This window comes from Zingiber officinale, chromosome 7A (assembly GCF_018446385.1).
Source record: "Zingiber officinale cultivar Zhangliang chromosome 7A, Zo_v1.1, whole genome shotgun sequence".
Classification (NCBI taxonomy): Eukaryota; Viridiplantae; Streptophyta; class Magnoliopsida; order Zingiberales; family Zingiberaceae; genus Zingiber; species Zingiber officinale.
In genome coordinates this window covers 58,201,975-58,274,063 of record NC_055998.1, presented here as the reverse complement: position 1 = coordinate 58,274,063, position 72,089 = coordinate 58,201,975, and the positions used below count along the sequence as shown (strand labels likewise).

The window sequence follows — 72,089 nt, the reverse complement described above, 5'->3', positions numbered from 1 at the left end:
ATATCTACTGAAGTCAGCAGTAAATGTAATGAAGTACCTATAACCGCCTCTAGCAGCGACATTGAAAGGGTCACATACATCACTATGTATAAGTCCTAATAAATCAGTTGCTCTTTCGCTGTACCCACTAAAGGGAGTCTTGGTCATCTTGCCTAGTAGGCATGACTCGCACGTCTCATAAGATTCAAAATCAAATGAGTCCAGCAAACCATCCTTATAGAGCTGGGATAAGCGCTTGTCATTTATATGACATAAGCGACAATGTCAGAGATAGGTTTGGTTCATGTCATTTGACTTGAACCTCTTGGTATTTATGTTATAGATAGGGCTTTCAAGGTCTAGAATGTAGAGTCCGTTCATCAGAGCTGCACTACAATAGAACATATTTTTTAAATAAACAGAACAACATTTGTCCTTTATTATAAAAGAGAAACCTTTCTTGTCCAAACAAAAAACTGAAATTATATTCTTAGTTAAAGTAGACACATAACAACATTCATCTAATTCTAACACAAGCCCAGAGGGCAGAGATAGATGATAAGCTCCTACAGCAACAGCAGCAACCCATGCTCCATTGCCTACTCGTAGGTCCACCTCGCCCTTCGTCAATGCCCTGCTATTTCTCAGCGCCTGCACATTAGTACAAATGTGAGAAGCACATCCGGTATCTAATACTCATGATGAAGAAATAGATAGATTGACTTCTATAACATATATACCTGAAGTGGAAGTCTCACTTCGCTTCTTCTTAAGATCTTCCAGGTACACCTTGTAGTTCCACTTCCAATCCTTGGCGACCTCTCCTTTAGGCTTCAGTGCCTTGCCTTTGCCCTTGGCTTGGGACTTTCCCTTGCCTTTGGGCTTGCCCTTGCCCTTATGTTTTTGAACCATCAGAACAGAGTTGGGCTTAACCTTCTTAAGGTTGAGCTCAGCAGTTTTTAACATACTAAGTAGCTCGGGTAGTGGCTTGTCAATTTCGTTCATGTTATAATTTAGAATGAATTGACTATAGCTATCTGGCAAGGATTGCAAGATCAAGTCAGTGGCCAGCTCTTGGCCAAGTGGGAACCCCAACCTCTGTAGGTTTTCTATGAACCCAATCATCTTGAGTACATATGGACTTACGGGAGCCCCATCTGATATCTTGCACTGAAATAGTGCCCTTGAGATCTCAAATCTCTCGTGACGCGCTTGTCCTTGATATAGTTGACGAAGATGTTCAACCATATCATAAGCACCCATTAACTCATGTTACTTCTGAAGCTCAGAGTTCATGGTCGCGAGCATTAGACATGATACATCTAATGCATCATCTTGATGCTTCTTGTAAGCATCTTTGTCTGCTCGCGTGGCATTGGCAGGAGGAGCCTTCGGAATGGGTTACTCCAAAATGTACAGTTTACGTTCCTGGGTGAGAACTATTCTCAGATTCCTGTACCAGTCCAGGAAATTTGCTCCGTTGAGCTTGTCCTTGTCAAGGACAGAACGCAGAGAGAAGATGTTCGTGTTTGACGTCATGGTTATCTACAACAGAAAAATGCAGAAAATAAATAAACATCATATTTTAGTAATCATTTAATTAAGTCTTTAATTAAATGATGCTCCCACTGAATTCTATAATTCATGTGGGACAAGATCCACATCATACTAACCCTTGAGTTAGCTTTGGCTAATACACCCAAGATTTAGTATGATCGGTAGGTAACGATTTACCAATTACATCTCTATGCAACTCTTGTTTATAGGATCATTATCCGCAATTATATTAAAACTTGAGTTAGCTTTGGCTAATACGCCCAAGAATTAATATAAATGTGATTTATGTCCTATCTTTCCAATCGTTGGAAGAATGCCTACAGTTAAACTCGATTTAACTAGTTGTACTCAATCAAATTGAGTCTTTACTCACCCATGTGTTGATAGGCGGGACCAAGATTGTCCCTCCGTACCCTACCAAGATAATATGTGTTGCTCTGCTTTGGCAGATTCAACAACACATGTGATCAAGGTAGTGATAGGTATCACGGCATGATAGGCATTTTAGAGTTGACGCGATTGAGATATAATCTAATCGTAGGGTGCATCTTGTACACGATTTAGATCTAATCTAATCGTTAAGGCGCTAATTAACTACTTTACTAGCATGCATCAAATACACACACACAAGCAATTAATTATACTATTTGTGATTAGTCATGGCCCTACTACGATCTTCTCAAGCCAATGAGAAGATTGGATGGTCAACCTAGGGTCAACAGCTTCTCAAGCTCCTCCCTTTGACCACCTTGTGTTGCTTGCGCCCTCCTCATAGCTCCGTCTCGAGTAGACCGTCCACCGGCTCATTTTGTACATTACAAAAGGGTGAAACTCGAGTTACATTCGAGTCTAAACTATTTACAACAAGAATATAAATGAAGGAAGGCACGACGCGCAGGTCGCGAATCACATATACAATACGCACAATCACATGACGGCACGCAGGCCGTATTATGAATTACAACACAAATATACCAATCAAATTGGGTCTTTTGGAGCCATGACCATCACAAATTATACATAATTCTAAATTATGTAATTTCCATAATTTTCTATAATTTTAATACTATTTTTTACAATTTTTATGAGTAAAAATTCTCGGTGGTCCCGATTAGCGGTTTTCGGGCGCAATCGCGAAACGAATCCCCTTGTAGGGTCAGGGGAAGCGCCCCTACCCACGATATAGCCATCGCGAGTGTTCCTAAGTGATTCTACAGCGCCTTAGTCCACTGTCTCAAAAGGACTTGGGGCGAAACCTTGCCGTTTCGGAAAAAACTTCTCGGTACTCGAAGCCTACAAGTGTCTAAACACTTGCGCTTTGCTTCTACGAGAAAAATACCCATAAAAACCATAAAATTACAGAAAGTTACAGAACTGCTATTTTTCTTAAAAATACAAATTAAACTCGTACAAGACTTCGCACGTGGCTCTGATACCACTGTTGGGATTTTCGGTCCGCAAAAACCGCTTTTTGCGTTGCAGAAACCCCGAAACCCCAGCCACCGGATCCGTGCGAAGATTAAAATTTTGAAAACATTACGAGTACGAGTTTCTTACACTAGTTCTAAACTAGATCTACAAGGAGAATAAATTTTACCCTTGATGTGAAGCCCTTCGCAATCCCGCTAGTCCTCGGTTCGCCAGATCTCGAAAGTGTCAAAGTAGACACTTCTCTATGTGTATCCACACAAGCAAGAGATGGAGAGGCCAAACAAAAGGTGTGCTAGCACCTATGAAGTGTTCGGCCAAGAGAGGAGAGGCAGAAGAAAATTGAGAGCAAGAGGAAGAAGATGGAATGAATGCCTTAAATGAAAAATCAATCTCATCCACACTAAAGGTGGTCGGCCACATAATGGTTTGTAACCCCCATGGAATATCAAGAGTCAAGTCTCTTGATCTCCTCCATGAGGTGGCATTTGGTCAAGTCAAACTTGACCAAATGAAGAAGTCTTGATGATGTGGCATTGGTCAAGTCAAAGTAAAGTCAAAACTTGACTCTTCATCTTTCTACTTAAGTCAAGTCAAACTTGACCACTTCTCTCCCTTGGTTGATCTAATCTAACCATTGGTTCAAGTCAATTTTAATTTAATGAATCTCTAATCATTGAATTAAATTAATTAAATGAGTCTAAGTCCAAATTAGACTCACTTAACACATGAACCAACTTGAGTCCAACTCAATTAGCCTAATTTGGATTACTCTTAATCCAATTTGGTTCATCATATGAACCTAATCATTTAGGTTCATCAAATGAACCTAATCTCCATCTAATTACCCTTTGTGTGTGACCCTATAGGTTCTTGTAACGTTGGCAATGCTCCTAAACCCATTTAGAAACATAAGTAATGAGCGGTATCTAGCAACACATCATTACTACCCAAGTTACAAAAATATTGAGATCCAACATCATCTTGTGACTACTAATTGTGACTCCTCACAATATATGACAAGTGTCCTTCTATCCTAGACATCTAGATTGATCAATATGAGGCATAGACCGTGTCATCCTCTAATCAATCTAAATCTTGAACTCCAAGTAGACTCACTCGATCAAATGAGCTCAATATCTTATATTGACTCATTTGGGCATGGCCATGCACTTAGCGGTCTCACTCTATCAAGAATATCGATGTCACTCCCGTCATATATGAGGGATAGATCTCATCCACATCACTCACATCCCTCTGCATAATTCGTTACATACCTAGTAATCACCTTTATAGTCCACCCAGTTACGGGTGATGTTTGACGAAACCAAAGTACGTAACTCCTTATGTAGGGATCCATGGTGACTTCAAGTCCAAGGACTAGTAGTCATACTAATAGCCACATGAGAAAGTATATGACACTCATATAACGATCCATGATATTTTCTCATGGCGGGTCATTCAGTATACATTCTCCAATACATACCCATGTGTCAACTTGATATCTCCATATCCATGACTTGTGAGATCAAGTCATCGAGTTGACCTACATGCTAGTCTCATCGCATTAACATTGTCCCTGAATGTTAATACTTGACTAGGAATGATTAAGAGTAGTGTTCCCTATATCATCTCACTATCGGTTCAACTAACTGATTGATATAGGTAAGAACCCTCTACTCAAGGACGCTATTATACTTAGTTATTTAGCACCAATACGAGTAAGTATAATAACCTAAAACAAATGCCTTTATTTATATATACAAGAATATAATACAATGAGTCCATACAACAATCATCAAATGATTGGCTCTAGGGCTCTAACTAACAAGAACAACCCATAACTCTAAACAAGCAGAAAGTTATGACCATTTTAGTTTTAGTCTGCAGTGATGAAAATTCCACACGGCCTCCACACGCCCCCCCCCCCCACACGGCCTCCACACGGCTGTGTGGATTCTACACGGCCAGAACATGGAAAAACTAAGTTTTTGCATGCCCGTGTGAGTTCTACATGACCAAGACACTCTGGAAGCTCTAGACTTCATTTAAACTCTGTTTTTGCTCTAAATCACGTCCTATCAATCAAAATAAACAAAGAGTAGATCTCCGAACAGAATATAATAGAAGCATGACATTATAATAAAATAGGGTGTAATAAATATAGATTATGCTAATGAAATACAAGTAGATGTGCATTAAAGTATGCATAAACGTATATATAATCTACGCACATCGCACCCCCATACTTATGCTTTTGCTTGTCCTCAAGCAAAACTCGTAATTTAGATTTATGTGCATACATGGCATGTAATTATCCCTAATGAATCAATATAAACTTATCATATAGTTTCATTGATGAGCATGATACAAAAATTATTTGAGTGTGACCTAAGTAGAAGTTCTCCGTGCTTAGTGTAATAAGTGGCTTAACTTTTTCAAGTGTCAATCTCTAAGCCTAGTCAATTTTTCATTTAACCGTGTTCCTCATACTTCCGACAATAGGCACTTACCTACCACACGCAAAGTTCATTCCCCTCAAAAATGCTATACATTGTCTACATAAAGTCTCAAAGGAATACTCAGTATCAAGAGAAACATAGCATTCATTTCCCTAGTAACCTAACTCGGCTTAAAGGGGTGAATTGCTAGTTTTCACTCATGATAATTATTTTTTTATCCCTTATTATTTTTTCTATTTTCTTTGAATGTTTGTAAAGTATCAAACTTGAACAAACTTTCATTTTTTTTTTTTTTTGGATTGATTTTTCCAAATGAGCTTACATGATTTGAGTTTATCCAATAACCAAAATGTAGTTGAGAGGTCACCATAGAAGTAAGAGTACTAATCTGGTTCTATGAATCATGACTATTTTCAAAAATATCTACCATCAAAGTCAAGCATAATTTGAAGAGATCCTACAACTAGGCCAACATTCAAATTCTTCTAGTAATAACAATGCTCACTTCATGCTACTATGGATAGGAAAACATAGATCAATAGACATATTAGCATACCAAATCACACAACATAAATATCTAGATGAAACATGCTAGTATTTTGCATTAAGGAACAAACAATCATGATGTAATGAATGATGCAACTAGCAAAATTTATGTAATGCCTGTAAATTGCCTCTTTTAAAAAGAAAAAAAATAATACATATATGACTCGACTAGGATTCGAACCCTATAACTTTTATTTGAAATTAGTTAAAGTTGCCATTAGGGTGGTGGTAAAGCATCACATTGGGAATAGGGAACTATTCATTATATGTAGGATATGCATGATGAGATGCTTCAACTTCCACTTAGTACAAAAAGGAAATGGAAGAGACAAAACACAACTTCTCATTTTCCTTTCTCCTTCTTCATCCGAAACTCCTCCTCCCCTTTTCTCATGTTCGGCTAAGAACTCTAGGGTTCCACCTTTTGAAGCTTTTCAGGAGGAGATTCTAAGAGAGGGTTCTCACGAGGATTAGTACGCGCGTGAAGAGCAACTCGGAGATTAAGGCATACAAGAGGGGCTTTGTTCTTTCCTAAACCCTAGTGGTATAATAGTAAGATATAGTGAAAGGATGTAAGTACTACTCACCTGCAGTATAAGTTGCTTCGATTATACATGGGTAAACGTTCTAGTAGTAGTTTTAGTATGATTTTATGCATGTTTAAAGAAGATACATGATATGGAATGTAAGATGCTCCCCATCTAAGTTTTGGGATTAAGAGCATGTCTAGAGTATCTTGAATTGCTTCCCATTTAGTTTTGGGACTAAGAAGCATATTCAAGTGCCCTAAAGTGCTTCCCTATTAGTGTGAGATTAAGAGCACACAATGTGCTTGTTTAAATGACAATATTAAAAAAGGAAGTATTTTACTTTAAATTGGCATGTACTGGACACAAGTTCCATGGGTGGACTCCTAGATCACCCCTAGGCCCTAGATCGCCTAGTAGTACCTTAGTAGGTTCAGGATTAGCTATCTCAGATCTTATTAAAGATGCATGCAAAGTTGTACAATGTCGGGCCCAAAGTAAGTTGTTTATTATTTTTAATAGTTATCTATTATAAAGTTTCAAAAATTCATTGTTTGTTAAGTGGAAGCATTCCTAAGCTTGGGAACTTTGGTTATAAAGTGTAGCATTCATGAACTCAAAAGCATGACAAGATTATATGTTTCCAGTACAAGCATGGTTTTAAGTTTATGTTTTGCATGACAAATTTATTTAAAGAGAATGCCATGTACATATTTCCGAATTATGCATTTTAGCGTGAATTACTATCAAGTGCAAGCATGTGTTTTCCTACAAGCATTTGAAAAGCATGTTTCCTTTTTAATGCACTGTTTTGTGAGTAGATGGTACTTACTAAGCATTCTCACTTATAGATTTGCATTTCCTTATACTGTAGATAAAGATAAAGGAAAGCTCGAATAAGAGGAGGTAGTAGGAGCAGTATTGGATGTGTGTGTGGTGGAATAGTGGAAGAAGACCTTGGAACTTGCTAATATTTACAATGTGTTAAATCTTTATGCTATCGTGTTGTCTTACCTCCGCTCTGCATGAATTACTACCATGATTTGTTTAAGATGAACTTACTAGTTTGACAGTAATTAGAATGCATGAAGAGTTAGAAATCTAATAGTCCTAATCTTTGCTTCCACAAGATTAAAAGCTTGAGTTACAATTGTCTGTTGAAATTGGCTAAATGTTGCTTACGTTAAGTAGCATTATGTGTTGAATACTTGCATACAAATAATTGCTTGCAATGCTTGTTTGACTCCTTTAAAACCATGTTTAGAGTTGTAAAAGAATAGATGCATCACTGAAATTCTAAGTACTCAATCAAGGCTTCTACATGCCTACGTCATTTAATAGAAACAAAAAATTGAAATTTATCATGAAAGAGTAATGTCTGCCATAAGGTAAGAAGGGCGGGCGTTACAGTATGGTATCAGAGCAAGTTCCACCCTTCCGCCACACACACATCAAGCATTGATCCTACAGCTTTCAAGGATATGTATAATGGCTAGAGGGCGTCCGACTAGACAGCTTAGAGTTAATGAACCTCAGCAAGAGTCAAATGAGTCTGTACCACCGCCCAATCTTTTAGAAGTAGTAACTCAGCTGCAGAGACAGTTGGCAGAACAACAGCAGGTTATTGCCACCCTGACTGCTAATCGGCAAGCTACTTCCATAGCCCCACCGAAAGCCAACGTGGAGGCGCCAATTACGGCTGAGGTTCCATCAGCTGCACCTGCAACCCCGGCAAGGGTAGTGAGGCAAGAAGCATACCTCATCCAGTGGCAAAAATTGAAACCAGAGAACTTCTCTAGCACCAGCGAACCATGGGATGCTCAGGCATGGTTCAAAACCCTTGAGATCATAACGGAGCTACTGGACTGGCCGGAGGTAGAAAAGATAAAGTGCACCTCCTTCTGCCTCACTGGTGATGCAAGACTGTGGTGGGAACGGGTCAAGGCAAAAAAAAATAGTGAATCAAATGACCTGGGCTGACTTTAAGATTGAGTTCTTCGAAGAGTTCTTCCATATGCGAGTCACGTACAAACATTACGGCGAGTTCACAGAATTCTGACAAGGAAGTTTATCAGTTGATGAAGCCATGAAGAAATTCAATAGGATGGCTCACCTATGCCCCAAGCTGGTCAGCACAAACGAGAAAGGGTAAGACTAATGCTTAAGATGTTGAGGCCAGAGATAGCTCTGAATTTAGCTGGTGGAATTAATAGACCACAGATTGTAGAAGAGCTGATTAGTAGTGCTCTGATCACAGAGCATTACCTGAATAGAATCAAGCAACAGAAGCCAGTCCCGATTGAGAATAAAAGCCAAGGGAGTTCTGGCACTCAGAAACCCCAGACCCACGTTTCAAACTGGAAGGGGAACCCCAAGAGAAAGTAGTGGAATAATCCAAAGAGAGGATCCGTAAGCAAGCAGCGTAAGTATGCTATGTGTCCCACGTGTGGGAAGATGCATCCTGGAATCTATCGCAAGGGCACTAGTGGATGTTATACATGTGGTCAAGAGGGGCATATGGCCAAGCATTGCCCGACCAAGATCAACATACCTCCAGCACAACCTATTCAGTATGGAGGCAAGCAGACACAGCTACACCATATGCAGGCCGCATTGGAGGGTCCTCATATTAGCCAAGGCAGACTGGAAGCCCCACCAATTACTAGAAATGCTCGGGTTTTCTCCCTTAGTAGAGAGGAGGTATCAAACACCTCTACTGTTGTCACAGGTCAGATACACATTTTTAGTTAATATGCAACTGTGCTATTTGATACTAGGGCAACCCATTCGTTTGTCTCCATGGCATTTACTGAAAGAATAGGAATACCTCTAGATGTCCTAAGTGGACAGTTTTTGAAGACACTACCCTCGGGAGAGATAATGACATCTATGCACTGGCTACGTGCTATGCCAGTCAGAATTATCGAAATCCTCACCGGAGAAGAGAGGTGGATGAGCGGTGATGTAGCATTCTTAGTAGACCATTTAGAAAAATACTCTTGCAAAGACATAAATTATTAAACTTATTCCAAAACTTAGTCTTGGATTAGTAGTGTGGTAGGAAATAAGGCAATATATCAGCTTGAATGGTGTTGCACCAATTTTGAGAAAAATTTGATGAATCAACAAAATTTGTCAAGAGAGATTATTAGACCAATCCAGACTTATAACATAAATTTGAAAACGAAGAAAAGCGTAAGAATTTATATTAAAAAATGGACAAAAAAGTGACAAAAAAATACTCAAAGTGTAGTTGTACCGATTCAGAGCGACCCCGCTCTAATACCAATTGTAGGATCAATTTACCTGCTAGAGGGGGTGGATAGTGCTTATGACTTTTACGTTCATTTTAAAATAATTGAGAGATAGACAATGGAATAAAGAAGATAAACAATCACAAACACACCAAGATTTACTTAATTCGGAGCTTGTGGCAACTCCTACTCCAAGACTCACAGGTAAGAGTGCTTTCAATGGGCAATCACTAATCAAACGAAAGATTACAAGTACAATTTTAACTTACGTACATGCAATATGAAAAGTAAACAATAGTAATGACTTAGAGAATTAGATCTTTAGTGTAGTCATCATCGGAGTAGCTTTTGAGCATCGATGAGGCATTTTACAGCAGCACAAACAAGTGAAAGTTGCTTGGAATGATGTTTTTGAGCCACTGGTCAAAGCCTCTTTTTTATAACCCATTCTGGGTGCCTAGATCCCCTCCCGAGTGCATAGACCATGCTGACGTGGTGTGCTCTTGTCAAAAGTTGATTGGTAAAAATTATCTGCTTTCAAGCGCCCAGATCATGATGTAGGCCCCTTCAATCAACGCACTCTAGCTTGGCAAACAGATAAACTTCGGTAGTTCGGGCACTCGGACCAACTCCGGGCACCCCGACTGCGAGGCCGCCTAGCCCTCACCCGGGTTACTCTGCTCGACGAAGGTATCCCGGGTGCCCGGACTCCTCCCAAGGGCTAAAACCAGCTTTTACCAACAATGAACATTTTCTGCAAAATAAAGTTAGTTCAGGCAAAACAATATAAATAAAGTATGATTTTGATAGCCTTTTGAGTCCTGACTTTGAGTTTCATTGAAACTCTAGGTCGGATCGACGTCTACTATTCCCTCTTTGATGAATGCATCCTCACCTACTTCTCTCGGGAGATATTACCTTTTGCTAGATCAGTCCTCCACACCGTTTGAACTTTTGCTCAACATCTGAGGCTTCAGGACTTTTCCGCTAAATGTCTAATCCCTGACTCATCCAGTCTTCCTCCTAGTGTTTGCAACTCCTAAGATTCCACCTAGAATCCGCGATCCTAGGATTTCACCTAACATCCTCAACCTGCTAAGACTTCACCAAGTTCTCTAGACTAGGACTTCGTTGCCTAACTGCAGCTAGGACTTTCCTTTGCCTAAAATCACTTAGGACTTTCCTGCACACTTAGTTCAACTTGTTAGATCACAAGACAGCTTAACTTTGAACCTTTTGCCATAATCAAAACTAAGGTTCGATCGTCTGGTACTTTCTGCACCAACAATAAGGAGATTAATAATGTATAGGGGCATTAACTAGTATCATAATGAAATTGAACTCCTAAAATCATTCCTCCAACCAACTTCACCTTCACTCACTTATGCTCCCTCTCGCTACTCTTCACTCTCTCTCTATCTTCTCTTAATCTCTCTCTTCTCAAACGTTAATGACTGAACCACCTTTTGATTATCTAGATAATTTGTTGTGCAAAGTTAACTAGTGTTTAATCAACAGTCCTTGCGAGATCAATATTTTTATTACTTGATGATAACTGTATACTTATGGATTGTACACATCACTTAACTTAAGAATTTAGCTAAATTTTTTTTAGAAAATGCTAAGTTTTTTTTTAAAAAAAAGAAAAAGCTAAGTGTTTAATTCAAAATCAAGTGTTATATTTAAGGGGGAGTTTTTTTTTATCTTAACTTAAAAATTTCTTCCAAGTTCTGTTTCAATACTTAAAATTTTATCTTTCTATAAACAATGTTATCGTTTGAAAAAGCTTCTTGAAGTTCTTACATGTGAAAATACTTACTTGTTCTTAACTATTATCTATTTGCTTAATTTAATTTTAAACTATGTTACCATAATCAAAAAAGGGAGAAACTATTAATGCAAAGAGCACCAGATGATCAAACCTAAGTTTTGATAATGGAAAGGGTTCAAAGTTAAGGTTTGTTATGATCTAACAAATTTAACTTAGTGTGCAGAAAAGTCCTAAGTGATCTTTGAAAGTCCTAAAGTCTCGAATGCGAGCAAAAGTCTAAACAATCTAGAGAACTGACTTGACAAAAGATAATCTTTCCTAAGAGGAGTAGGTGAGGACGCATTCCCCGTAGAGGGAACAGTAGGCATTGGTCCGACCTAGAGTTTTAGTGAAACTCAAAGTCTGGACCGGATAGTCCGAAGACTGTCGAAAACTACCTTACTTTATATATTATTGCTTGGTTTTCTAACTCTATGGTGTAGGTGATTGAAACAATAAGATGGCTAAACAACAGGGCTCCAGGTGCACGAAAGTCTAGGCGCCTGGAGTTGCTCCAGGCACCCGGGTCAGTAGCAGAAGGGGAGCGTTCGAGCTACCAACTTCGTCATCATAGGCACTCGAATGGTCTAGGCTCCCAGAGTTGCTCCATATGCCAGGATTGGTAAAATTCATCCGCTAGCTGAGTTGAAGTGTGTTGACTAGCCAACCCACGTCAGTGGGTCCAGGCGCCCGGAGGTGGTCTAGGCGCCCAGACATGGATAAACTTCTTAATAAAGTTCTGATGAGGTGCAACCATGTCTCCCTGTCGGGCGGGGGGGATCCATGCACCCAGAGTGAGCTATAAAAAGAGAGTTCGACTGGTATCTCAAACACATTAATCCAAACAACTTTTGCTCTTGCGTGCTGCTCCAGAAATGACTTGATGACGTCTAAACACTACTCCGACAACTAAAGTCAAGAATCTTTATATATGTAGTTGTCAATAAATTTTAAATATTTGCATTCATATTATAATTAAGATATCCTTTGTAATAGTTCAAATTGATAGTGGATTATCCAATGAAAGTGATCGACGATTGCGGACCTTGGAGTAGGAGTCGTCATAGGCTCCGAACCAAGTAAAACCAACTATGGTTACTATTTTGTTTTACTCTTTCTTTCCATTACGTATTTATTATTTTCTGAAAAACATGAAAAGCCATGAGCGCTATTCACCCCTCTTCCCCCTCCCTCTAGCGCATCGATCCTACAACTATATTCTCTACTTTTCATTCTTAGATCTCTGGTTCTTGAGTAACCTCTCTCTCATGATTAGTCTAGACAATCACATTTGTTTAGTAAACTAGACTTAGCCACCAGTCCTCATGAAATTGATATTTTTTATTACTTGACGATAAAATTGTGCACTTGCAGTTTGACCACATCAAATTGCAAATCATTTAGAGCTTCTAGATCGGCGACACTTGAGTTCATCTGTATTTCATGACAAGAATTATTTTAAATACTTATTTATTGAGCTTGATTGAATCTATATGAGGTTTCTCCATCTAAGGAAGAGTTTCAGAAAGGAGATGTGGACTCACGCTGAGTGCGTAGGCCTTGGACGTAGCACCTTGGGTGTGAACCAAGTAAAAAAGTGTTTTGTCTCTTATCTTTATTTTATTTATTTATTCCACTACTACTAACACTTTGATAAAGGAAAACAAAGAAACAAATAAAGCGATGAGTGCTATTCACCCCCTTCCTCTCCCCCTCTAGCGCATCCCTGTGGTCTTACAACCCTGACTATCCACGAGAAATCGTTCATGGTAGCATGTTGTTGCCCATAATCAGTATCTATCTATATGCCCTCATTGTCCATGATAATCATTTGTGGTAGTGTGTTATCACCCATAATCAGTACATGCTTATCCATAGGACTTGATTTGATCCATTTGTGCTATGTTAGTTTCATATCTTGTCATACTTGTGTTAACGTTGTCGAGCTGATTAGAGACTGACTATATGGCTCATAGATTGACATTAATCTATTTAATTATTTGGTCTCAGGTATTTTAAGGTATGTTTTGAGATAATTAGTTATGAAATTTGATTATTTTATATTTTTTTATCTTCATAAATTATTAAGTTTTATGCACTATTTTTATTATATACCTATGAAGTAATTTGCACTAACTATCTTTTTCTTTTGACCATCAGATTAGTATATAAAGGAGTGATATTTTTCCTATAGTCAGATGGTTGTTCCTAGAGTTGCTCAGAGATTTTAGCTTGTCAATCTCGCTTGACATCGAGTTATTTAGTTTCTTTTTTTTTTTTATCATTTTGGTTTTTTCTTTTCTTTTCAAACCTTTGATTTTATTAAAAAAATATTTACCTTATTTGGTTTTGGTATGTACACATAAATATGCATAAATGCATTAAAATTTAATAATTATCAATTTATGTATTGTATTGATATTTATATTGGGTTAAATGAGTTATGTCTTCCTACTTCTTATTTTATCATTAAGGGGAACCCCTGGTTTGACCTAATTATACCTCCAGGGCATGACAGCTTGAGCTAAACCTGAGGGTGGATTGGAGGACATAACTCCTCACCTACTTGTGTGAGACTAGGCTCTTGGATGACCTAGTCTGAGTTCAACAATTATGGCGACATGCTCCCCTCTTCACACCACTAGAAGGAATCCTCTATATGCATTCCTCACTAGGACTCTCCTGCGATGTTCTGGATCAAGCAACCCAACTACCAAACCTCTACGCAAACACACCACCTCCTCAATAGTTAATGCATATGCCCGAATCAAGGTAGACCCCTGATTCAGAACTGACGGTTCGACGATGCTAAACCGCTAGTTCGCCAGTTTTTTTAGGGGGGAGGTCAACCCTTAACCTTAACCATCTTAGACAGTTTGAAGGTTTAGAATCGTTAGTTCACAGTTAGTGCACAGTTCACCATAATTCATAATTTGTTTAGAATTTTCTATGGTTCAAGAGTATTATATTAAAAAAAAATAAAAATTATAAATTCATAAATAAAATAAGGTCTTGCACTTACTATTGGTGCAGGATGCACTAACAGTCTGGTTTTGATGTATGACAAATATGTTAAAGTTAGATGGGTCGTTTGTCTACCATTTTTATCAAGTGTGCAGGAGTTGACTGGTCTGAAGGACCTGATACCAGGCTAAAATCCAGCTAGGTCCGCGAGGCCCAATAGCTGGTGGAAAATCCAACTAGGTCCTATTGGTGCAGGAAGCATCCGATGATTAAACTTATGTTTTGATTATATCAAAGGATTCAAGTTAAGTTGTTTTGTTATTTAATGTGCTTAAATAAGCTTTGTAGGAAAGTCCTAAGTGTTCTTAGGCAAAAGTCCTAGCTGCGGTTAGGCAGGTGAAAAACCCTAGGGGGTGGTAACCCTAGGTCCTAGGAGGTGGTAACCTTAGGTGGTGGAAAACCCTAAAGGGGCGGTAATCTTAGGTCCTAGGGGGTGGTAACCCTAGGTGGAGGAAAACCCTAAGGGGCGGCAACCTTAGGTCTTAGGGGGTGGAAATTCTAAGGGGGGGTAATCTTAGGTCCTAGGGGGAGGTAACCCTAGGTGGCGAAAAACCCTAGGGGGTGGTAACCCTAGGCGAAAAGTCTTGTCGATCTGGAGGATCGGATTGACATCAGATATGTTCTCCTGAGTGGAGTAGATGAGGACGCACTCCCCGAAAGAGGGAACAGTAGGCATCGGTTCGACCTAGGATTTCCGGTGGTAAATCCAAAGTCAGAACCAGACAGTCCGGAGACTGTCAAAACATTTCTGTGTTTATAATGTGCTAACTTTGTCTTGTAGGATATATAGTTGTCTTGTGGACTAACCCATCTTGTAGGGACAAAAGAGCACCTTATGCCTCGGATGAACAGTACCCGAGGCGCCCTCATGGAGCTTGAAGGCGCCTCGGGTGCAAGGCAAAAGAAGCGCATGCAGTGAAGCTGGAGGTACCCTCATGGAAGCTTGAGGCACCTCGGACGGCATTGAAGGCGCCTTCAAGGAGGTTAAAGGCGCCCTCAAGTGGATCAGTGGCGACTTCTTCAACGCTCATCCGCGCAGCTGACTCCGTGCTTGAAGGCGCCCTCAAGGGGATTGAGGGCGCCCTCAGCAAGCTTTATAAGGAGTATTCGACCAATAGCTTGAACACAACAATTCCTGAGCCATCTTTCAGCTGTGCACTCTAACGAGATGATCCGACTGAGCTACAACAAGTCCCCGACGACCCGGAGCTGCGAATCTTCAATTCTTGTTATCGGTATAGCTTATTTAATACTATTAAAATTGTAATACTCTTGTAATATTTTGTACAATATAGTTGTTGCCCAAAGTAAATGCTCAACGAGCGTGGGCCTTGGAGTAGGAGTCGCCCTAGGCTCTGAACCAAGTAAATTCTTGGTGTCTTTGTGTTTGTTTTTCTTATTCCGCTTTGAATTTACTCGTACATTTTTCAAATACGAAAAGTGAAAGTCAGGAGCGCTATTCACCCCCCTCTAGAGCATCTCGATCCAACAAGTCTGCGGGGCCCGATAGCCGGTGTGAAGTCTAGATAAGTCCATGGGGCCCGATATCTGGCGAGAAATCTGGTTGGGTCCACGGGACCTGACAACCAGTCGAAGTCCAGTTGGGTATGCGGACCTGGAAAATGGCAAGAAGAGCTGGTGGGTCATAGGAAAGTTGAGTGACTGTAAGTGGTAAGTAAAGGTAAGCAATTGGAGGAGAGATCCAGTGAGGACGCATTCCCTGTTGAGGGAATTATAGGCATCGATCTAGCTTAGGTTGGGAAACATAAGCTGAGACCTTAACTAGATCTTGATCTTGGAGAGACAAGATCTAATTACTACTTATATTTTATTATGTTGTGCTAACTCTGTTTTGCAGAGAAAAATCTATTTTTGGTTGCCCAGGACTAACCTTTTTTGTAGGGGAAAGCTGCTGAAGAAAAGGGGTCCAGCGCCCGAAAGGAGTCTGAGCACCTGGAGCTGGTTCAGGTGCCCATACCAAACTCACCCGAGCGGGCAACAGGTGCCCAGGCAGTCCGAGCGCTTAGAGTCGGTCGAAGGGGTCAGACCTGAAACTTTATCAACAAGCTAATGTGGAGCGTGTCGATTGGCTGAACCACGTGGTCCACATGCTCGAAGGGGTTCCAAGCGCCCATAATGGACCTATATAAAGGCCTTCGACCCAGAGCTTCAAAATGACAATCACTACATGTAACGCTCTGCCTTCTACTAGCTAAGCTGTAAGGTCGGGGGTTACATTATGCTGTGCTAACTTACTCCTTGACCATCTCTAAAGTCTAGATGTGGAAAGTTGTACTAATTAAAACTTTGCTAATTGCTACCACAAATCTGGAACTAATACTCAAATCACTATTTTTATCATCAATCATATGCTAAGGGATATATTCTAGGATGTACCTGTCATATCTTACATCACTTATGGTCGAGGAGCTGAACTACAATGTTTCTTGGTCGAAACCCAGCTTCCCAATCGATTGGGATCGAACTCAATCGATTGAAAGCTATTGGATCGATCCACTGATCGATTCAACTCGCTACTGTGCACGAGGTAAATTCTGGATCGATCGGCTGATCGATCCAGGCTTTCCAATCGATCCAGTGATTGATCCCAAAGCTCTCTGTTCGTGAGGGCTAATTCCCCGATCGATCGATTGATCGATCTATTAACTCTCTGTTCGCGACAATAGCTCCGATCGATCAGCTGATCGATTGAACTTAGTCCGATCGATCGGCTGATCGATCCAGGAGCTTACTGTTCGCGGAACAAGCTGCCCAATCGATCAACTGATCGATTGAGGAGCCTCCAATCGATCGGCTGATCGATTGAGGTTTCTGATTTCGTATCAGAAATCTGATTTTAGCACTGTTTCGTGCTCAAATCACATATATCAACTCCATAAGCAAAAACAAAGCTACTAGACCTATCATTACTCATGGCTAGCTAACTAAGATCATGACAATCAATAATCTAAGCATAAATATCGCAATTCAAGACATTTAATTAACTAAAAGTGCAGAAAAGTAACACTACAAGAAATACTAAGTTCTTAAGTTGCTAGTTTCTCCAAAGATCTTTATTCCAAGTTCCTATCCACACACATCTTCGTTGCATTGTCCTCTAGCCTCCTCTAATCCATCTTTCCTTTACCTTTATCTGCAGTATAAGGAAAAGAAGTATCTGTAAGCTTGGGAGCTTAGTAAGAAACCATCTACCTCACAAAACATGCATACGATGCAATTTATGTTTTTAAAACATGCTATTTGAAATATATACTGAACATGTTAGAGCATGGCATGACATACTATCATACAACACATAGAAATCAAAAGTTGATCATGGCAATATCTTCTAGTATCAACAAGATAGAACTAGACTGATACAATAGCTAACTAAACTAATGCTAAGCTGATACAAATTCTGAACTGTAATCACATAACTAAATTGTGAAGCTTTGAAAAAAAAACTATTTATCATAAATAAATGAAAATACTAATCATGCTGTTGATGAGTCCGACAACTGTACTTGCTATGCGCGCATCCCTAACTAGACTGAGGTAGCTAGTCCCAAATCTAGTAGGGTTTACTAGGTTATCTAAACCTAGGGACGACTATGGGAGCCCAACCCAAGGATAATTGAAGTTCAGTATAGTGCCACTGATAAAAGTAAAATACTGTTTTATAACTGAATTATCTTATCTTGCTATTTCTAGGTTATCTGAACCTAGAGCTAGGTTATCTGAACCTAGAGGCGACTGTGGGAGCCCACCTATTGGGCCATAGTCCCATATAAGCTGAAGCAAGACTAAATATGCTATTTTAAATGCTTCTACTGCATTTACTGAACTATTAAAATGCCTACTGTAGCATTTTACTAAGCTAAACATTTTATCAAACACTTGATGTGCACTAGAACACACCCTACGTACTGAAAATCTGCATACGACTAAACTAATGCATAAAACACACGAATAGCTACTTATACTGCAGGTGAGGGGTTTCTTACATCCTGCGCTAGTTTTCCTTACGATCTGATCGCTAGGTTTTCCGGAAGGACGATCTTCTCGACGATCCTCCTACGTCTACGTGTTCTTCTCACGGAGGGGAGCGTCCTCGTACCGGAGTTGTCGCTGGAAAGTGCTCCTATAGCCCTTGGGACGGAACCATAGCCTCTTTGGCTTGGTGCGCCGAGAGAAGGAGAGAAGGGAGAGGGGGCGGCGTTTAAGGGTTTGAGGAGAGAAAATTGCGTTAAAAACAATTCTCCACTTAATAATTTTCCTATTTATATTAAGTGGTTTATTCTGCCAACTTAAACTTAAATATAATTGCTTCCCTCTTCTTTCAGCACACCCCTGCTGGGGCCTTCTGGTTACTAGAGTTCTCTATAAGACACTGGGTCCGTAGGTTGCGGGTTCAATTCCCGCTTAGGCTATTCTACATTTCTATTTATTTTTGCTACTTCCGCTACTCTAAAAATTCTATAAAAATATCCTAAAATTCCAGAAAAATAGTAGAATATTTCTAATAATTTATTTGGAAATTTTTGGGCGTTACAATCCCCCATACCTTATAAAAAGTTTGTCCTCGAACTTAGAATAACTCTGGGTACTTTTGTCTCATACTGGCTTCTGTCTCCCAAGTTGCCTCTTCTGCTGTGTGACTTTACCAAATGACTTTAACTAATGATACTTCCTTGTTCCGTAATTTCTTAACTGCTCGGTCTATTATCTGAATAGGCCGACTGTCATAGCTGAGGTCTTCGCGGACTTGTACCGGCTATGGCTCAATCACCTGTGTGGCATCTGGGATGTAATGACCCGACCCTCTTGGCCCATTTGGCGACCCTCGGGTCGTCGACCATCGACCCTTATGTCGTCGGCCCATTTGGCGATCTCTCATGTCATCGACCGACGACCCTTGGCCGTGCCGTTACTCACTAGGACTTTCCACCCCTGACAGTGGATTTTTGCCTCCCCCAGGATTCAAACTCTAAACCTCCAGGCTTAAGTATTAGAGCCTTTTTATTGTAACGACCCGACCCTCTTGGCCCATTTGGCGACTCATTTGGCGACCCTCGGGTCGTCGACCGTCGGCCCTTATGTCGTCGGCCCATTTGGCGACCTCTCATGTCGTCGACCGATGACCCTTGGCCGTGCCGTTACTCACTAGGACTTTCCACCCCTGGCAGTGGATTTTTGCCTCCCCCAGGATTCGAACTCTAAACCTCCAGACTTAAGTATTAGAGTTTATGAATCCTGGTAACCAAGTGAGATCATCTGCTAACTGGGCCAAGAGGGTCGGGTCGTTACACTGCTATCCTCTGAATAGTCAGTAAGTAGCTAACTGGTTAGACAGATTTTGCATATCAGGTTCAGGGGGAGAAATTAAAAAAAAAATTAAAAGTTTTCTTAAAAATATTTTGAAACTAACTTAGTTCATTCTTTTAATCTCAAAAGTCTTTCTGGTTTTAAAAATTAAACTTGAAAATTGGATCTACCTTAGTTAAAAATTTTTAAAAATTTTATGAACTAAGTTTTTAGAAATTAAAAATTTAAATATTACTTTTTACTTAGTGTTTGAAAGTTGGAAGTGCAAATAGAGTTCACTTAATATTGAAAATTTGATTTGAAAGCTAAAACTTTACAAAGTCAGTTGTTAAAAAAAAATTTTTAAAAATTGTTTCTTTTTCAAAACCTGATTTTACTTAGTTGGATTTTGAAAACTTTTTACAAACTAAGTTTTCCTTCAAAATAGTTCAATCTACAAAATTATTTTGAAAATTTTACTCTTATAAAACTTATGTTTTAAAGGTTTTGAAAATTTGATTAATTTTTTTCTTTAATAAATATATTACCTTTCTAACTTAACCATTTGGTTATAAAAATTTGGTTTTGAAAGCTATTTTTTTTTTAAAAGGTTAAGAGATACTTTTTAGAGTAAAACTATTTAATTTAACTCCCTTGAGTCGATCTGATTTATATTTACATTCCTTTTGCAAAGATTTTGTATTTTAGATCAATGCTTATTTTTGATGAATGCCAAAGGGGGAGGGTTAGGTGATTAAGTTAGCTAAAAAAAATTGAAATTAAAAACTAACTTAAAAACTTGTTAATGCTTATTTTAACTTGCATTTTACACTAACTTAACCAAGTTGTCATTCCATCAAAAATGAAGTGATTGTTGGTGCGGTTAGCACTAACGGTTGAACCCAGGTTTTGATGAATGACAAAATAGGTTAAGTTAGTCTTGTTGTTGATCTAACACTCTGATCGAGTGTGCAAGAGAAGTCCAGATAGGTCGACGGGCTGACCGAATGTTTGGCACGAAGCCCAGCTAGGACGACGAGCCGACCGGATAGCTGGCACGAAGTCCAAATGGGTCAACAGGCTGACCGAACGTTTGGCACGAAGTCCAGCTAGGTCGACGGACTGACCGGATAGCTGACACGAAGACCAGACGGGTCGAAGGGCTGACCGGACGTCTGACATGTAAGTGGAGGTAAGTCACTAGAGGGGAGTGACTGTGAGGACGCGTTCTCAGGAAGGGAACTTAGGCGCCGATCCGACTTAGAACCATCTCGAAACTCTAAGTCGAGATCTTGACTAGATTCCGGTCTCAGAGAGATGGAATCTAATTACTATCTTTCTTATCTATAAAACTGTGCTAACAATCTGTATTGCAGGGTATAATTGTCTCGGACTAAAACTTTGTCTTGCAGGAAGGAGTCTGCTGGAAAACTTGGGTCTGGGCACCCGGGAGGTACCCAGGCGCCCAAAGGTTCGGGCGCCTAGAGGCAAATTCTATCATCATTCGCGTCACCACCACGTGGAGCCTCCTGGTTGGGTCGGTTACATCATGATCGAGGTGCCCTGAAGGTTCTAGGTGCCCCGAGCCACCTATATAAGGAGGGTCAAAGGCTGAGCTCCTACAACAACTCACGATCTGCTCTTCTGCGCTCCTGTGACACTGTGAAAGCTCTCTGATAAATTGCTAGTTAGTTTGTAATTATTTTTTATTGTCGATTCTTTCATTTTCTAATAATTCCTGTACTTGTTTTGTAATCTAAATTTCAAATTATTAGTGATTACCCATCGAAAGCACCCTTGTGTGCGGGCCTTGGAGTAGGAGTCGACACAGGCTCCAAACCAAGTAAAAAATTACTTGTGTCATTTCCTTTTCGCTTTACTTATTCCGCTGCGTATTCTCGATAGTTTTTTTTAATCGATATTCACCCCCCCTCTATCAAACGTCTACGATCCAATAGACATAATATTACCAAACCAATACAAGATATCACAAGACAAAACTCCAAGTCAACATCGAATTATTACAATACAAAGATCACAAAACCAAAACATAAATAGCAAAGGAAACCAAAACCAGAAAATCTTCCTCAGATGTGACGTGGGACTGGCGGACAAATTCTCCAAGCGACTCCAAAAGTCTTTTACTTGCTACCTGGTGAAATAAACCAATTTACGGGTGGTGAGTACTAAGACTCAGCGGATAATAGAAAGATAGTGCATGAGTATAGTAAAGAACTAGAGATACAAAAGTATACAGTCTCGTAAGAAGAAATAACAGATAATACAGTGATATTATAATAAGGGTCCATACCTAAAACCATATCCTAGGCTAGTAATAGAAGGTCAGGTGTAGCAAAGACCTACTACAGTACAGCTCATAACTACATAGGTATCATGTGAGGTATATACATGTTAACCATAAGTAAGTCAGTGTCTAAACACATACCACAGGTATATATCTCAGCCTATGTAAACATATCAACATAAGTAAGCATCGACAACATAAATAAGCAATAACAGCATAAGTAAGCAACAACATCAGCAAGTATAATAATAACAGCGCATGCACGGATGGTCACTCCCACCCACCCCTCTGCACCATGACCCCTGTATGGTTGAGAGGCCGGGTTAGTGACAAACTATACACCACTCCAGCTACCACTACTCTCGAGTGGCCGAGGGGACAATTGCATAGTAGCTAACTAGCTACGTCTACGACAGGAGTCCCTGCTGCTCGTAACTCTAGCTATCACTACCCATGAGTAAGGGAGTGGGAGCACGACAAGACAAGCAGCACGTTCCAGCTACCACTACCCATGAGTGGCCGAGCGTGTGACCCTGGCCAATGACTCTCTCAACCACAAGGGAGACATGGTCGTCGGCATGCATGCAATGACATGATGCGTAAAATGCAGCAATCATCATATATATAAACAAAAATTAGGTATGCTATATGAAGTCAGCATGCTCAATAAGAAACATGAATAAATAGCAGTTAAAGCAAGTAAGCATGATATCTGGTATCTATATATATCCAATATCTAATATCTAGTATCAGGTGTCTGGTATCTGCCAAATATCATATAGACAGCAACAAGAGACTGTATAGATATAGAAATGAGTTTCTCAAAGATTGAGTGGATAAGTATCAAGCATAGGAAAAATACGAGTGGAGTCAAGATAAATACAGGAACTATCCAAAAATATAGCTCATGCACTAAGATCAATGTACTAAAGAGATAAAGCAAGAAGTACCCGCCTTTATACGTAGATCGTGTCAACCATCTTCAATAAATCCAAAAGATCGCATCCAACTCGAATCCTACAAATACAAGATACGAGACAAACCAAAGATCTATAATCAATATATCAACTATCAACTAATCTAAACCGATCTAAACTCTTCCTTCATATACTTCAATTTAATCCATAAACAACCCTACTATTAATCATGCTTTCACTACTAAATTCAACCAATCTCTAAATAACAAACTACAATTGATCACAAACTTCATCCACTCATAACTATTAATCAATCCAATCCACATCACGCTAATCACATCAAATGTAGACATGAAATTATCTTCGAAACTCACCTAAACCCGGATGATGAGTTGGTGATCCACAGCTCAAGATGTGTTTGCTGATGGAAATATGATCGTAGCGAGGTGAGGCTGTGGGTCTCCAAAACAAATACCCTAAAACAAAATCAATACATCCACAGTTAAGCATTAGATCTAGTTACTAATGTATAAACTTTAAACCGATAACTTACCCCCCAATCGATCCTCCACTTTTGGCCAGATTGGTACAAGGCAGTTTGGGAGATTCTGGCCTGGAGATTCATACTGGAATTGGGAAACAGAAACAGAATCCAGTGGAGAGAAAATCAAGACCTCATTGGCGGGAAGCCTCTCCGATCACGATCGCAATGGTGAAATCGAGAAAGCAACGATACGCTGGAAAACAGAAACTAGTAGTGATCTAGGTGATCGGGAGAAAGAAAGGGGAGCAGCGCTGGGTCATCATTTCTTGCACTCATGTGGCCAGAGGTGGAAGAGGATCAGCTGCCGATGATGGATCGACTCTCCCCCGGTCATCTGGTACCCTTCCAAGCCTTGCTATCCCATGACCGACTATGCGATGGCAACGGAAATCTGGAGCTAGGGCACGACCGAATAGGGGCTCGGGTGCTCGGTGCTCCCTGAGATTGGCAGATATGGAGACTAAGCTGATGGTGGTCGAACGACGACGACGTCAGGGAGGCGACGATCGGAATCTAAGGAGAGGGCGGTGACAAATCGTGAAAAAGAGAGGGATCGAGAGAAATCGCGGAGGAGATGGATCGGGGAAGAGGAAGGCTTCAGCATGGAGAAGTTTAGGGCATAGGTAAGGAAGAAGAAGAAAGAAAAATAAAAGGTAAAATGAAACGTTAAACTTAAGTATTTTTAATTAAATCTAAGGTTAGTTTCTCAATCAACTCCCTCTTTGTTGGTATTCCAAACATGTTTTTTCCCAAGCCCATAAATGTATCCTTGCAAAATACATCATACGATCTCCAAGAATTTCTAGAAAATTTTTAAAAATTCCTAAAAATTCCGTTAGGGTTATTCGTCCATTAAACCTTATTATTTTGTTATTATTTGAGTACTGTATTTTACACTAGACTTCTTAATTGATTATTTTAACCTTAACCAAGCTCTATTAAACATATTATCAAACAAACATCAAAACCTTATAGGTCGATTGCATCAACACTATAATTGGATCTATTTCAAGTGCTATAGATTTCTAAAGTATCCCAGAGTCTATATGTGCCTAGAGATATTAGCTTGAAGTTATTAACAATAGTGATCAAAAGGTTTTCAAAGTTTATAACTTTAAATAATTGACACATATACATAATTTATCACAGGGATGTCAGAACTAGATATGAACATCATAAATATATTTATTGCACTACTTTCTTCCATTACATGTCAATTTTTTAAAAATCTAAATTCCATAAGTTCATTAATGAATTTTGATTAAAACTTATTAATGGACCTAAAAAACTTTGATTGAATCTATTCTAACTCTTGTGAATTTTTGAGTGCTTCGGAGTCTAAATATATATATTTTTATTATTTAAAAAAAATTAACATCACAACAATACTTGTGTTTATGTTTAAATTATGGTGCTGATTTAAGTATTACTGTGATATTGATTTTTAAAAATTAGTATTATAGCAATACTAGTGTGTTAAGCTATGATGTTGATATTTAAATTTCGATGCTAATTTTTAAAAATTAACACTAAAATATTTTTTATTCCATTTTATTAATAAAATCAATTTTCATTATTAATTTAATTTAATTTTTTTATTCTTTCATAATTATATATCAATTTTTTATTAATTCCTTTTATATTTTAAATTATAATTTAAAAATATTAAATTAACAATAAATAAATTTAAAGGAGTATTTATTAAAGTTTAATTTAATTTAAAAAAACAGAAGAAAGGAAATAAGGCATAGGTAAGAAAGGAAAGATCTTGCACTCATTAAGAAGAGAAAGAGAAGAGATAAAGAGATAAAGTTGAGAGGGATGAAATTTTAGGTATTCTCAAATTTAAAATTAAATTAAATAAAATAATTAATTTTGTAATATAATCTTGATTATATTACAAGACAGATTACATCCTATCAAACATAGTTCCAAATAAATAAAGGAGAAAGACAGATTATATTTTTAGTATAGTTCCAAGTAAATAAAAACCCTTCCCTTTCTTGCGACCTCTTGCGCTTAGTCCTATTCCGGCCGTCACCTCCTCCGTCTCCGACGGACACAGAAGCCTACTCACACCCTGCTTTTTCTCTTCTCCGCGCTGAAAGCCTGAAATCCGTATTTAAGATCGCGAGCAGCACCGTACCGTCAGAGCCTTCGCTTTCGCGAGACTCATCTCCTTTCATCTGGAGCAGTCCACATGTCATTCTGCAAGAGGTTACATCACTCTCCAGTCTAGCAACATCACTTCCCCTCTTCTCGACCTCGAGTTCAATCAGAGCAAGCGCCGCCGAGGACTCTTCTACGATTGAGTTAGCATTCTTTTTGGATTTAGGCTAGTGGTGTTTGTTGTTCAAGGGACTTCTAATGATTAATTGTTGTATGCATAGGTTGAACCTCGGAGTATTCCATTGGGAGTTGAATTAGCAGCAACACGACACCATCAACTCGGATGCTTGAGGTGGGTTCCTATCCATGTTTGGTATCAGCCATAATTGATAAGTAACACATAACAACAAACAACAACAACAATCATATAAACTCACGACCTACTCTGCTAGGAAATCAGAGAAAAGGATGAAAGAAGGGGATGGAAGATCACTTCGAGGAATTAACCTCCAATAATGATCAATTTAGGGAGGAATATTGTCAATATAAAATTACTAATAAATCTAATTTCTAATTTTTTAAAAAGGAAAAAAAATAATAAATCTAATGACCTATTTTAAATGATTTAAAAGAGAAAATTAATAATAAACCTATTGACCTATTCTAGAATAGGATAATATCTTGAAGTGGATATTTGAATATGTCTATTTGACAATCTTATCATCCTGTTTTTCTTCAAAAACAATCTTGTCCTTATGCTGATCTCTCTCTCTCTTTCTCTCTCTCTTTCTTTTTCTTTTGATGATTTTCATAAAATATCTTCTTATTGTGGACCAATTGAGATCTCTTTGTGATAAAGACAAATAAGCTTTTAAGATTCTTTCCATAATTGTGAAAAGCGCGTGCCTAGGCGCAAGGCGTAGTCAGGTGCGCCATTTACGCTTGAGTAGTGACTAGTGACCCAGGCACAATACTTGAAAGAAGCGTGCTTAAGCACGTGCCTTTTGAGAGGTTAAGGCATGATTGCCCTTGTCTTATTGAAGTGATTTTTTTTTTTTAAAGCCCAACCTAGACTTTTAAGTACCCTTTAAATTAATTAGGTTGTATGCATGCGACACTTTTTTCTAGCATGACTCTTCCTCTCCCCTAGAAAATGAACATAAACCTTTAATTAGATTGCATACATGCGACATATTTTTCTTGCATGAGCCCTAGAAAATGAATATCAATCTCCCTTGCAAACTAAATTCTCTTTGCGTGGCTCTTCAATATTTGAAGTTGTTTTTTCTTTAATTTGAAATTTGAGTTTGATTATCAAGATAAACTATTTTAATATTTGAATGTTAGTGAATTTTATATTTACACTATTGTTTAATAGTTTCTTGATTATAATTTTGTTAGCGAAATATGCACACAGAATTTCTTATATATATTTGAATTGTATAAATTTATCTCCAAAATGCCTTACTTCGTTAAGGTGTGCGTCTCACTTTACGCCTAGCGCCTCAAACCCTATAACACCTGTGCGCTTTTGGGTGCTTTATGCTTTAAATAACTATGATTCTTTCTTAAATTTGAAAAATTCCTTTGATGATAAGCGGTATTGTGTTAGTTTTTTGAATGTTTATGAGCATGCCAATATTTTCTTTTACTTCACTTAGTCTTGCGTTTAGTCATCTTCGAGTTACGATAAAAGAATACTCGATGTCATATCTGATGTCGTCGATAATGATAAGGTATCATTGTTTTGCTCTCTTGAATGAAGTAGAGAGTATTGTAGATGAAGTGATTTTAATTATTGGATCGCGATGATTGTGGTAGATGAATTAAGGGTAGTAAATGAACCGAACGTTTATGAACAAGCTTATTGCTTGGCTTGGTAAGAGCATGTTTATGCTCGTTCCATACACACGATCAATTAAATGAATAAGCTCGAATAACTCTTTAAATTAAACAAATAAACATGAACACATATGTGTTCAGCTCGGTAATGTTCGTGAATAGCGTTCGTGAACAATGTTCATAAATGTGAATCATGTTTATCAATAAAATTCTTATCAACATGCTAAATAAACAAAAAAAATTTCAAAACGAACAAATAAGTTTGTATTATCAAACTCAATAACCAACCTAACAAACTTAATATATAAAAATTTCAAACAATCAAATAAACTTAAATTGAGAGCTTGATAACATCTAAACGAACCAAACTCAAGCCAAACTTGAACCAAACTTAAGCTTATAAAGAAGAAACCAAGCCAAGCTTGAATAATTATTTAAAAACTTGGTTCATTTTAGGCTTGACTTGATTACCTTATCAAACAAACTTGAACACCACAAAGCTTGACTCAACTTGGCTTGTTTATAGACCTAGATAACCCTAGATGAATTCTTCTTATCACTATCAATGTTTATGTCTTTGTATGAATCACTTTTATAATTGTCTTTTTGTTGTTAGTGAATCCTTTTACCTTTTTTGTTTGTGGAATTTGTAACCTTTCTAAGGCATGAACTATATTGCCATTGTGTCATCTTGTACTTCATCGACACTTTCTTATATTTCACCTTTATGGAGATCATATTCTTCCATTGAGTTTTCTATTGGTTCAACCACCAATATTTCTCTTTTTCATACATTGATGACTTTAATGTTACTTGTTATTTCTCCGTGCTTCCTTATTAGTCTTCTCTTCTTGTAATCGTATAAAAGATAATGCAACTTTTACAATGCTAGGATAGTACATCTTAATCTCTTTTTAGATTTAGGTTGAAGTCTTTAAATAAAAATGTTCAACAATTTTCACTCTGACTAATCACGATTTGCTTAAAGAGTGGTATTTTGCTATTTTTGTCATAATTTGCTAATTTTTGGATAACTCCTCATCTACATTGTCATATGCATTATCATATGAGATGATGACCGTGTATAAATTCCTCCAATGATGTAGGTTTATGGTGTGACTTGAATGTACCAAGACTATCAAATTGCCTCCCTTTCCAAATATAGAAAAGTTATCTCCACCTTTGAATCATTTGGCATGCTATGAAGGAGAAAAAATCTCTCATCTCTCAAAACCTATCTAACAGGGTCTCTTCTTCTTCTCCAATAAGGGAATTCATCTCTATAGGATCTCCAGTTTGTTGTTATATGAAATTTTCCTATCATCGTGTTAGAATTGACTAAACATTTTCCTATCTATGACATTATCCATGATAATGTTATGAATTTTTATCTTTATATAAAATAACGAGTTAGATCTGCTATGTTATATGAAGCAGAATGTTAGACTATGAAGTGAATACCCGAACAAAAAATGAGAGTCTCATAGACAAGGATGTTAAAATGGATGTGCGAACATACGAGCAGTGTTCTAAATGGCATTGCAAGCGGCCGCCTAAACCCTAGGCAGCGCCTCGGTAGGAGGCAGACCTCACTCGTCTCGCTTTTGTCGGAGGTGGCCTTTTATGGCGGGTCAAACACGTAGGTTAAAAAAAAATTTTCGTTTCCTTCCCCTTTCGCCTCCTTCCACCTGCCTCGTCACTTCGCAGCTGCTGCCCGTCGCCGTTGTCACCCGCCACTGCAGTCATTAGCTAAGGTTTTAAAAAACCTAATTTTGATGGATAGATAGGATAAAAAAATGAGAATATTAGAGAGAAAGTCAGGTTGCACCTATTGAGAGAAAACTTTGAGAGACATTTAAAATGATATGGACACATACTTGGCATCTAATAGATACTCCAATTAGGCGATATGAGGCGATGACAGATATACACATCAATTGAGGAAGAGAGAGCAAGGAAAACTTTGTAAGTAACTATAAATTAGAATAATATTTATTTAAATATAGATGAGAATATAGTAGGAGATCAAACTTAATGGCGTAGGAGGATTCATGCCACTTTCACTAACAAGAGTTCGTAATGTGTTTCGTGTGTCGATGTTGCGGAGATATGTTATCGATCTGTTGCATGTGCTAGAGAGTTTGACGACACCTCTCTATCTAGACACTACTTACGAGGAACATCCACTCCATATCTTGGAGCACAAAGAACACCAACTTCGAAAGAAGAGGGTGCGTCTAGTGAAAGTAGCGTGGCAACATCATACTTATCGAGAGACTACTTAGAAACATGACGAAGACATACGAGAATGATTTTCTCACTTTTCCCTTTAAATGAACTGAAAAAAATTTGGAGGACCAAATTTCTTTTTAGGAGGGTAGGATGTTATATTTGTTAAAATAATAATAAAAATAATAAAGAGTGCGATTACAACATTTTAAATTTCTTGAACCTTTTTTGCAAAAGTATGATTAAAAAGTAAATCTTTAACTTTTTTTTTTCCCCTTTCTCCTCTTGTGACCTCTTCTTTTGCCTTAAAGAGCCGACAGTTTTATAATTTGCTAATTTTTGGATAACTCCTCATCTACATTGTCATATGCATTATCATACTCTTGAGGGATGAAAGGGGTGAAAAGACCATCTATAAATTTCTCCCATGATGGAGGTCTATGGTGTGACTTGAATATATTAAGACTATCAAAGAGCCTCTCTTTCCAAATATAGAAAAGTTATCTCCACCTTCGAATCATTTGGCATGCTATGAAGGAGAAAAAATCTCTCATCTCTCGAAATCCATCTAGCAGGGTCTCTTCTCCAATAAGGGAATTCATCTTTATAGGATCTCCAGTTTTTTGTTATATGAAATTTTCCTATCATCGTGTTAGAATTGACTAAACATTTTCCTATCTATGCCATTGTCCTTGATAATGTTATGAATTTTTATCTTTATATAAAATAACGAGTTATAAAGGGGAGCCTTGGCGCAATGGTAAAGTTGTTGCTTTGTGACGAAAAGGTCACGGGTTCGAATCTTAGAAACAACCTCTTGTAAAAAAACAGGGTAAGGCTGTGTACAATGGATCCTTCCCCGAGACCCCGCATGGCGGGAGCTTCGTGCACCAGACTGCCCTTTTTTATATAAAATAACGAGTTATACCTGCTATGTTATATGGAGCTGAATATTAGACTATGAAGTGAGTACACGAACAAAAAATGAGTCTCATAGATAAGGATGTTAAGATGGATGTACGAACATACAAGCAGTGTTCTAAATGGCATTGCAAGAGGCCGCCTAAGCCCTAGGCAGAGGCAAAACCTCACCCGCCATGCTTTTGTTGGAGTTGGCCTTTTATGGCGGGTCAAATGCGTAGGTTAAAAAAAAACTTTTGTTTCCTTCCCCTTCCGCCTCCGTCGACCTGCGGTTGCCTGTCGCCATTGTCGCCCACCATTGCAATTATTAGGTAAGGTTTTCAAAAATCTAATTTCGATGGATATATAGGATAAAAAACGAGAATATTAGACAGAAAGTCAGGTTGTACCTATTGAGAAAAAACTTTAAGACACATTTAAAATGATATGGACACATACTTAGGCATCTAATAGATACTCCAATTAGGTGATATGAGACGATGACAAATACACACATCAATTGAGGAAGAGAGATCAAAGAAAACTTAGTAAGCAACTATAAATTAAGATAATATTTATTTAAATATAGATGAGAATATAGTAGAAGATCAAGTTTAATGACATAGGAGGATTCATGCCATTTTCACTAACAAGAGTTCATAATGTGGTTTGTGTATGATGTTGCAGAGATATGTTTTTGATCCGTTGCATGTGCTAGAGAGTTTGACGACACCTCTCTATCCCGACACTACTTATGAGGAACATCCACTCCATATCTTGGAGCACAAAGAGCACCAACTTCGAAAGAAGAGGGTGCGTCTAGTGAAAGTAGCGTGATAACGTTATACTTATCGAGAGACTACTTAGAAGCATGACGAAGACATACGAGAATGATTTTCTCACTTTTCCCTTTAAGTGAACTGAAAAAAATTTGGAGGACCAAATTTCTTTTTAGGAGGGTAGGATGTTATATCTGTTAAAATAATAATAAAAATAATAAAGGGTGCGATTACAACATTTTAAATTTCTTGAATTTTTTTGCAAAAGTATGATTAAAAAGTAAATCTTTGACTTTTTTTTTTTTGCCCCTTTCTCCTCCGTGACCTCTTCTTTTGCCTTAAAGAGCCGACATTTTTATAATTTGCTAATTTTTGGATAACTCCTCATCTACATTGTCATACACATTATCATATGGGATGAAAGGGGTAAAAAGATCATCTATAAATTCCTCCCATGGTGTAGGTTTATGGTGTGACTTGAATATATTAAGACTATCAAAGAGCCTCCCTTTCCAAATATAGAAAAGTTATCTCCACCTTTAATGAAGCATGCTATGAAGGAGAAAAAATCTCTCATCTCTCGAAATCCATCTAGCAGGGTCTCTTCTCCAATAATGGAATTCATCTTTATAGGATCTTCAGTTTGTTGTTAATATGAAATTTTCCTATCATCATGTTAGAATTGACTAAACATTTTCCTATCTATGCCATTATCTATGATAATGTTATGAATTTTTATCTTTATATAAAATAACGAGTTAGACCTGCTATATTATATGAAGTCGAATGTTAGACTATGAAGTGAGTACACGAACAAAAAATGAGAGTCTCATAGATAAGGATGTTAAGATGGATGTACGAATATCCGAGCAGTGTTTTGAATGACGTTGCAAGCGGCCGCCTAAACCCTAGGCGGGAGGCAAACCTCACCCGCCCCGCTTTTGTCGGAGGTGGCCTTTTATGGCGGGTCAAACACGCAGGTTTAAAAAAAAAAACTTTGTTTCCTTCCCCTTCCGCCTCCTTCCACCCGCCTCTTCACTTCGCAGCTGTTGCTCGTCGCCGCTGTCGCCCGCCACCGCAGTCATTAGGTAAGGTTTTCAAAAACCTAATTTCGATGGATAATAGGATAAAAACCGAGAATATTAGACAGAAAGTTAGGTTGTACTTATTGAGAAAAAACTTTGAGAGACATTTAAAATGATATGAACACATTCTTAGGCATCTAATAGATACTCCAATTAGGCGATATGAGACGATGATAAATACACACATCAATTGAGGAAGAGAGATCAAAGAAAACTTAGTAAGCAACTATAAATTAGGATAATATTTATTTAAATATAGATGAGAATATAGTAGGAGATCAAGTTTAATGACATAGGAGGATTCATGCCACTTTCACTAACAAGAGTTCATAATGTGGTTTGTGTATGATGTTGCGGAGATATGTTTTTGATCCGTTGCATGTGCTAGAGAGTTTGACGACACCTCTCTATACTGACACTACTTATGAGGAACATCCACTCCATATCTTGGAGCACAAAGAGCACCAACTTCGAAAGAAGAGGGTGCGTCTAGTGAAAGTAGCGTGGTAGCGTTATACTTATTGAGAGACTACTTAGAAGCATGACGAAGACATACGAGAATGATTTTCTCACTTTTCCCTTTAAGTGAACTGAAAAAAATTTGGAGGACCAAATTTCTTTTTAGGAGGGTAGGATGTTATATATGCTAAAATAATAATAAAAATAATAAAGGGTGCGATTACAACATTTTAAATTTCTTGAATCTTTTTGCAAAAGTATGGTTAAAAAGTAAATCTTCGACTTTTTTTTGCCCCTTTCTCCTCCCGTGACCTTCTTTTGCCTTAACAAGCCGACATTTTTATTTTCCCTAAACCCTAAATTTCCTCATTCAACAAAAAAAACTCTCTAGCGGCCACAACCTCTTGTTGTTGCCGCCTTGCACCACCATAGCCTTGCAACGCCACCGCTGCCATAGCTTCACGACACCACCATCGTCCGTGCTATGCTATTGCTTCGCAACACTACTCTGCAATGTTGTCGTCATCTTAGCCCCATAAAGCCACTACTTTCGACATTTGCTATTGTGGTTGTTATCACCTTCATAGGCAGCTTCATACTGTCACAATCTCCATGGCATGTTAGAAGCAGCCATTGCCCATGCCAGAATCAATCGACGCCCATGTTGGAAGTATCATTTACCATGCTAGCTAGCCATTGTTAGCATTGTTGTTGCTTGCTACCAGCGATGTTGTGCCGCCCCACCTAGCACTAAATAGGAATTGATTGACCTTTTCACGGTAAGGTTTCTTTGCTTGCTACTAAAGGTTTCTATTGTATCACTTAGTGATTAATATAATTAAATTGTGATTGAGGAGTTTCTAATGGACCTTTATTTAGGACAGCAACTATAGCCCAGTGCTTGAGTTTACAATGTTTGGGACTTATGATTCCCAAGGAGGTGGATTGGAAATATGAGTTAGAAGTGACCATGGAGCCTCAAGGCACATAATATAACATACGGTGGAATTTCTTTATTCAAGGTGGAGTTTTCTTGCTTGTTTCACTTTCATACCTTGTGCACGATGAATTCTGTTAAAATAGATTTAATTCTAAAGCATTTGAAAATGAATTCTTTATATGATCTTATTTCTTCTCTTGTTGATCAATATATGCTTTCACATTGCTGGTCCTTATTTGATCTTATTGTTACTCATCCCTTATTGTTCTTTTTAAAATTTGTTTGACATAATTAAAATAGAGATTTAAAGAACATGTGTATCAATAGTAATATTTTAATAGAATATGAATTATTCTAAAAATTTGAGAGAAAGTTTAAGATGTAATTAGATATCCAAATAAATAAAGTAATTGTTATATGATTTATATTTGACGTTTTGAAATGAGTTGCGTGTTATCTGTTCTAAGTTAAGAAAACTATAAACGAACTACTTTAACCGTAGAGTTTCAACTCTACGATTTAAAAGGGGTTGTGTCAACCTTATGCTAAATTAAGAGAATGATGAATGTAATACTAGAGGTTTAGAACTTCGGCTCCGTCCTCTAAAAGAGCAGTGTGACTACTTGTAATTTGGGTTTCAACTCCACTCTCTAATAGTCGTGTGATTCCTTGTAGTCTTGAGCTTCGGTTTTGCTCTCTCATATTTTGCATGATTACTTGTAGTATAGAGTAGTTGACTCGTACACAAAGAGTTGTGTTATAACTTATAGTTTAGAGCTTCAACTTCCCCCTTTAAAGGAGCTACGAGACTACATATAGTTTAGAGTTTTACCTTTATCTTTTAAGAGTTGCATGATTATTTGTAGTCTTGAACTTTGACCCGGAGTTGCGGGTCGTTCACCCTATCTATACGATGCATACATATGATGTATTTCGTTAAGAGTGGATTGCAGGTTGTTCACTCTCATATACGATGTATCTTTTTTTGGTGGGTTGCAAGTTGCTCACCTTTATATTTACATTTATACATAATGTGTTAAAGACGAATGATATGGAGATATAATTTGTAAATCATGTATATTTTCATACACATCTTATCTCCACTTTGCACTTTGTGCTTAGTCTCCTTTTTCTTTGACCTCTAGGTTAGTGCTATAACATCAGTAGAGTGACTTTAGAGGTATTCATGTAGTTTAGTAAGTTTTTCTCTATATTTTGCTTTGACAGTTGTTACAGTTGGTGGAGAGCGAATCTAGTGTCGCAGCAAGCCTAGCTTTTATGGGGCGTGACAATATGGTATCAGAGCCGTGGTCTAGACTGGATGCTGGGTGGCCTTGAACGGAGTTGAGGGGAGGCTCGAAACAGGTCAAAAGTGACTAGATACTTACGAAGAGGTCTGAAGCAGGTCAAGAGTGATCGGATGCTTGAGAGGAGGTCGGACCATGAGAATAATAATAGTCTTTCATTTGAAGAGAGGATTGTTGGGAATACAATCAAAGTCTCACTTTGGAAATATATGAAAAAATCATGAGTTTAAACGATGAAAGATATTTTCATTGGTATGAGACCTTCTGGGTAGAACTCAAAAATAAATTAATAAGGCTTAGGTCCAAAGTGGAGAATATCATATCGTTGTAAAGATATGTGAAATCTTTTGGCCTTAACAAGTGGTTATGTTAGGTTCATGCAAGGTTGTCGGTACCTATAGGACTGGGGTTGATTCCCATTAGGTGTGGAATGTCCTATTGGTTGCCTCAACCCCTCCTTGCATGCGCTACTGTTGTTGGACGAAGCCTCTATGATTTACCTCCCTTCTAGATAAGGGGGTACCTTGGAGGGATTGTCGAGGTGATAGTTTCACTTTTTGCTGCCAATGATTTAAAATCTTGTACCGTTCTTGTTGAAGAATTGTTTCGATAAATTATGATACTACTTGGCATTAAGACAATGTCTCTCGTGTTGAGTATTATTTGTGTTAACACTCGACATCTCTTTTTTATCATTATTTTAGAGCTTTCCTTTAAACTTTAAAAGTACTTTGCGATCAAATAAAAAACATTAATGTCCTTCTCTATTTCAACGATCCTGCTTGTTTCTTATATAAATCATCGCTGCCAACCCCTCTGTCCTTTTACAAAAACAATCCTCATATTTAAAACTTTTAGTTACAACTAATTTGTCATCTCCTATATCTTAACAATTGTCTTATTACATTTGTTACTACTAAACTAAAACTCTACCCATGGAGAATACTCCATCATGCCAGTCCCAAGCAGGGATATATGAGGAGGGATGCATTAAGCCGCTAGCTATGTATGGATCATCATAAGCAAATTTAGCAATTGGTAAAATATAATTCTATTTTTCTAATTTCATATCCACCACTTGACGCCTAAGAATATTTCCAACCAGTGTTCTAAAACGCGGGCTAGGCGGCCGCCTAGGCGCCGCCTAGTCGCTGTGCGGCGGCCCTCGGCGGGCCTCGGCGGGCCTCGTCGGCCCTAGTCATCGTCGCGGCACGTCTCCGGCGACGCCGGACGCGTCCGCAGCCGCCGGACGCGTCTTAGGACGCGTCCGACAGCATCGCGTGATGCTTCCAGCGGCGCTGGAAGCTTTCCGCGACGCTTCCGGCGCCGCTGGAAGCAACGGCAGACTTCGCCGGACACGTCCGGCGGAGCTTCCGGCGGCGCCGGAGGCCTCCCGCGAGGCACCGGTGGCAGCCGGTGGCGTCCGCGCTGTCGCGCGAGTCGCGAGTCTCGCGACAGTGTTGCGTCGCGAGACGGCGTTTTTTGTTTTTTGTTTTTAATTTAATAAATTCAAACAATTCCTTTAAAATTTAAATATATTTAAAATTTATTTTTTTAATAAATTTTATTAATTGATATAAAACAAATTTAAATATATAAAATTCCATTATTAATTTTATAATTTATTATTTAATATTTATATAATCACTAATCAGATTTTAATATATAAATAATATATTTAACTTTTTTAATAAATAATATTAAATATTAATTTATATATTAACAGATTTAAAAATTATAATAAATATTATCATTTATCAGATATTCAGATTTAAAAAATAAAATTTTTTTAGCATACATAGTTAGATCTCCATTGCTATGAAATTATTTAAAACAACATTTAGATTTGTATATGACATTATCCACAGTCCACATGAAACAAGGAATACCGAGGAATCCGCCTAGCGCCGCCTAGTCCCCGCCTAGGCGGCCTAGGCGCTAGGCGCTAGGCGCTGGTCCGCCGCCCGACTAGCGCCTAGCGAATTTTAGAACCTTGTTTCCAACTATGTTTGACAACCTCATATTTGTCCATCAATCTGGTGGAATGCAGATGACAACATAAGTTAGGCTCCAAACCATCGAGTTTTTAAAAAATAACTAACTGCACTACAAGGTAATGCAGTCTAACAATCTCCTAAAAAACAAGTTGGTTAATAAAATCATTTATTTTATTGAGAGGAATAAAATGCACAATTTTCGAGAACCTATCTACAACTCCAATTGTTTGTTTTATTTGCAAGGAATGAAATGTCATTTTCAAACACATACCTATATCCTCTAAAATGTAGTCATTTCTCCAGGTAACCCTTAAATGGACTTATGACGTTTGATACCCAGATCAGATACTTGTAGAATCCAATGCAATATCATAGGGTGATTATTTATATAATTCCACAACCATAGTGGGCCATGGTGCAGTCGACCTCAGCAAAAGAACATAACTTCTTTGCTGCCTATGAATCTTCTTCCATCACATGACTCCTGATGTAGATTTACAGTTAAAAGTAGAGCTCAAATAGTCCATATTGGAATATGCTTCAATCTGTATGTTTTAAAGTAAACGTTTGGTACAACCTCTGGTTTTGGAAAGTCTAGCAATGTAAGCATACTTCATGTTTGTAGCATGGGTTTAGGTATTGGCACAACTTTGAGAAACACATAATGTTTTACTTGCATAATGTAGATTTTGCTCGCTTTTATAGTTTCTTATCCTTTATATATGTGTTAGAAAACGTCTGTTGTTATCACAGGGTAGCTATCATCTTTAGGATGTCTGGAAGTTCTTCTATCAAGAATGAACTTGAACCTGATTTTCATGGTTATTACAAGCACCATTTCTTGGAGCTGTTTCCTCAAAATGGTGGTCATGTTTCACCTCCTTTCGAGTCAGATTTGGATCCACTTTTAGGATACCAAACAGGAGAGGCTGAAACAGTTATTACTCCAAAGAATTGTGAGACTGATAAAAGTTATCATCCTCCCATATCGTTCTTTGCCAGAGTAATTGGTGAAGAGCTTTCAGAATATAAGAAAGAGACATTGAAGGCAATACTACACCAGACTGTGGTTTGTCTTAATCAGGAAGCAGATGAGGTGCATTTCCATTAAACTTCTTCATTCTGCTACTATGACATTGTTTTCCTTGTAAAATCTAGAAAATTTTCATGATAGGTTTGGATATACAAGTAGTGTTTCAGAACCAATCTCTTCAAATGATAACCTCAACTTTGATCCTTGTGATTGTATTCTTATTATATACATTTATTTCCAAGTTTCATGTCATGCCTACTGATGCATTTATAATAACCAATTTGTTCTAAAAGTCCTTGTTTTTTTTTTTTGCTGTTCTTGATAAGAACTCAACAAGGTTTTAAAAGATATCTATAACCCCTATTACCCATTCGGAAACTGGTTGCAGATATTTCGCCATATCCTAGCAACTCTCCAAATCTCATCAGATCTGCAGGCGAAAGAGCAGTTGCCATGTAATTCAACTTTCTTCATTAAAGAGACCAGTGAGCTTCTTGGTAGTAAGAAGAGAAAGTCGTCTTCTTCTCCTGACAAATGTGAAAGTTTCTCTAACACTCTCAATTTCAATTCTCAGGTTGTTAAAAAGGTACTTTAGAATTATATCTTATATTTAATCATTATTGATACTGTCCTCTGCTTGCAACTGATTTCTCTTTCGTCTATCTGATGCTTCGGATTAACATCCTGACTTATTGCTTGTGATATATAAAATTGCATGCAACCTAATGTCCCTATGCCTTTATTTCTATGACTATCTCTACCTTCCATGGTTGCACTAATTAAGAAGACTCTGGCCCCTCGGGATGGTACGGTGGCTGAGGCATGGGGTGTTACCACATTAGGTCTTGGAGTCGAAACTCGGCGTGTCCGAGCATGCCTTCTCCCATACCTTGGCCACTGCACTATTGGCTAGTACCCACTCGTGATTTATCTCTTCTGTGTTAGCCTAGGAATGGATTGGCAAGGGCGCTAGGGTGAGCAAATCGCCTTTTGACACACTAATTAATTAAGAAGAATTTGAAAAATTAGGCTTCTAACATAATCATGTAATTTGTTGAGGGTACTAATGTAATTTTTTTTTGATGAGTTTGTACTCTTGCATTAATGGAGCCTTAGCTAGCTGTTCCTTATGTGGACTAACATTTAAAGATCTATGATCCATGGTATAAGATGTTGATCCATGCCGGTCGTCATGGGTGGAATTTATAGTTTTGCTCATCAATATGCACAACACCGGGCTTGAAGCTATGAGATTGCAGAGGCCACTGTGACCTCGTGGTAGGTCGTACAGGTTGCAAAGGCCGCTGTGACCTTGCAGCGAGTCACACAGGTCGATCGTGAGGCCGTTGCGACATCACGGTGGGTTGTAGATGCCGTTGCAATGTCACAGCGATGGATGATAACATGATGTTATCAACATCTTTTTAAAATTTTCAGTTTTTTTTTTTCCATTTTCTGTATTATTTTATTTTTGTTTCCACAAAAAATTGCTTTCCCTTTGTTAATTTTTTTTCTTTATCTGTCTATGGTTTCCTTCATGTGTCCACCAGGTAAAGAAAAAGTCTCATAAAAGATGAAGAAAGCAATAATTTAATATAATATAATTTGTAACCAAACAAAATATAATATTAATAATGAATTAAATTATCATATATTTAAATTTAATTTAATTTTAAATTTTTTATAATAAATCCAAATTAAATTCAATGTAAACTTACTTGATTGTGTTATGTTTAATCCATTTTTACTCAATAAGCATTAAATATTTCATGAAATAATATGAAATTTAGCTCAATAGTAAGCATCTATAATAATCATCTACAACCATAATAATCAAATATTATATTTTATATTTAAAAAGCTACTAAAATCACCTCATCATGGTGTGTTATGAAACTGTATTATTCCAGTTATAAACCGAAACTCCGACACGCCTTGAAATTTTAAAGCTTGTATGACCTACCTTTTCATTTTTTATATTTCTAGAAAACTGTATTGTCAAGTAGTAGATGAACCTTGATCAGATTCGATATAAATCCTATTCATAAAACTCATCTCGAAAAGCCTTCCCGGTCTGAAAATGTGCGTTTGCTACACCTGCAAATCTTAGATATTTGGAAGGAGGAGTGGAATTGCATTGGCACTTGCCATGGAGTTTGGCTATGTAACTCACAATAGAGGATGAAACAATTTTCTTTTGTACTTGAGCTCTAAAAGGAGTAAACCACTTGAGATTATATAGACATGTTCATCTGAACCCTACAAATATTGTAGATATTAGGTGAGCCATGAACTTGGATTGCTTTTAGTATATAGTTGATATTTAATTTAATCTCGTGTAGGTAGTTTAATCATTAGGAATTAGGTTAGAGTCCTACTATGTATGGATGTAATTTTAATTATTTGGGATTATGTTAAGTCTTGTATATGGATATAAGTTTTTTCAATTTTTTATTGATTGTTATTTTTATTCTTAACTTGGTACTGGAGCAGATCAAATCTTAGGGTTCTAGTCTTTTTCCTCCAACCACACCCAATTTGTTCATGTTCCATCCACTTAAGACTGTTAGTTGATGTCATTGAAGCTGCTGCAACAAGAGGTTCTCCCTTTGATGACTGTTCTCCAACTGCCACATTGTGAGGATGTGTCTATATAATTCTGCTCTCCCATAAATTCCCTTTTGCCTCGTTACCACACTGCAACAACAAGCAATCTCCCCTGCAAATTACCTTTCCAGCTATTTGGCAGTCAAAGTAAACAAGACCACAGCCATTCTTTGCGGTTATTGTGCAATCTCTGCTCTCACAGCGTTCATTTCTGTTTTAAAAAAGGTAGATCCGCTACTTTAACGGACCCCCCTAGTGTCTCTAAGCAGAGGCTCCTTTTTGTGTCTCATCATCATCCTACCCTACCATCATTTTTGTGCCTCTACCAAAATGCCCTGCTGTACCATCACTAATTGTTTGACATTGACAGTCAACATGGCAACCTCTCCCTCAATATCTCAAGGTATAACCCTTCGTCATTGCGCCTGATTTTTCTCCTACCCTGCAAACAATGTTTGTTGCCAGATATTTGTCTGTTACGTTTTCCGTTAGTGTGAGCTTGTCAGTCATCGCTCTTGATTTCGAGTGCCTCATAACCCTTCCCCTTTTCCAACCCCTTCATTTAAATTTCACTCGTAATGCCCACCTCTTATTGATTTCAGAAGAGCAAACTAGTTTCATGCAGGTGCCCACCTAGTGGGCCTTGTGTCTTTCCTCTAGCACCAGCTACATAGTTTGCCTCCTCTATCTCTTGTTCAAAGTTTAATTCTTTGTTTGTCATGCTCTTAGCCATATGTTGCCCTTACCACGACTTCACTTCTATACTCCAGCCAAAAAAATTTGACAATCTTGGAGGAAAGATAGTACATGTCTTAACAATACTCCAGCCTCTTCCCTCTTTATTCAGTTTATTATGTGCTACTTGTATGCACCACTTCAAAGAGAAGTGCACTGGCGAGATTTATTCTTGAGATCTCTCTTCACTTCTTCACTTTTTTTTTATTCTCTTTGTTGATTTGTTGATCTGTTAAGAAACAAATGTTCCTTCAAATCTTTATTTTCCTACATGTATTTTCATTTCACCAAGTTCATGTCTTAGTCTGCAATTACTATTTTACGTAAAAGCCAGAGATGCATATATACTCATCTTGAGAAAAGTGTTAAAAGTTATTAGGCTAATAGTTTTATTGTAGTGGATATAGTCCCACATTAGATATTTTTAGTGTTTTATTACTTAGTCCTAGAAGCACTATGTATGTATTTCTTATCAATAAAACAGGCAATACGATATTTTCTTCCCCTAAATTGAACATTTTTATCCTTTGCTGATCCACAACAAAATCTTATTTCTTCATCGTCTACATCCTCTTTCAATCGCAAAGAAAAGAACATGAGATAATTCTGTCTTCGTTGTACATCTTTATGTGATAGGTTAGGAGATATAACTTGAAATTGCGAGTCCTACCTAGCAAGTACCTATGAGCATGCTCAATTTCTCTACAAGCATATAACAATTCATTTACTCGCAAATGCAAGGGTAACTACACAACAACAGCCAAGCCTTATCCCACTAGGTGAGGTCGGCTCTATGGATCTTTTTACGCGGCTCTATCCCCTACTATATAATCATTTATACGTAAATAAACTTTATCTTGTTTTATTGTTACTAACCAAGTATTTTTTGGTTTTCCTCGTTTGATGTGTGTATTTGTCATAGTTTCATATCGCTTAACTGGAGCATTTATTTATCGTCTAAGTACATACTTATACCATCTCAAACGTCTCTCAGAATTTACCCTCAATAGATGCAACTTCGACTTTCTCTCTAATACTCTCATTTCTTATTATATCCATCTTTGTATGTTCACACATCCACGTTAATATTCTCATTTCTGCAACTCTTATCTTTTGCTCATGTGCTCAAGTCATAGTCCAACATTCAACTCCATATAATATAGCAGGTCTAACTATAATTTTGTAGAATTTTCCTTTAAGTTTTAGAGGTATTTTACAATCACATAAAATATCCGACATTATCCTCCATTTCAACTATCTTACTTGTATTCTAGATAAGACATCTTTCTCAATCCCTGCATCATTTTATAAAAATGATCCTAAATATTTAAAGCTGTTAGTTCCAGACAACTCGTGTATCAAATTATAATTAAAGTTACTGAATCCCTCTACATTAAGATAGTATAGAGATGTCTTGGGCCGTCTTCCAATGAATGTAACAATAGGATGATGGACTTAGGATTCAAATGTTATTGCTTAGGGGGTTTAGATGTAAAATGGGGGGGTTTGGGTTCTAAAACTACGATATGAAATAGCAAAGAAAGTAATGAAATCTAATCATAATAAATGAAAGACATTGCAATTAATGAAAATCTAATTTAACAATTTCAAAAAATTGAAAACACTTAAGGTAATCATGAAACTAACTTGAAACGAAACATAATCTAGCCTAAATTGCATCCAAATGAAAGATACAAACATAACTAACATTCAAATAAACTAAAGCATGACAAGAATAAGCATTGCAAGAAGTTTAACGATCTTAAATGCGACAACTAAGTAACAAAGTGATTGGGATATTTCATCGAACGTGTTGCAAGTGTAAATCAAATTAGACCAAGTGTGTGTAATCTAAACATGGGGATCACTTCAATACAAGCATTCAGCACACAATTAACAATACAAGCAACAAGAATAAACAACCAACACATAAAAACATCAACCAAGCCTCGGATGGATCGTGTGGATGGAAGGGCGGACTTTGCTCTTCTAACTTGAAGAGGAGAGGTGGATGCTTTGGATGTGGTGGAGGGGCTGCTGCGATCTGTGTAGAACGAACTCTTCCCTTCTAACCCGAAGAGAAGAGTGGCTGCCATAGCAGGAAATGGGCCTGCCTCTCTTCTAACCCTAAGAAGAGGCGGTTGGAGGTGAAGAGGAATGAAGATAATTGGAGAATTTGCTGACGGATTGACTCTCTTCTTTAATATGAAGAAGAGAGGTGGAAGGAAAGGAGATGGAGCCTCTTCCTAACTCGGTTGACGATGCTGGCTTGTGGGATGATGGATGAGCCCTCTTCTTCTAATCCGAAGAAGAGATATGGATGTTGTTATGCCCCAGGTAGTTCCTGCCAGAAGAAATATCGGCAGCATCTCTCCTGTATGGGTGACAATATGAAACTTCCTACAATGCCCTTAGGGCCACATATACCTCGGCCAACACGACCGGAACAATAACAATATATATTAAGCAAGCACCCACGTAATTTAATAGTAAAAACCAAACATAAGCAACGATAAGGAAATCATCTCAAATATGCTATTCAACTATACCCATAAAACTCAAATCTTATTCGTACTCAACTACACCCATAAAATTCAAATCAAACGACGCAAATAAAATCAACTCACCTCTTCTGCCGTCCAGGCAGACATGTAGCAGAACATATCCAAATAAAACTATATTGACAAATAAAGGAAAAACCATACAATATCCATAGAGCAAAACCAAAACATAGTCTGGATAGTATAATAAGAAAACCAAAAGACCAAACAACATCCTTGCAACCTGCAGGGGGACTAGCAACTGGAGATCTCCGGACAGCCTCAACCTGAAATTGTAATATCAACGGGTTGAGTCCACTCCTCAGCGGGTAACTACTGACATGCATAGTAAGAACTAACAACTAATAATAAATATGCGTACAGTCTCCTGGATATACATATCAAATGAAAAATGCCAAACTGTAAGGAACAGGAGTATTTGTACTAACCAGGATCTGGTATAAGGATAACAACGTCGTCAGACCGAGAGTATCATAAATCCTATATGCATGTCAAACATATGCATCCACCAAATATGCAGCAAATAAGTGCAACAAACACAAGCAATAAATGCAGTCAGTGCATATGATGCAACATGTCTTGGTCACCCTTGACGCCAGTCAGCCGTCTCACACACGATGGTGAGACGAGTGGGTAGGGTTATGACAACCGTGCACTTTACCATCACTGCTCCTGATGAGTGACCGAGTGGACGGGATGCTGTCGGAGTACACCTATCCTCCTTACCCCAAATCATAAGTGGGGGAGCTTAATGCTCTTATCTCCCTGAGCCAGTCCAGAGGAGGGATCTCTGTCCTACTACCACGCTGCGTCACACTACCAATGAGTGGACCAACGGAGCCCTTGACAGAGCAACCTGCTGCAACACACCCTGCCTGATAAAAACCACTAACCCATGAGTGGTTGTGTGCAGATCCATGTAACTGGCGATGTGCTCAACAATAATGGAGCCAACAATCGCACAGCATGCAATCATACAAGATGATGCATGATACTGAGCATGGAAATATCCTGATCCTATCCATCTCTACCAAAATGTGTACCAAAAGATATATGGATCAAATAATATAATCTAGGTACACAGGTCAGGTATGGTAAAATGTCCTGAACATAATAAGGCATAGTATGTCATTACCTTAAGGTCATATATAATCAAAGAAACATGAATGCATCAGCAGGAAATAAATATAGCATGCTCAAATATAGATAATGACATACCGATGCAAAAATGAACATAAATATTACTAAGCATATCAACATGACATATCAAAATAGATAAGTCAAAGTATCCGCCTCCAATGTAGATCGAGCTAATCAACCTCTATGTCGAAGTGCTCGTCTCGAATCCGGATCCTGTATTAAATCATACGGTTTAGCTAAGTTTTATTGCAAACAAAATAATTAAACCAAAATCCTTATTTACCAGAAACCCTAATTCAATCATTAACCTCGGTTAATTAAATAAATCGGATCTAACCCGAAACTTAGATTAAATCCAACCTTTTAACCCTAATTAAATATAACTCACAAGTTAATTAGGGTTAGCTCCATTAACCCTAACCAATTGTTAACCAATCTCCTTAATCTTGTTAGGTTTAACATATCCATAACATCTAGTTATCAACTACATCGTTCCAATTGAATCATAGTCTATAAGATTCTTCTTCTCATGGCTGAGTGGCTCATTGCTAGTTGATGTTAAAACTAATACACTAGTCACTAGGTTTTGATTGGGAAAAAAAAGCCAAGTTCATGAAAATTACTTCAGCATGGAATACAGATTTTTCAAGGTTCAAAAGAACATAAGCAATAGCATCTACCAAAATCCTTGTGTCTTATCTACAGATCGAGTTAAACTAGAAAAAGAAACATGCTTTTGTATGCAATTTTATGGTTATAGTATAATATATTTTTAAAATATTAATATTCTACTATAACGAAAGTAAACCAAACTAATTTTATGGTTATAGTAGAGTTATTTTGAAAAGATTAATATTCTACTATAGTTATGAGTGTACTATATTTATGGTTTAGTAGAATTTTTTATATTTCTATAATTTTACTATAGAAATATTAGGAATTATAATAAAATTTACTATATATTTCTAGTGGAAGTTAGAATATATATTTTTAAAATAGAGAAATATATTATAATGCCATTGTATTATACATATGTTATAAAAATATAACTTGAATTATGTTAGTCAGGTTAGATCATTTGGATAGGTGATCAACGACGAATGAGCTAAGTAGTCTAGATACGACAAATGAACCGGGACAAGTTAAATAGGTTGGATGAGCTTACGTGTTGGATGGGCTCAATAGGTTGATCAAGTTAGATTAGTTGAACATGTTTAGTTTGATTGGGTTTGGATGAGTAACTTATCTAGATGGGTTTCAACCTATTTGTCAACCTATCTAGATAGACCAAACAATTCAGTCAAGGCCAGCGTATTTGGATAGACTAACCTATTCGGTTGGGCCAGACGAGTTGATGGATTGGGACATGCCTAACCTAGTCAGTTCAAACAAGTTGGTATGTTGGTGTGTTTAGTTTGTAGAATAGAAGAGATAAGAAATAACATAATTATTCGTAGGGAATAGAATAAATAAGGAATACATAAAGAATAACTATCTTTGTATTTGGTTGGTAAAGATGTTATAATTACATAAGTAATAGGTTTCATAATCATAAATTAGCCCTAGAAATAATTTTTCAATTTATCTTACTTGCTCGATCTACCTCATTAACCTAACATATCACTTTGATATATTTGGCTCATTTTGCTTCATCAGCTTGATTGACGAGTTTGTTTGAACCGACTAACCTGATTGAATTATTTGGCTTGTGACATGTTTGGCTCAGATCGCCCAAATAGAGTGGTTTGAATTTATTTGACCGATTGAGTCGATTGTCCCATCCTAGACCACTAGCCTAATAGGTTTGTTCGAGACTACTAGCCCGATTAGTCAAATGGCTAGCTCATTCAACACAATTGGCTTGAATGGACAGACGCTTAACTTGACCTCCTCATTTGGGACAACTTTTCTTAATCGGCCTACCTAGCTCATTTAGGATGACTAGCCCGATCCACCTATTTAGAACGATTGACTAAACTATAATGTATGACCCTATTGGCCTAGTTAGAATTTTTAAAATTTTAAGTTGGATGAGATTGCCCAAAACTCATCAACTTGTTAGGACTAATAGGTCTATTCATTCTGGGGGATTAAAGTAATTGAATAGATATGTGATGGATGAAATAGACAAGGAACAACTATTCCAAAACTAGGACAAGGAATAACGGTATTCCTTAAGAATTTGGAATCACTATTCCATCATATTTGTACAAACATAGGAATAGGTAGTCCATAGAAATTCAAGAATAGTTTATATGAACTAAACTCATCATAATTGAATTTATAAAGAAAAATTAAATCTTAAAAGAATTAAACATTAAGTTAATAAACTTTAGCTTTTTAGATATGATTCTTTTACAAAAAATAGTAAGAGTTTGATTAAATATAATAAAATAAAATTTTCTATAATTTATTCTCTTATAAAGTTAAAAAGTCGTTATTATAATTACATTGTCTATTTTTGTTCAATTTTTTTTTAAAATGATATAATTGTATTTTCATAATAAAATAAATGTATAAATTATTAATTATATATAGTATAGAGGTGAAAATAAAATATTAATAGAGCTTCAAATATTATTTTTAATGAAAAATGTCATTTGAATTTGATAAAAAATTTAAGATAAATATGGTGTAATTAGAATATAATAAGCATTTATATAAATAATTATATGATTATTTTGATTATAGATTTTTTTTTGAAAAAACATGCTCTAATTATTCTTCTAGTATTACAAATTACTATAATATTGATATTAGTTACAATAAATATCTTTTTGTTTACTTATATTGTGGATGGTGGGAACCACTATTTTTTGTCTTATTTTTCCTATGTGATATTGTTTAAGAGATTTTTTTTTTTTGGTGGCTTCATTGGGATCTCTTGTGTATGTATTCATAGATAACAGTATATTATTTGGATTTTACCATAGATATATGCTGAAATGAAAGCTATTCAAGGTGATGGCAAAGTAAGTCTTTCAAGCTGTTAAAAAATTCTCTCATAAGATAGATGAGAAGGTAGGCTTGTGAATATGTTTGCTTTTCTCAAAAGTACTATTGGATTAAACTTTACGCCCCACTATATGCCAACATTATTTGTCAATTGATATAGTTTTAGAACATTGTAGGCTATCTAAGATGTTATCCTGTATAATAATGTTATCTTTTCCAGCTTTGCCAACTGGAGCAGAATGTTGAAGAATATCTGGACATGGTTGTCTCCAAGTGCAGGTACAATATTATCTTTCTGATATTCTAGACATTATATTTGTTTTTCAAAACTACTAATAAAGGACACATTTAAGAAAGGACTCACATTTAGTGTTTATAGCTCTCTTGGATTGAATAAATTAGAAGTTCAACCAATGTTTAAGAACTGTCATCCTGAGAATTCTCAATGTCAATTTTGCATAGTTGAGATAGAGAAGTTCACTTATTTTATAGTGTTGAGATTGGATATGGTAGTAAATGCCGTGGATGTAGATCTGACATATGCCCTTTTTTTGTTCAATGAAGTTACCCACTTTCAAAATTTTTGCTCCGCTGATCAAGAAAGATGATTATGATTGGGAGTCACTGTTTGGTGGTTGTGAGGTACTAAAAGGCAGACTTGCAAAGGGGGAAAATGTGTGCGGTAGAATCTATAAAATCATTGTGCAGTCGTCTGACACAAATTGCACCCATTATATTGATTAAGAAAATGTGTCAGTAGCATCTACAAAATCTATGTGCAATTGACACCATTAATCATTAGATAGTACAATGTCGTACTAGGTAATAAAAATTTAGCTAAGTCAATAGTTCAACATCCAATACCATTTATTTTCTAACGTGATTGTGCCATTTCAAGTACAGATATTAGTTTTAAATTTTTTTTCAACTTTTGTTATATTTTATTTGTTTTTAATGTTGAGAGAGATAATCCAATGGTTAGATTAAACAATGGATATGATATTTCATTAAATTAGTGAAATTAGCAATTTACTTATTAATTATCCCATGAAATTAATTTTCACATTATTTTCGCAGCTTTCAAACACACATATAATATTATTTCGATAAAATTATTTGATACTTCTATTTAATCTAAAGCTACTTCAGTGATCACAATCACACGCCTTTTAAAATTATGTCAATAGATCTCATTTAACCTTGATCCAACCTAATGAGGTGAGAATACAAACAAGAACAAGGACTTTCTAAATTCTACTTTTTTCGTATGTCTTTTTTAATTTTTGTTGCATATTACTAAAAATTATTTGAAGGGGAGCCTTGGCACAACGGTAAAGTTGTTGCCATGTGACCAAAAGGTCACGGGTTCGAATCCTGAAAACAATCTCTTGCAAAAAGTAGGGTAAGGTTGCATACAATGGATCATTCTCCGGGACCCTGCATGGCGGGAGCTTCATGCAGCGGGCTGCCTTTTTTTTTATTACTAAAAATTATATTGATAGATGAAATTGATCCCATAAACTATAGCTTGGATTGAAGCTTCAATTGAGTGGTTTATACTTGTTGCATAATTACCATTTGACATGTATTTGACAATAGGTTCAACATTTTTTAAATAATATGATGTATAAATATACAAAACTAAATACAACATACTAGATTTGATGGGTACAATGTTAAGAACTGAAGATATAACTCCTTATATTTTTTGTCAATGAGATCATTTTTTAACAATTAACTTTCCCTCATGGAGCCGTGGGTAGTTAAATTTTTCATTGGGCTAATGGATAAGGTAGTGTAGAAATAGGTATAGAATGCAGTGCAAATGGTCACTAACAATGGCAACAACTTCAACAAGGCCAATGAACTGTTGAAGCTAGAACATGTAAATTATTTTGGACACCATGTGTTGATTTGATGATAGTGCATATTGACACTCTTGATCTTGTACAGTGAAAAGCAGCAAGTGTTGAGTGAATTCCTCCCTCCTGAATGATCATTTGTTTCACGAATTAATGAGGAAGTGTATTGACAAGGAATGGTATACATCAAATCAAGCTCATGATTATTAGGACACAAGGGAGAGCCTAGTTCAAGTTGATTATGACCAAAGTTAATCTTAATCATAGCCTTCGTATTACTTTGGTTTTGGTATATTGTACAGTGATCAAACACATTAGAGTTGCTTCAGGTCCACCTTTGTAGTTGAAACCAGCTTCCAATGGTGTGGTATATTAATGGCCATGTGAAGGAACCAGTTTTAATACCAAATGGTCTGATAACAATATTTAATTTGGACCATTGAAACTTGTAAAAATTGATGCTTCCATCCAATGCATGGAATTATTTTTGGTATTAGTAGGGTTTATGATTAATTGAAATCCTTATAAAAATTTTATTTCACTTTTGAATGATATTTTTTTTTTCCTTTTGCAAGTAAACAAAGTGAAGGAGATTAAAGGGTAAAAATTATTAGAATTCTTTTCTCACTCAAAAATTAAGTCATTTTCTTCCTTCTATAAAAATAATATGCAAGAGTTCAACTATGACATTGCAGGGTTTGATTGTAATGTCTCGATAAGACCGCTACATCTTCATGAGAACTCGGGTAGTATTAAATATGTACGAGTTCACGTTGCAGGGTCCAACTATAACATATAGCAAGAACCACTATATCTCCACGAGAATTTGTGTATAGTATTAAATATGCAATTATTTTCATACCATAGATTGGATAAGAAAAAATATTATAGGAAAATTAATGGTTTAAGATTTGGAACATGGAACATAGGAATGCTTACTAGTAAAACAATGGATATAGTAGATATTATAATTAGGAGAAGAATTAGTATTTTGTATGTACAAGAGACAAAATTGGTAGGAGATAAGACAAAGATGATAGAGAACTCAGGTTTTAAGTTATGGTAGATAGGAAGAAGTAAAATAAGAAATGAAGTAGATATTGTTGTAGATAGTTCGTTAAAAGATAAAGAGTAGTTAAAAAGAGATAGGATTATAGTTCTCAAAATAATAGTGACGAAAGAAATTATAAACATAATTAACATATATGAATCTCAAGTAGGATTAATAAAGAAACCAAAAATCTAAGTTTTGGGATGATATGGATGCCTTATTACAAAATATTCTGACAAAAGAAATGATTTTAATAGGAAGAGATCTAAATTGGCATATCGGAGTGAAAAATGAGAAATATGATACGATGCATAGGGGTTATGAGTTTGGAACAAGAAATGAAGAAGGGAAAAGTATAGTGGATTTTGTGATGACATATGAAGAAAAGAGTACAAAAGTGGAATAATAAATCGCAAATTGACTTTTTTCTGGTTAGGAAGAAGGATAAAAAGATTTGTAAAGATAGTAAGGTTATTCTGGAGAAAACTTAACTTCTCAATATAGGTTAGTGTAGGATATACGCCTCAAATATAGTATCAATAAAAGGAAAATGTTTACAACTCTTGGAATTAAGTGGTGAAAGTTAAAGGATGGGAAGCAAAACATATTCAAGGAGAAGGTAGGAGTACAAGTATTAGGAGAAATATACAACGATTCGAATATGACATGGGATAAGATGGTATTAAAGTTGAAAATAGTACCCAGGAGTGTACTCGGTGAACCAAAGGGACGTGCACCACCAAGTAAAGAATCCTGATGGTGGAATAATAAAGTATAAAAGAGAGTGAAGGAAAAACGAACCGTCTATAAGATATTATATACTTGTAAGATTGAGGGAAATTTAAAAAAATATACAATAGCCAAGAAAAAGCTAAGAAATGGCGAATGAAGATAAGAATGAAACTTTTGAATGCTTATATCAAAAATTGGATTTAAAAAAAGGGGAAAGAGACATTTACAGAATAATTAAAGCGAAAGAGCAAAAGACAAGACATCTTATCGTAATAAGATGTATAGGGCACTAGTAAATGAAGAGAAATAAAAGAGCAGTGAAGAGATATTTTTATTAATTTTTTAATGAATGTTTAGGTGACCAACTTAACTTAGGTAATTTAAAAAAATATCTGATTAATGGACGGTAAGAACTCTAGTTCCCTTATATAAGAATAAAGTAAACGTACAAAATTGTGCAAACTATAAGGGTACTAAATTAATGAGTTATACCATTAAACTTTAGGAAAGACTAATAGAAAAAAGATAAGAAGATCATGATGACTAACAATCAATTTGGATTCATGTCTAGAAGGTCGACAATAGAGGTTATACATCTTCATAACAACTAATTGAAAAATATTAGAACAAAAACAACATCTATACATGGTATTCATTGATCTAGAAAACGCTATGATAGAGTCCTAAAAAAAATTATATGGAGATTTTAGAAAAAAAAGGTGTTAGTGTAACATATATTGAATTAATAAAAAATATGCATGAGGATGCAACGATAAAAGTTAAGAATTCGGACTGACCGAAACATTTCCAATAAAGATAGAGTTAGTTCAAGGATCAATTTTAAGTCCTTATCTTTTTACATTAATGATGGACAAACTCACTGCACACATCAAAAACACGGTACTATGATGCATCCTGTCTACACTCGAATTTTGTCGGGAAATGCTAGAAGTGAAAGGTTTTAGGTTTAGTACAATAAAGACAGAATATATAAAATTTAAGTTTAGCAATATTAATAACTGTTAAGATAGGAGATCATGAATTATTTGGAACTGAGAGTTTTAAATATTTAGGATCATTTTTGCAAAAGGATTGAGAAATTGAGAGATGCTTCATATAGAATACAAGTAGAATGGTTAAATAAAGGAGAGTGTTGGGTGTTCTATATGATCGTAAAGTACCTTTAAAACTTAAAGGGAAGTTCTATAAAATGACGGTTAGACCTATTATATTATATAGAACTGAATGTTGGACTATGACTCGAACACAAGCAGAAGATGTGAGTTATAGAGATGAAGATGTAAGGTGAATGTGTGGACATACGAGGATAGACAGGATAAGAAACAAGAACATTAGAGAGAAATTCAGAGTTGCATCTATTAAGAGAAAATTCCAAGTGACACAGTTAAGATAATATTAACATGTACTTAGACGACCAATAAATGTTTTAGTTAGGCGATGTGAAACTATGATAAATATACACATCAAATGAGGAAGAGAGATAAAAGATTTGGTTAGCAACAATAAAATAAAATAAAATTTATTTAAATGATTATATAGTAGGAGATAGAGTCAATGACTTAGAAGGATCTATATAGCCGACCCCATATAATGAGATAAGGTTTGGTTGATGTTGTATAAGAATAATAAGTCCATAAGTATCTAATGTAAAATAATAAAATAATGACTAATACATTTCTTATTAAATTATTATAAAAATGCATCAATATATTTTTACAATATTTTAATTAAAAAAATAAAAAATAAAGATATGTATTGTATTAAAGTAAAAATAATAATGCATATATTTTATATGAATAATATAAACAAAACAAAGGTAAAATAAAATAAAAAATTACAATAAATACTTCATATTACAAGTCAATTTGATAACAAATATAGAATGAAAGTGAAAAAAAAATATGACCCGTATAGTAACATACTGGTATAACAAAGTGGAATTACTGATAAATATATGTTTTTAAAAGATATTATAATAGTAAATATCAAAATGGCAATAATTTATTTTCAGAAAATAATAATAAATAAAGTGGTAATAATCATTAAAAATTTCATTGAATAATAAGTTTAAAATGTTTTTTTCTAGTGAAATATTTTAAAATCTCAGGAATATATAAAAGTATAGTTTTAAAAAACGTGATGTCTCATTAGTTGCACCTTAATGTATTAGCAAGTGAACATAGAAATAATTTAGAATGACGAACAACCAAATACAAAAAAATGAGTTACATGGAATATACTTCACAGTATCTTCCTCTGGAAAATATTGTGCAATAAATGGAGCTTAACTCACCTAATAAGTACTTGGTTTCCAAGTTTCCAATTGTATACTAGTGTGTATGAGAAATTCTAAATAGTGCTTCTTTCATGGCATTTTTCACTACAAATTTAAGTTGCTAGTTTTTTATATTGGAGCATTTTTTTCTATCCTCAAGTTTTGTTTTCATATTCTATTTTTCCTGAAAAAGCATGCAGATAGTTTGTTAAGATTTGTCCATTGGATACATCGCATCACTCTGATTTAATGCTTTAGCTACTTTTCCTGTTTTAGTAGTTAGATTATATTCTGACATAGTGTTATTGGATCATCTTAAACTTTTTATAAGCTTCATGTATGAAAATGTGTCTGCTAACTTTTTTTTTTTTTTTTTTCTTTTTTAACAATTCTCTCTAGTACTATCCACTTGTTCAAATACAGTTGGGGAGGTTGTCTAAAATTTCTTGTGCAATTTGCAGACCTATGACACTAGCTGAGAAGCAGCAACTTGGTAGAAAGATCCAGAAGCTTCCAGAGAAGGCACTTGATCGTGTGGTAGAAGTCCTCCAATGTAGTAACTCTTCAAGAAGCAGTCCTGCAGACACGATCTCTGTAAATCTTGAAGAGCTGGTAAAAAAGATAGCATGTCGTTTTATTTATTTATTTATTCTTGCAACTTCAGTTTTCTTTCATGTAACGATCAATTTAATTATGACTTGTCAGGATGATGTGATCCTGTGGAGATTGTACTACGTTGTTCAGTCTGTAGCGAAAGCAAATGAGCTCTGATTGAGAAGCCAGTTTGGAAGTAAAAAAGGAGTGCTTGTTCATGAGCTTGGCTCATTACAAATTTTTGCCTATTGATGACCCATTGCTCATTGTGAGCTCCCAGGGGATAAGTTTCAATCCCAGTCACGACTTCGCCATTGTGACACATCAGATCCTTGTGCTATTTTTGTGGATCGGACAAAGGCTCCATTGAAAACCCAAGGGGGCCCATCCACTGGATTCAATCTTGGTGGTGAGAGTTGTATTCCTTTTTCTTGTAGATGAGTACAAATTTTATCCTGAGGTTATTTTTAAATTCACCGTGTGTTTCATCTGATCTTATCATCCATGACATCCTCTGCATCAACGTATATATCATGCAATTTTCCAAGTTGGTCGCCAATCTTTTTGAAGTGAGATCAATTCAAATCAAAGTCTGTTTGAAAAGGATTGGAAACAATTGGAATGGTACCCGTTTGGTTTTGATTGAATTTGGTTCGAATTGAAACTAGAAAGTGGTTAATATAATAAGGGAGATCAGATAAAATTCTACTTGTTTTTAGTGTGTAGGACATGAAACTTCAAACAGAACAATTCAGAGTATATATATCTTAAATTGAATTTGACTCCTCGACCCATTCAGCAGTTTTTTTTCTTTGAAGTTCCTGATTAAGTCAATTAGATTCTGCTTTTAGAATTTTATGTTGGATTGTAGCGTATAAGTAAAAAAAAACAAAAGTGTTCATGGGAAATATATTAAGGGTGTCTGAAAGTATTTTTTATTTTTTATTTTTATTTTTTTTTTATTCTGGGATTAAGCAAATTAGATTCTTTAGAGTTTAGGAGTTTGATTATAGTGTTCAGGTCAAAAAAAATTAAATTAATAAATTCTAAGTGCTCATAGGATATAATATATATATTTAGGATTTAAAATTTAAAAAATATTAATTTTTTTAAAATGAAAAAAAATTGAATTGAAACCTCCGAATCACATGAGATGCCTCAATTCATTGTAGTGCAGATCCGGATCAAATCAGACATCTCAATCCATTGTGGTGCGGACAAGTCCACACGTCCGCAGCGTATGATTTAGGTATATAAAGCTATAATATCAAAACTGAGATAGCTTCGCCTTTATAAATCAGATCAAAATCAACTTCACTAGAAAATAATTGTTTCTGAAAGTCATTGCCATTTTCTAATAGCGGAGCATCCATTGGCTCAACCGATTAACTTGCAAGTCGATCGAATTCGACCTGGTTGCTAGAGAGAGGTTACACTTAAACCAGATTTTGATGCAATTGATCCAATCTTACCAACCATGCCACTTGTTTACTCTCCATTCAGATTATCAAACATAGGAGATTGCATCATTTCTCAGTAAATTATCAGGAACTGAAGCCGCTGGACCGAAGCTGATAGCGATAGTTATATACGTGGCAATAGAGTATTATATACACGTTTCCTACAAAAGAAAACTAGTTAGGTTTGCCTGTACATGGCTGCTGTATATCCATTTCAAACTTCAAACCCATTTACTGAATTTATGACCAACATATATCTTCATAAAACTTTCGCCTTTCCTTTGCTAGCATCTCCATGTCTCCAGACTCTTATCAAAAATGATTCCTGATCATCTACTCTTGGTGATTTTCCCTGAATCACCAAAATCTCCTGTCCGCACTATTAGTGACGAAGGGATGCCCAAGAGCTTCACGAGCCGTCCATCGGGTTGCAGGATCATACTTAAGAAGGCGGCCTAGGAGATCAAAAAGGTCCCCTGCTGAATGATCCACATGCTGCATTACTACATTCTGCAGCGGTTGACATCTTAAGTCACTAGTGTCAAATTTATCAGCAGAGTCAATATTGCAATGGACGACAAGTTAACAATGGCATCTGTGTGATAGTACCTGTAGACGAGTTAACTTTTGGACAGCTCTTATGTTCTCACTTGTAGATGCACCTTCGGGCCAGTTCAATCTGCCTCTTCTAATATTCTTCTCAGCATGTCGGCTATTTACACCAAGATAACAATTACTATTGCAACAAAGCTAGAAACAATCCAATTAATTCAAACAAGTTGGGTCGGTTATATGGATTTTATCCTTACATTGAGCTTTATCATGCAAGGTTAAGCCACTGGTAACTTTCAAACAAATTAACCACTACATTAAAAGAAGAAGAAAAAGTTGCCTTCAACTAACTGAATCAACAGAAAGATTAATCAATGGTTACCCTGCTTTCTTCAGCATTTGTGGGGGGCAAAGGACCTAATACCCTCTCTCCATCATGGCCATGTGTTCCAGGTTTTCATGTTTCTGAAATAAAGCTTCCCCCTAGAAGCAACCAAATGGCCAAGTTCCAATCACTCATCCGCTCATGTAAAACACAAGATCGAAGAAAAAAAGGGAAAAAACCAATACCGAGCATAATTTTACAAGAATGCACCCAATGCTCCATATATCACAAGGATAACCCCATTCCATACCTGAACATCAAGCCAATAAAATTCACCATTTTGCAGAGCATAGTATCAAGAATTAACCAATATTGAATCAACTACCCACCCAAAATAACCTCAGGAGCTCTATAATGCCTTGTCGATACAATATAATTGTGGTCCTGATGTTCGTAGGTTGCGCTGCCAAAATCAATTAACTTGATAGCACTAGATTTGGGCAATCTCTTGGAAATTGTACAGGCGTTAATCAAATAAAGAAAAACAGTTGGTCAGCGAATCCTATCAGCACTACAAGAATCTCAAGTAAAAGAATAGCTACCACAGGTTTATGGAAATAAAATAAATAAGAAATTCCAGAATATATATATATATATAGAGATACCCTGTTTTCAGATATGTAGTCAGATGATACGAGAAGAATATTTTCTGGCTTTAGATCAGTATGAATGAGCTGTAAATCATGCATAACTACAAGTTGCTGACAAAATGATGTAGATCAGCACAAATTAAGCATTGCCCATGTAAAACTATGAAATATCTTATTAAGAAAAAGCTAGAAAATAACTACATAAAACAAAAATAATGAATAATCCACACTATAAAAGGAAATTAAAGAAATAGAACCTTGCATCGAACAAAGAACCTTTCAATTAATTATTTAAAAAGATATAACTTCTATTATCGATTTTTCAGATATAAATCTTTCAAGAGGTCTCATTCTTTAATTTTTTTTATTATTTTTTTCTCAAAATTTTCAGATATTATTTTTTTCTCACAATATATAAAAGATGTCCCTGTAACATAAAGTTAACACATAGATATGATGTATGAGTAATAATAGATAGTAAAATTTATCTTGATCTCAACTTGGAAACCTCCCATTTTCTTTAGTTGGATCAGCGACCTAGGGTTTATTCCTTCCTAGAACACGACCTCTCCATCGCTCCACTCCAGTTGCTTACCTCAATCTAGCTATCAAATATCGGGGTCCTTTAGACCTGTTTGGACTTCGGCTTAGCATCATATTGTCACACTAGGGTTCCTGTCGATATTAGATCCTCCCAACCTATCGACTCCAACTTCCAGGTGTCAAGTTCTCGATCCACCTAGACTTCCTGCCTGGCTTCCATGATCTACTAAGACTTTCCCGCCTAACCGTGACAATGGCTTTTACTGGTTGAATAAACAACCTGTACACTTCATTAATTTGTCAAATCACATCAAGACTTAACTTGAACTTTTGATAACATCAAAACTCATGTTCAATTTTGGTACACCTTGCATCAACAATATGAACATCTTAGTTACTTATACACAGCATAAACTTGTTATGTCACTCATTGTTCTCCCCTTAACTCCAACACTGCTGATCCTATTTGAAATAGGGAAAGACAAATAACCTACTAGGTGGTTTCGAAGTTGACCATGAAAAGACTTTGGGCTGAAGGAACATGGCGTCGAACGGTCCTATGTGGGAAGAAAACATCAGGAATTAGGCTAGGGAGGGGTCTCCGATACATGCACTTCGACACTCAAGTTAGGCAAGTGGCCGGGAGAAAAATGGAATGTGACAAATAGTAAAAAATGAGCAGTGATATCTGAGTACATAATCTTGTGTACTTATGCTTTTAGGAGAAGACTCCTTATATAGTCTAGTTTTCCTCTGTGCATGAATATCAATGTATTTCCAAAAAAAAATTGACTCTTCGACATTCTGACAATTTTCCTAAAATAGACCCACCATTTCTGTGCTTTGTAGGATTGAAGCTTCCTTTATACAGATTACACAGGAAATATTCCCTTGATTATCTGACAACAGTTATACAAAATACCAAAAAGAAATATTGGGTCATTGGATTGATAGGCCCTGAATACGCTTTGATGGTAGGTTGAGCGAGTTCCCTCTAACGTCCGATCGGATCTTGTACTCAGATGGAGTCAGGTCAGTTAAGGGATATTGACCATATTGCGGGCTCGACCTCTTTGAGGACTTGAACTCCTTAAGGACTCGAACTCCTTAAGGACTCAGCCTTCGCCCGACCAAGGAGTCCGGTTGAACCTCATTCTTGGTCGGGTCAACTAAGGAATGTTGACCACCTTGCGGACTCGACCTCTCTTAGGACTTGGCCTCCTTGAGGACCTAGCCTTTTCTCAACCAAGGAGTTCGGTTAGAGCTCATTCTCGGATGGGGTTAGGTCGGCTAAGGGATGTTAGCCACCTTGATGACTTAACCTCTCTAAGGACTCGACCTCCTTGAGGACCCATCCTTCACTCAGCCAAGGAGTCAGGTATGACCTCATTCTCGGACGGGGTCACGTCGGCTAAGGAATGTTGACCACATTGAGGACTCGGCCTCCGCTTGGCCAATTAGTCCGATCGGGCAGTACGTCTATCATATCTGATTAGACCAAGAGGACTCGACTCTGAATCGCACTAACATGGATCAAGGTTCCATCAAGTCAGGGGACTCACAATTCGATCGGTTAGACCACTGATTCGAGCCATGCGACCATGTTAGCCCTGAGTGTTGACACCCCTTAACTTTAACCATCACATTAACTGGCCTTCTTGATTTCGACTTCCACTTCGGAGACCTTTCCCTATTCACTATATCACAAGCCTCCCCTTCAAGTCTAGTCGAAGGAGGCTGTAATCTCGACTATCTAGACACTTATTTCTTTTGTGTTTCTTGTGTTCTAATTGGACGCTCAGTCCCTGATCCATCACTCGACTCGAGTTGATGTCATACTCGTCCCTTGAAAACAGGGCACATCATTCACCATTAATGCTTAGTATGCTGAGCATGCCTTTTGATCATAAGCATGCTTATCGGTTCCCATCCCTAATAAATGTGACATGTATCTTTCTGCCACGTGGCGCAGGCCTATGGAAAGAATATCTTAAATGACAGGTTACTGTTGAGATTTGATGTGACCCCTGACGGTTTAAATTTGACGCCCTTGATTAATTCTCTCTCCTTCGCTCCCATGATCGAACTCTATAGTGGGGCACCGCAAGGGTTTTTAAGGTTTACAACCTTTGCTACAACTTCTATCATTTTCTTATTCTCATATTATTCTTCTTCCTTGACTTCTTCTTCAACTTCCTTCGCTATCGTCGATGATTGTTTAGGTTTCATCTTTCAGTCGTAAGTTTGTTTTTCAACCCTTTCCCATTCACTTTTCTTGTTCCTCATGGCCACTGCTCCTCCCGCCTCCGTCCATGGTCTCCAGTACACTTCCACTACCTCTGACTTCAATGGTGGGGATGTGGATCAGATGTGACTTATGTTGGTGCAGGAAGCATCCGACGATCGAACCTAAGTTTTGATAATGACAAAGAGATTCAAAGTTAAGATTCTCTGTTATCTAATATGTTGAATGAGTGTTTCAGGAAAGTCCTAACTGCGGTTAGGCAGGTGAAAACCCTAGGGGATGGTAACCCTAGGTCCTAGGGGGTGGTAACCCTAGGTGGAGAAAAGTCCTAGCTGCGGTTAGGCAAAGGGAAAACCCTAGGGGGTGGTAACCCTAGGTCATAGGGGGTGGTAACCCTATGCGGAAAGTCTTGGCAGGTCGATGACTTCAGGCAAAAGTCCTAGGGGGTGTTAACCCTAGGTGGAAAGTCCTGGTGTCGCGAACCAGGTGAAAGACTGGACTAGCCGGGGAAGCGAATGTCCAGCAGAAAGTCCGGAAGTATCGAGTGCCGAGCAAAAGTCCAGTCGATCTGGAGGATCGACTGGCAACAGGTAAATCTCCTGAGTGGAGTAGGTATATACTTCATTTATCATGTTTATTGTGCTAACTTTGTGTTGCAGGATATTGTTTGGGACTAACGTATCTTGCAGGTGCAAAGGAGCAACCTAAAGCCTCGGATGAACAGTGTCCGAGGCGCCTCCATGGAGCTTGGAGGCGCCTCGGGTGCAAAAGCTGAGCTGGCTGCGAAAGTTCATCGAAGGCGCCTTGAAGGGAGTATAAGGCGCCTTGAGCAGGGTATAAGGTGCCTCCAAGGGATGAAGTTCGACCAGTTCATATCTGATCCACGCGGAAGACTATGCAGCATGGAGGCGCCTTGAACAACCTTCAAGGCGCCTTGAACACCCTTTATAAGGGGGTTTCGATCAGCATCTCAAAACAACGCATTCCAAGTCTTCTCTTTTCAACGTGCTGCTCCGAAAGACGCCCGGAAGTGCTGCTACAAGTTTCCGACGACCCGAAGCTTTAAAATTCTACTCTTGTCGTCGGTATAACTAGTTTTTCCATTTACTTGTACTTCATCTTGTAATCCTTTTATCGAGCTTATAGTTGTTGCCCACAGGAAGCGATCAAGGATCGCGGGCCTTCGAGTAGGAGTCGATCAAGGCTCCGAACGAAGTAAAAATCCTCCTGTCTCTGTGTGCTTGTTTTGTTTTATTCCGCTGCTTAATTACTCCGATAATTCTTACGATTCTGATACGTACAAAATAGCCACGAGCGCTATTCACCCCCTCTAGCGCGATCTCGATCCAACAACTTACGTATAATTTTCCCCATAACCACCACATCATCATACTATCCACCCACAATCATCCCCACCTTCCCCTTGTCGGCTACCTAATCTTCTTTAAGGATCAATTTCTAGTCGGCCTTCATTTTCGCTGCACCCCTTCTTCTCCATAGTCTATATATATTTCCTCATTCTGCTCCAATAGTTAGCCCCCAACTCCATTAGGTTACTATCTAGAGTCATCGTCATCTTCCGTTTGTACCAAGTCCCCCTACACCACGAGCCCTCCATTATTTTTATTATTTTAAGAAATTCGAGCCAGGTGTTTTTATCTTCCAAACCAGAACGAGCTTTAATTTGTTTGATAAAATTCCCACTTCTAATAAAGATTGGAAGTCTCATTACTTTTACATCCGACTGGTCCCTCTAGTATCCTTCCTGACCGGTTGGCAAATGAAATTGCCTCCTGCTCCCGAGCTAAGTGAATTCCGCTGGGAGCTGGTCTACCTCACTACCTCCAGTTAGCTATCTGATCTAAAGTTCAACATTCACCAACTGATTTTGGATGGTGTTTTATATATCTTCGAGCTTAGTCCCATCCGAGTTAGGCTGCTTAATAGTTTCTGTGAGAAATTAGGCCTCCTACTGTTGTATTTAACTGATTTATTTTCCTATTTTGCAGCTAAAACCATATGGAAAGCCTGCTTTGGGGATTCTACCAAGCTAGACGACGAAGACATGGATGAATGTAGTGAGGTAGAGTTGGCAAGTAGTGGGCTTTGTCTGGTTGGCTTAACCGAGGAGCCGACCGATGAGGAGAGCGCTAGCCAACTCGCGGGGAGTGACACAACTACTAACACTGAGAAATTGTTGCCTCCTCGGCCTTCTATGACGGTCGTAGTGGTTCCCTCTGAGTCCACCGCCTTCGACAAGCCCCTACTTCAACGTTAACATCGCAAGAGATGCCGCTCAACTACACCCATACAATAAACTCCCACTGAAGCACTGACACCTCTTCCATTGTTCGAGCAGGGAGAGAGTTCCTTGTCAATTAATCCTAAACTTAGGGTTGACCATTAAAATTCTATTTCATCTGATTGGACACCAGCAGACCCTGCATTGCCGACTGAAATGATTGTTGTGCTGCTAATTTCCCTTTCACTGCCCCTGTTGACCGAACCATCAAGGCCCCATTTCAAAATATACTCATCACCCAAATCAAAGTCCAGGTCCAAGTCTAGCTCGCAAGGGTCTGGACCCAAGAAAGTTAGTGCCACACTTAGGCTACCTTCTCACGAGTAGCTTTGTACAAAACCCTTCGAGCCACTTGCCCCCACCACCTGATAAAAATACAAGATCTATTTGCTCAGACTTGGGCAGACTCCCAAGCACACACAACCGAGAGCTCCCTAGAGCAGTTGGTCGATAGCTTCTCCCAAGATGTCACAGGGGTAAACTTTCTCCACTATTGTGTACTCTTTTTGTTAATGTGCTTCACTTTAATTTATCCTTTGCTTCATCAGTTCTAGGTGACTAGCTTATCCCGTTGCCATAAGATAAAGGAGCTAAGTCATAATTATCGGACCCTAAAGGGCTCGGTGGGAGAAGCAGGTGTTAGAGTGTATACTAAAAGCCTAGCTTTTTGTAAACATTTATTTTATGAAATAAGAATCACATTGGTCAAGTGTCTGCATTTATGTTAAATGTAGTTGTCCATTTAATCTATATTGTAGATAATATGGTGTTTGGTGTGACACAGAAGATCATGTTATCAGTTCCTTATAAATTATAAATAGTAGCTCACGACCAAAATAGAAATGAATAAACCATTGGAATGGTCGTAGTGTAATTTGGTATTAGTTTATCTTGACTATAAAATTACACTAGTATACTTAGAGTGTATTTGAGGTTGTTCTTTTTATACTGACTGCATAAAAGAACAGAACCTCAATTATTATGGTAGTGTGTACTCTTAATCCTGATATAACAACAAACACGTATACTTAGTATTTATTTCTTTGACTTATCAATGGATGAGATTTAGCTCGTTAAATCAAAAGGCCCGATAGGTTGGGAAATAATATTATTTATATGGTGTGTTGTTGGTTATAGAAGGAAACTGTGTCCTAGTGATCTAGGTTGATGATGTTCCCAAGATGAGCTCATAACGATTGTCATGTAAACCCTGCAGGTAAACTTAGTCCGACATGACAATAAAGTTGAGTGGTACTATTCTTGGAGCTAGATATTAATTGAGTGAGTGTCAGTAACTCATTTAATTAATAGACATTCGATATCTTAAACACAGGGAGATTAACACACTCATGATAAGAAGGAGCCCATCATATAATTTGAGATTGGTGCGGTAGTTCAATAGTAGCTCTTTAGTGGTATGAGTTATTATTGATGAACTTGAGTTGGGTGTTCGGGACGAACATGGGAAATTCAAGATCATCGGGAGACCAAAACCAATTTCTCCTCTCGTTCGCTATTGTAGACTCTTATATAAAGTCTTATATCCACCCAAAGCCTTGCCTCTTAGCCCATGCTAGGGGCCGATCCCTATCCTTGCTTGGAGCCCAAGCAAGGGGTTGGCCAAACCAAGCTTGGAGCTAGAGCTAAGGCCAGCAAGGGGTTGGCACCAAGCAAGGGGCTGGCCAAGTAAGGAAAGGAAAGGGAATTTCATTAAAAAATAAAATTTTGATAAAATCTTTCCTTTTATATTTTTATCCACATGGTTTTAAAAGAGAGTTTTAAATTTTAAAATCTTTCATTTTATATATTTTTTACAAAGGATTAAAAGAGAGATTAGATATTTGTCCTTATTTGTAGATATCTATAATGTTAAAAGAAAGATTTAATTTTTAAGAAAATTTTCCTTTTTTGTAACCTATAAAAGGAGTTTTATTTTTAAAATCTTATCTTTTATAGATATCCATAAAAGGATTAAAAAAAATTTTAATTTATAAAACATTCCTTTTATAGCTAACCACATAAGGGATGTTTTAAAAGAGAGATTTTAATTTTTGTTTAAAATCTTTCCTTGATTGTTTAAACATGTTGTGGCCGGCCATATAGAGGAATAAAAGGAAGTTTTATTTTTTTTGTAAAACTTTCCTTTTTTGGATTCACCAAGGATTATAAAAGAGAGGTAAAAGGTGCCTTCATGAGACACAACTCTCTTCTATTATTCCTCTCTTCCATCCTTGGTGGTCGACCCTCTCTTCTTCTCCTATTCTTCTTCTTGGTGGCCGGCGACATCAACCCTTGTGGAGCTCTTAGTGGCTGGTTATTTAGAGGTGAAGAAGTAGAGAAAGAAGACATTATTTTCTAGCATCCCTTGAGCATTGTGGTGGTGGCCGAAACTTGAAAGAGTAGAAGGTTTTGGTGGATTTCTTCTTGGTAGATCGTCGGCCACACGACGTCCAAGAGGAGATGAGGAATACAACAGAAGATTAACAGGTCTTTAGCTACAAAGAAAGGTATAACTAGTTGTCTTATTTCGCATCATACTAGTTTTCTTTGTATGAATTTTGAAATACCAAATACAAGAGGCTATCAGTTTTAGGCAATCGATTTTATGTTTCGATTTTGTGTTTCTTTTGTTTTTCGTGTTAGCTAGAGCCCTAGAGCCAATCATTTGATGGTTGTATTTTGGACTTGTTGTATCATATTCTATATAAATAAAGGCATTTGGTTATTATACTTACTTGTATTGGTACCAAATAAACTAAGTATAGTAACGTCCTTGAGTAGAAGGTTCTTACCTATATCAATCGGTTAGTTGAACCGATAGTGAGATGATATAGGGAACACTACTCTAAATCATTCTTAGTCGAGTATTAACATTCAGGGACAATGTTAATGCAATAAAACTAGCATGTAGGTCAACTCGATGACTTGATCTCACAAGTCATGGATATAGAGATATCAAGTTGACACATGGGTATGCATTAGAGAATGTATACTGAATGACCCGCTATGAGAAAGTATCATGGATCGTTATATGAGTGTCATATACTTTCTCATGTGACTATTAGTATGACTACTAGTCCTTAGACCTGAAGTCACCATGGATCCCTACATAAGGAGTTATATACTTTGGTTTCGTCAAATGTCACCCATAACTGGGTGGACTATAAAGGCGATTACTGGGTATGTAACGAATTATGTAGAGGGATGTGAGTGATGTAGATGGGATCTATCCCTCCTATATGACGGGAGAGACATCGGTATTCTTGATAGAGTGAGACCACGAAGTGCATGGCCATGCCCAAATGAGTCAATATAGGATATTGAGCTCATTTGATTTAGTGAGTCTACTTGGAGTTCAAGATTTAGATTGGTCAGAGGATAACACGGTCTATGCCTCACATTGATCAATCTAGATGTCTAGGATAGAAGGACACTTGTCATATATTGTGAGGAGTCACAATTAGTAGTCACAAGGTGATGTTGGATCTCAACATTTCTTGTAACTTGGGTAGCAATGATGTATTGCTAGATGCCGCTCATTGCTTATGTTTCTAAAGGAGTTTAGAAACATTGCCAACGTTACAAGAACCTATTGGGTCACACACAAAGAACAAGTGGATGGAGATTAGGTTTATATGATGAACCAATTGGATTCGGATTGATTTAAATTAGACTTATTGAGTTAGACTCAATTAGATTCAATTGTTGAATCAGTTTAATTTAAATTTGATTCATTGAGTCAATTTATATTAATGAATTGAGATTCATTAGATTGAAATTGACTTGAGTCAAAGGTTGGATTCAACTCAACAAGGAAGAAAAATTGGTTAATTTTGACTTGACTAAATGGGAAGTTGAAACATCAAGTTTGACTTGATGTATTGCCACTTCATGGAGGATGACTCATCCTACATGGCAGCCACATCATCTCCACCTCATGAGGTGTGCCACCTCATGGAGGTTACACCTCCCATTCCATTTAATGTGGCCGGCCACATTAAATGGGGAGGTTACAATGGTGTGGTCGGCCACACTAATGCAAAAGGAGGTTTTGTTTTGTGGCAATTGATGTGTATTAATGCTTCATCTTCTTCCTTGGCTTCTTCCTCCTCCTTACTACTGTTGCCGTGGGGTTTTCATGGAGGGTGAAGATATGTGAGTTGTGTTCCAAGAGAATAGAGAAAGTGAAGGTCACAAAGGAGGATACTACTAGTGAGTGTATAAGATTCCTTTTCGCTTTCTCTCTTTTCTCTCTTCCAAATCCTATCCGAGAGCCCTAGAAAGTGCTAGCACACTTGGGGTACTCTCTTCTCCATCCTTGTGTGTTAGAGAACATACCTTGTTCGTGTGGATATCACTAGAGAGTTGTCTACGTTGACAACTTCAAGATCCGACGTACCTTGGACTTGCGGGATTACGAAAAGGGCACGCATCGAAGGTATAAATGGTTTTTCCTTTGTAGATCTACTGTAGATCATTGTTTGAAACTCGTACTTGTTTTTTCGAAAGTTTTTCTTTGCACGGATCCAACGGCTAGGGTGATTCGGGGTTTCCGCGACGCGAAAAAGCGGTTTTCGTGGCCCGAAAAACCCAACATTTCGATCTTGTGATTCAATTGTTCTTAGTGGTTAAACCTAGGGTTACTATAAGGGGATTAAATATTGAATTTATTTGAAAGGCTTTATCTAGAAAGTGGTGGATGATCCCAAAACCAAGAAGGCCTAGTGCCTCGCCATGTTTAACCTAGAAGCCGATCTTTGAAATAAATATTTAATCAACTTTGTAACATGGGTGGATTTGGATTAGTAATGTTAAGCATCATTTGAGATCCAAGTCTAAACCTCTAAGAACAGATAAGTTGAACTTGGAATCAATAATGTTAAGTTCTGTTTGCGATTCTAAGTTTAATTTATAAAGAACACAATAGGTTGTTAGGAAAGATTCGGGACTTGTACAAAATTTTTGTACAGGGGAACCAGTACGATATTCCGAGTAGCAACCAACAGCAGGAACTTCTTGGGGCTCTTCCGAGTGACTCTAAGTTGAAGTGGCTCACCTAAAGAAATAGCTTGAGAGCCAAGCCAAGCTATTGCTAAGAGACGAGTGCACCCTTATTGAAAGAAGGACAGAGGACTCAGCCAGGCGGACCAAATTGAGAAGCTCTAGAAACAACTGCAAACTTTCAAGTCCTGTCTCCGATCAGAGAACGTTTAGAAACTAAGGGTCATATCAAACTTGGATCTGAAGAACACTGAAGTCTGAGTCCTTGTCGAGAAGCTAAAAGAAATAGGGGCCACACTTACCTTTGAGCTATCTGGCAAAGCGGTCGAACTGGCTATCAAGGACCTTCAACTCAAAGAGAAACAATGTGCCCTGAATTCCAAGGACATCGAGCCGGAGGCATTAAAGGCCGAGCTAGCAAATTACAAGGCAAGGGAGCCCAAGTAGCTGGAAGCTTACAAAGTGGATTACTTGTGCTCTCAGGAGTTCAATATGATGCTCTTAGGAGTTCAATATGATGCTCAACCAACGTACCTCAAGGATGTTTCGCTATGGTGTGGAAGGAGTCATGAAACAACTTAGGGAAGCTAGCTATCTGATAGTGGACATCCCTAACAATTTCATCTGCAGCCAGAAGATTTTGGAGGACATTCTATATGATGCTTTCTTGGACTTCTCTTAATATTATTAGGAGAACTTTTTCCTTTGGGGTTTCACCCACTTATCCTTGTAAAAGTGTAAGAAATTATGATACTTTACTATATATATTCTTCTATTGCTTTTTAACCTTTGCCTTTTTTCCTTGGCGTTGAGTCAATTTATGCTCACAAATTTGTGGGAGTAGTGCTTAAACAAATGCTGCATGACTAAGCATCACCTCGACCGATCAGAAACATTTTACTTTAGTGGGAACGTGCAACCCTTGGCAAGGCGGCTATTTGTTGGTTGCTACTCGAAATATCATACTGGTTTCCCTGTACAAAAATTTTGTACAAGTCCCGAACCTTTCCTAATAACCTATTGTGTTCTTTAGAAATTAAACTTGGAATCGCAAACATAACTTAACATTATTAATTCCAAGTTCAACTTATCTGTTCTTAGAGGTTTAGACTTGGATCACAAACGATGCTTAACATTATTAATCCAAATCCACCCATGTTACAAAGTTGATTAAATATTTATTTCAAAGATCGGCTTCCAGGTTAAACATGGCGAGGCACTGGCCTTCTTGGGTATGAGATCATCCACCACTTCCTAGACAAAGCCTTTCAATGAAATTAAATATTTAATCTCCTTATAGTAACCCTAGGTTTAACCACTAAGAACAATTGAATCACAAGATCGAAAAAAAAAGAAATACAAAATTGAAACATAAAATCGATTGCCTAAAACCGACAGCCTCTTGTATTTGGTATTTCAAAATCCATACAAAGAAAACTAGTATGATGCGGAATAAGACAACTAGTTATACCTTTCTTTGTAGCTAAAGACCTCTTGATCTTTTGTTGTATTCCTCACCTCCTCTTGGACATCGTGTGGGTGACGATCTACCAAGATGAATTCCACCAGGACCACTTCTTCTTCTCCAAGACTCTTGAGCCATCAAGGGATTCCAAAACAGGAAATTTCCTTCTTCTTCTTCTCCTTCAAGCAACCGACCATCAAGTGCTTCTCCTCTTCTTCTTCTTCCTCTCCAAGCAACTGGCCACAAGGATACAGCAACCCTTGATGCCGCCGGTCCTAAGGAAACAAAAGAGGTGACAAGATGAAGGTGGTGCTGCCGACCACAAGAAAGAAAAAAGGAAGGGAACATGGCCGACCACCAAGGAAATAGAGAGGGAATAAGAATAGGGTTATCATCTTGAGGCACCCTCTCCCCCTTTTTTATAATCCTTTGCTTGGTAAAAAATGAAAGTTTAATTAAAACTTCCTTTTAAACTTCTTATGGTCGGCCACATCATGGTATACTAAAAAGGAAAAAAAATTTACAACAAAAATTAAAGCTTCCTTTTAAATCATGATGTTTACAAAAATGAAAGTTTTAAACATAATTAAAACTTCCTTATTTGTGGCCTCCCTCTAAAAGAGAAAATTTTAATAACAATTAAAATCTCTCTTTTTAAATTTCCTATTATACATGGCAATAAAGGAAAGTTTTAAAAATTAATCTCTCTCTTTTAAAACATGTAGACAACTACAAAAAAGGAAAGATTAATTAAAACTTCTCTTTTTAAATCATGGTTACATAAAAGGAAACTTTTATCAAAAATTAAAATATTTCTTTTAAACATTATAGACAACTACAAATAAGGAATGATTTTAATAAAATTAAAGTCTCTCTTTAATATTTTGTAGATAGCTATAAAAGGAAAGATTTTAAAATCTAAAACTCTCTTTTTAAAACCATAAGGGTGACTATAAAAGGAAATTTTAAAAATAAAATTTCTCTTTTAAATCCCTTTCATGAATGGCTATAAAAGGAAAAATTTTAACGAAAATTAAAATCTCCTTTAATCCTATGTGATCGACCCCATGCTTGGACACCAAGCATGATTTGACCAACCACTACTTAGGCTCCAAGCCTATACTTGGTCGGCCCCTTTGCTCCAAGCAAGCTTGTGTCCGGCCCATTACTTGGATAAGAAGTGGACTTAGTGGATACAAGGTTTTATAGAGGCTACAACAGGGACCGAGAGGAGAAATTGATTTTGGTCTCCCGATGAGCTTGAGCTTCCTGTGTTCGCCCCGAACACCCAATTCAAGTTTATCAATAATAACTCATACCACTAAAGAGTTATTATTGAACTACCGCACCAATCCCAAATTACTTATGGACTCCTTCTTATTATGAGTGCATTAATCTCCCTGTGTTTAAGATATTTAATGCCCACTAATTAAATGAGTTACTGACAACTTACTTAATTAATATCTAGTTCCAAGAGTAGTACCACTCAACTTCATTGCCATAACGGACTAGATCTACCTGCAGGGTTTACATGACAATCCTTATGAGCTCCTCAAGGGGACATCATCAACCTAGATTACTAGGACACAGTTTCATTCTATAATCAATAACACAGCATATAAATAATATCATTTCTCAACTTATCAGGCCTATTGATTTAACGAGCTAAATCACACCCTTTGATAAATTAAAGAAATAAATATTAAGTCTATGTGCTTGTTATTATATCATGATTAAGAGTACGCACTTCCATAATAATAGAGATTTTTGTTCTTTTATGTAGTTAGTATAAAAAAAACTACTTCAAATGGTCCTGCTCAATACACTCATAGTGTACTAGTGTAATTTTTTGGTCAAGATAAACTAATACCAAATTACACTACAACCACTCCAATGGGTTGTCCCATTCCATCTTGGTTGTGAGCTACTATTTATAATTTATAAGAAACTGATAACATGATCTTCTGTGTGTCTCCTCACACCATGTCATCTTCAATATAAATTAAATGGACAACTACACTTAGTAAAAATGTAGACATTTGACCAATGTGATTTTTATAAATGTTTATACAAAAGCTAGGCTTTTAGTATACATCCTAACACTATTAGCTAACCTCCTCTTCATTGCCTTACTAGAGGCTTATTGATGAAATCTTTACCAAGTGACAATAAATAGATAGCCCTTGAGCATTTCAACCTTAATTGATTTATCCAACCCATTGGCTAAGTGGTTTTGAGAGAGTAGTTGAATCGTGCCGAGTGGCTAAATCGTGCCGAGTGAGTGGTTGAATCGTGCCGAGCAAACGACTAAATAATGCTGAGAGAGTGGATGAATGATGCTGAGTGACCGGCTGAATTATGCCAAGCGAGCAGCTGAATCATGTTGAGTGAGCAGTTGAATTATGTCAAGTGAGTGGCTGAATGATTTCTCTATAAATGTATGGAGGACCCCACCCATGACTCAGTGTTAGGTTGCAAGAGCTGGAAATTGAACCTTCTACTGACTGATTGGAAGGCACGGAGAAACCCGTTTATAACTTGGTGCCAAGGCTTGAGAGTCTAGCATTGAACCTTCGACTGGAAGGTTAAAGGGCATGGGAAAACCTGCTTATAACTCAGCACGGAAGCATGATCTGACATTGAACCTCCAACTGAAAGATCAAAAGGCATGGGGAA

At 37.1% G+C, this 72,089-nt stretch overlaps 1 protein-coding gene and 1 pseudogene across 5 annotated transcripts; one reads left to right on the top strand and one right to left on the bottom strand.

Annotated features, from left to right (window-relative positions):
* Positions 1–25,630: 25,630 nt before the first annotated feature.
* LOC122001426 lies at positions 25,631–55,516 on the top strand. Of its 5 annotated transcripts, none has more exons than XM_042556156.1 (8): positions 25,631–25,969; positions 26,048–26,118; positions 33,945–34,082; positions 38,058–38,400; positions 38,726–38,911; positions 48,556–48,614; positions 54,738–54,888; positions 54,982–55,516. In XM_042556156.1, exons 4-8 carry the CDS (start codon positions 38,077–38,079, stop codon positions 55,045–55,047), a joined length of 786 nt encoding a protein of 261 aa, XP_042412090.1. In that variant the 5' UTR covers positions 25,631–25,969; positions 26,048–26,118; positions 33,945–34,082; positions 38,058–38,076; the 3' UTR covers positions 55,048–55,516. The 5 variants fall into 5 exon arrangements, with proteins under 5 accessions (XP_042412090.1, XP_042412086.1, XP_042412088.1 ...); XM_042556152.1 differs by having other exon boundaries at positions 38,726–38,923; positions 54,982–55,492; XM_042556154.1 differs by having other exon boundaries at positions 33,940–34,082; positions 38,726–38,923; positions 54,982–55,492.
* Positions 55,517–56,569: 1,053 nt separating this feature from the next.
* On the bottom strand, positions 56,570–57,959 carry LOC122000134 (annotated as a pseudogene).
* Between the last annotated feature and the right edge of the window lie 14,130 nt (positions 57,960–72,089).

Bases quoted from the DNA above. Each gene is read 5' to 3' on its own strand.
- LOC122001426 (XM_042556153.1), top strand. From the start codon at position 38,077: ATGTCTGGAAGTTCTTCTATCAAGAATGAACTTGAACCTGATTTTCAT. The intron at 38,924-48,555 runs GTACTTTAGAAT...TATCTTTTCCAG, and splicing joins ATTCTCAGGTTGTTAAAAAG to CTTTGCCAACTGGAGCAGAA. The intron at 54,889-54,981 runs GTAAAAAAGATA...ATGACTTGTCAG, and splicing joins CTGTAAATCTTGAAGAGCTG to GATGATGTGATCCTGTGGAG.